This window comes from Mytilus galloprovincialis, chromosome 5, assembly GCF_965363235.1.
Source record: "Mytilus galloprovincialis chromosome 5, xbMytGall1.hap1.1, whole genome shotgun sequence".
In the NCBI taxonomy this organism is placed as follows: Eukaryota; Metazoa; Mollusca; class Bivalvia; order Mytilida; family Mytilidae; genus Mytilus; species Mytilus galloprovincialis.
Genome location: NC_134842.1, coordinates 45,620,908 through 45,692,996, shown reverse-complemented (window position 1 = coordinate 45,692,996; position 72,089 = coordinate 45,620,908). Strand labels below are relative to the sequence as shown.

Sequence of the window (72,089 nt, the reverse complement as noted above, 5' to 3'; positions counted from 1 at the left end):
ATCTCTGTGTCATGCCAAATTTATTATTTGTTTTGTCAAACTATTGTATGATACGTCGTTTCTAAACTTTGTTGTGTGCAATTGGCATTACATTACACTGTAACTACCATGCATTATGTGAATACCTTCAATCTTTATTATCAACCACCTTTACTTTCTTTCATATTTTCTCTATGTTCTGTCTATTCTTCCTTTACGTACGTCAGTTGAAAATTGCGTCCTGTCTCGAATGTGATTTTTTTGCTGAATGTTCTAAACCTTTTGTTTTAATACATCTTTGTTCTATAAAGACCGCATGTTATTATTTTAGTCTAACTGCTTTATGTTGTTTTTATACATATATATCTCCAGTGAAAACATAATACATCATGCTATAGTTCATATACGTTTTGCGAACGATTGATACTCTCTGTAAGCATTCATTACGTCATGTACACATGCCTTTTACATCTTGTTCAAACACGTTATATATTATGTACAAACACTTGTAACGTTATGTGTAAACATTGTTTACGTTATGTGCAAACACCTATTACGTCATGTGCAAATGCCTATTACATTTTATGTAAACATCAATACCGATAAGTTCAAACACCTATTACGTTATGTATAACACTTATTTCATCATGTGCAAACACCTATAACGGTATGTGCAAATAGTATTGCATTAGGTGCAAACACCTATTACGTTATGTGAAAATGCCTATTACATTATGTCCAAACATCTATTACGTTATGTGGCAACACCTATTCCGTTATGTGCAAACACCTATTACGTTCTGGTAAACGCCTTTTTGACACATATCAAAACAAAACGCACCATTGATATATATATACACTTTGAAAATAAAGAAAATTACAAGTTTGAGCTATATAAAAAGCTGTTGACTGCTTCGCTATAAATATGTGTGCATCAGATTGTTGATTTAGTATTGGAAATGTGGTATTTTTAGATATAATTGATTGATATAAAAGTGCTATATAAATTTATTTCATATCGTTGAGATTAAGATTGTCTTATTGGATTAAAAGGGGTCACATGACATTCATTATTCTTCAGTAATAAATTCCATCGGTCATTAACAGAAAAAAACAGATCAGAAAACCGTTCGTTAACAAACTTTTACATGATAATGACCGGTGGGGCGTGGTTTCCGTCTGATAATGACCGTTGGGGAGTGATTTCTCTGTTAATGACCGGTGGGGCGTAGTTTCTCTTTTTAGAGAGATGTATAACTTTTATTAAACATGTTCATCTTTTTAATATATGATTATATTTAAGTTATTGAATTTTTTATTATATGTTTTCGTTAATTCTAAAATTAAAGATTGATTAATAAGTATTTATATAGTGCAAATTTGCACTAGCAGTATAACTACGACTGGTCGTCACTCTTTGCCATAGAAATCGTACAACTACTCGAGTTCGCTGTAGGCATTTTGAATTTATGAGAATTTTCCATAACATGGTTTCTCAATGAAATAAGCATAATAGTTCTTGAAAAACTGGTCATTATAGTGATACATGGACTGCCCGTAGGGCTGTGGTATTGACTGCGACAGCGATAATGACCTCCCCTTCGGCTCAGTCATTATCACTATCTTCTCGATGATATAGGAAATTGCTCAACAAGGTGCTTTAAACATTGACAATCACTCATATTCCAAAATATTTCAACAATGAGCATCAAAAAGCAAAAATGTATCAACTGTGCAACAGTTTTGAGGAGTTAACGAACAAAGATGAACACGTATTATATTTTCCTAAGGAGGATATACACAGACAAGGAAAATGAACATTGTTTGGGGTAATAACTCTTACAAAAAAAGTCCTCGGCTAAAAAGGATGAGTTTCAAAGCGTAATGTAAATGTTTGATATAATATTCAAAACATATAAAAGACATCTTGCGAAACCCCTATAAACTGCATGAAAAATAGTTGGTGGAAAATTTTAAAAAAATATAGTTTAAACAGAATCTATGGATCTTCCTACATATCAGAGGAAAGACCTAATAAACGGGTTGGAAATTCGGGAATAATGCCATGTATTTTAGATAAGCAAAGAGAGTATGCATAGATAAGGGGAGAAAACATGTTCCGCAAATGGATAAATTTGAACTCGATAATATTTTAGAGTTGTACTATGGGTTTTGTAACGAACAAAGAGTGCCACAGACCAGGCTTCGGATTAAACGTTCCCCATCAGACCACAAATCGACACATCCAGCACAACAAATAAACGCCTATATTTATCAATGGTTTTACTGTATTAACGGAAAGAGTCAAGGGCTCATCATATTTTTATAATCATTTACTCTTTGTGCTCTCCCCCCCCCAAAAAAAAATAATCTTATATGCCTATATTACTGAATTTAACATTTTAAACATAATGACGTCTAATGATCTTCTTTGGTATACGACAGTAATCCATGTGAAACTTGTATAGATAGCACAATAATAAGTTTTAGAATTTTGTTGCAGACATATCATATGAAGACAGTACCTTCACAATAATAATTTCTACTAGCATTCCGAGTAAAGCTATCATTATTGAAGAGACAACAGTAAAATACAATGGTAGGTAGACGCAACAATTTGTTAAGTCTAAATAATAGCAAAAGTAACTGCCATGTCATTTTCAATTAGCAGATTCAATTAAAAAAAATGTGATATATAGGTTGAGCAGAGGTCAATCGGCGCAACCGATGTCATCGAACAATTGATTCTTATTGTGACTTAATCATAAAGCAATGTGACATAAATGTGCACGATTTGGAAAGTTGTCTGTTAATTAGATGGTACCAGTTTAGGTGATATATTTGTAATAAACGTCAAATAAAAGTATACTCGCTATACCGTTTCTTTTAATTCTGATTAAGTTACAATAGTAATGCAAAGTTTCGTGAATCGTAGTTCTGTTTCTTTTAATAAAGGGGTAGGTTCAGTAAGACCCCTTTGTGGCCCCAAAATATAGCAGTTTCAGAAAATTGTGAAAATGTTATCTTTAAGCTATATTTTGGAAAGTAAAATGGTTCTGCTACATATATATGAGCTTTTTTTGACAATACAATGCACCAATATCGCGTGCTAGCATCATTATGCCATGCTAAATTACTGAAATATTCAAAATTTTAGCATTTTGGTTAATTTTTGGACGGTTTCCGTCTAAAATGAAAGTGGCCGCATTCGTGTTCATTCATAATATTGAAATGTAAGTTGTATTTAATGATAATACAAAACATAAATAAAGGTTGAGGATGAACACGTATACGGCCATTTTCAATTTTGACAAAAAACATCTGAAAAGTTATCTTTTTTGGCATATTTGATAGATTTTTCATATTTAAGCTTGAATCAGAGCGTTTTTAATGACTAAATCAGTTAAAATCTTTCATATAGATTAATCGAATCAATTGAAATAGACACTTAAGTGTATAAAAAATGTTGAAAAACTTTCGTTAGATGAACCTGAAATTTGAGGCCAAAATTGGCCCTTACCGGACCTACACCTTTTACACTTTTATATCTACTGACAGAATAAATTGATTTCACCTTTGTAGGATCATCAAATATGGATTGGCTTTTGTATACACTTTGTATAGCTGGCGTTATAGTGTTGACTGCGTTTACTCATTTATTGCGTTCTTACCAACAGCGAAAATCAACTAAAAGATCTAAAAGCGGAAAAGTAGTTTGGGAATCGACTACAACTTCTCCGTATACTGGCACTTACGACGAAATTGACGAAAATGTATTAACAGATAACACGTCAGGTTTATGCGTGACAGCACAGAAATCTAGAATGGAAGCTGTATACTTTGTTCCACAAGAACGTACTTATAGCACAACAATCACTGGACAAGTTAAAACAGATTATCTTGATCCTGTTTTCGAAGCTGAAATAGAAGAAGGTGAGAAATCGGAGGATCAAACTTTAACTTGCTCCTTGTCTATAGTTCCAACAGGTACCGAAAGTGTAAGTTCTTCTACATCTAAGGAAAATACGCATGAACATTTACATGGAAATAGAGTACCAGTGACGATTCATCAGTTTATCGAAAGTTCGTCGGGTGTTGATGAAGATAATACCGATAATAAATGTTCTCATACGTATCAATCCCTACAAAAAGAGAGTCAGATTTCAAGTAACAAGTATGAACAACTCCAAAACCCAGATAGTAAGATCGCAGATAATTCAAAATTACAGGCAGTTTCTCAGTTTATATATGGAACCAATGAACTTACAAATGTAATAAACAAATATGCAGGATCTGACAAAACAATTAACAGTTGTGATGAAAATCCGTCAACTCACGACAAGCTGATGAAAGGCGACGAAAATTCTAGTGCTGATTTTAGTTTTAAGAAACTCCAGTAAACTAACATTCAAACAAAGCTTTCTGTTTACAAGTAACAGTAGTAACGCAAACAGTTATGCTGACGTAAACCTTTGTTACAAAATATTAATTTACAAACAAAAAGGATAAACGTAGTTTTCCGATGTTCGTGTTTCATATAAAACCATTTGGATATGCAAATTTGAATAAAAATCAAAATTAAGGTAATTGCATGAGCATCTCCTGTTATGCTTGTATCACCTGCCATGTACATTCACGCTAACATCCGACTCGGACTTCTCTTGAACTGAATTTTAACGTGCGTATTGTTATGCGTTAACTTTTCTACCTTGGCTAGAGGTATAGAGGGAGGGTTGAGATCTCATTATCATGTTTAACCCTGCCGCATTTTTGCGCCTGTCTCAAGTCAGGAGCCTCTGTCCTTTGTAAGTCTTGTATTATTTTTAATTTTAGTTTCTTGTGTACAATTTGGAGTTAAGTATGGCGTTCATTTTCACTGACCTAGTTTATATATTTGTTTAGAGGCCAGCTGAAGGACACCTCCGGTTGCGGGAATTTCTCGCTGCATTGAAGACCTGTTGGTGACCTTCTGCTGTTGTCTGTTCCATAGTCGGGTTGTTGTCTCTTTGACACATTCCCCATTTCCATTCTCAATTTTAACAATGTTTAAATTAAAAAGATGATCAGGATTAGGAAACACTCGGAAAAATAGCTAGACTTATCTGGTATTTTAAGAGCGCTTTGTTTTTTTACTTAAACGATGTTAATGGTTACGCGCTTAGTCGCTTAATCCATTTGTTACTTACATAAACAATTATCTTGTGTGTCAATGTTGACATCATTCATTTAAACAATAAATGTGCAAAATAGTCATTTAGTCGTTTGTCGTTAGTCAGATGTACAAACAACACATTTGCTTCTGCATCTGTCATTTATTTAATTGTTTAAAACTTTTCGCTCATTTCTGGTCATTCTACGGAAGCCGTAAGGGGACACACAAAACATTAGAAAATATTTTTTTCAAATTCGAGATCACGATAAAACATTACCGTTTCACCAATCTCGATAAAAATATATCGTTATCTCGATAAAATGAAATTGTTATATCGAGATATCGGATTATTAAATCGTTATCTCGGATTATTAAATCGTTATCTCGATTTATTATATCGAGATCTCGATTTAGATCTCGGATTATTATATTGTTATCTCGGTTGAATATATAGTTTCGTTTTCTCGAGATAACGATATAATAATCCGAGATCTCGATATAAGAGTTTCGTTTTCTCGAGATAACGATATAATAATCCGAGATATCGATATAACAGTTGCGTTTTCTCGAGATTATTAAATCGTTATCTCGGTTTAATATATCGAGATCTCGATAAAAAATCTATCGTTATCTCGAGAAAACGAAACTGTTATATCGAGATCTCGGATTATGGGCTGACGGGTCGCAGAAGTTCACTCCATTATTCAAAATAAGCTATTTTATGATGTTCACCCTTATTTCTATTTTTAGGTCCTTGGTAACTCCTCTAATATGCGTTGCAGGACATATTGACTATATTCCTTTTGTTTGTCTATTAATAAGCTTTCGAATAAGGTCTAATGTATATCTGTATAGGGTCTGAAGGGTCGCAACAGTCCATTCCATTATTCAAAATATCCCATTCATTATTCAAAATTGGCTATTTTCATAATTTTCACGCTTATTTTGGCATGTAGGTCTTCTGTAACCCCTCTAATGGTCATTGCGGCAAAATGGACATGTTATATCTATGAATATGGCATGAAAAACATCAAAGGTACTGTGAAAATAAAAAATGGTAACGTTGAGTATTTTAATATATTTATATGCTTTGGTAGTCAGGTTTTCCATACATTGAACCAAGGAATTTCGGTTAATAATAGCTAGGGAAATCCACTAGTTTATTGTCCGAAACTAAATAAATGAATGAATTAAGTTAAAATTTTTAAAGAGTGCTTTGCATTTTTGTTTCTGATATTAATTTGAATATTTGTAAGATAACATCAGAATGACGAATTCAGAAATACAGATTCGTTTTATCGAGATAACGATATATTTTAATCGAGATCTCGATATATTTAACCGAGATAACGATTTAAGAATCCGAGATCTCGTTTTAATAAATCGAGATAACGATATAATAATCCGAAATCTCGATATAACAGTTTAGTTTTCTCGAGATAACGATATATTTTATATCGAGATCTCGATATATTAAACCGAGATAACGATTTAATAATACGAGATCTCGATATAACAGTTTCGTTTTCTCGAGATAACGATATATTTTTTATCGAGATCTCTGTAAAACGGTAATGTTTTATCGTGATCTCGAATTAAAAAAAATATTTTCTAATGTTTTGTGTGTCCCCTTACGGTTTCCGTATCATTCATTTCCCACACTTTTACTTTAATTTTATAGTACTTGTCTGTAGTCTACTTCAGTCACTTTGAGCAGGTCGATACAGTTCATTACAAGATGTTTTTTGTTTCTGCAACCCACTTAACGAAAGTCCCCGATGACAAAAATTAAGTTTAGGAACAAATGCACTATATGACAGTAACTACTGCAGTCATTATAAACAATTTACTATTTAATCTGCCATTAGAAAACATTATGTCTTTAATCACGAAAATAATGCCAATACATTCGTGAAATCGGTCGGATAGCTTTAATTTAATATCATTGTCTGCTTCTTTTTTATTATTGATGTTAATTGATACAGGGAAATATACTTAAAAACAACCTAATGGACCAGGGTTGGCAAAAACCCGGGTTTTATGAGTATTGCCCAGCCCAGTGGGAAATACTGGGAAAATCCGGGTTTTACTGGGTTTTAGTGGGTAATACTTGGCAATACTGGGTAATATAAAATACTGGTCTAAATTTCATAGAGGATTCAGTGATCAAACACAAATGTAATACATTTAAGATATATATAACTTGTTTTAGTTGTTTAGATTGGTCAGACTGTAAATATAAAGCAAAATCATTTTTTTCAAATAAGTACAACTCTTATTAAGAAGTAAGAAAAAATACATTTAAATTTATGTATATGTACTGTCACTAATTAATAAGTAATTATTTAGATTACAACACAGATTTGTTTATGTAACAATAGTCAGCCCTTTCAATTCTATAAATTTTAATGACATGACCCCCTAGGTTGTTTAGCAATATGAATGTATGACAATAAAAATAACAATTCACTTAAAAAAATGCATTTTTATCAAAGATTTGATTATCAAAACAATGCTAGGTAATTAACACGGTGTCCTTAAATGTGCAAATCTTGCATTCTGCTTACATATAGAATAAATGAAGAACTAAAAGAAATTGAATTTTTCATTCTTCTAGAAAGGACTCAATGGTTATCTGTATAAAAAGTATATATTTAGCTGTAATACTATAAAACTACACCAAGTCTTAACTATTTTGTATTAAAATTAGCTTAAAAAATCATATTGCCCAGTAATGCCCAGTATTACCCATTTCTGGGAGTATTGCCCAGCCCGGGAAAACCCGGGTTTTCCCACCCGGGAATTCCCGGGCGGGTAATACTTTGCCAACCCTCTAATGGACATATGCAAAAGTGGTAATTTCATACAGGATGTAGTTAAAACACTTGTCATGCGTATGACCGGACGTAATGTAATAACATGTGATCACTGGCATGTGGTAACATCTTGCAGTACTAGAAAAACAAAAATATATAATATGTTGATATCTCATTTCCACCTGCAATACAGGAAATTGTTTCTGTCAATAAATTGCATTATATGTTGGTGTGTTGCTTGTTTTTAAAATGTGTTTCTGTCTTGATATTGATATTTCTTTTTTTTTCACGCACACATTTTAAAATAATAAATAATCATTAAGAAGATGTAATCAGTTAAAACATCCATATATCTAGTTACATTTAAATATTACAAGACCGTGAAAATGCCCGAATGAGAGCTTGCAGAAATAATTGTTTATTATCCATAAACATTGTTTATTGTCTGTGTTTATTTCATCACCATTACAAGCAGCAAAATGAATCAAACGTGTGTTTTCCTGTTAATTAACGTCACATATATTTTCAGTTATACAAACATGTGTGCTCTGGTTAATAAGTTCAGTTTACTGTCACGTTAACTGCCAAAGATATCATTTTAAAACATTTAATGAACTAATGATGCTTTATTGTAGGAGTTTTATAAACCAGTTCCTACCAATATGTAGTTTGAATAATTATCACTTGTTACTTTTGTAATTTATTTTTGTTTAATGCTCTTCTTTTATTTACCATATAGTTGCATCAATAATGCACTACACGTCATCTTCGTTTTCGACCAAAACTCATGTCTAATATATCGTTTAAATCGTAAAATCACAAAAATATTGTACTCCGAGGAAAATTCAAGACGGAAATTTACTAATCAAATGGCAAAATCAAATGCTCGTACACATCAAACGACTGAATAACGACTCCAAAATTATCTTTGCAGTTTTACACACGTACAATATATGGTAAGCATTACAACATTCTACTTTTCTTGTGTCCCGCTTCATTATCCTTTATCAATCTCTTGTTACCAAGTTATTGTCACTGACTGTTACATTTAATAGTTTTCTGAAATATGGTTTGTATAATTCAATTATAATATAAAATGTGTACAAGTTTTATTGCATATTAACGTTGTAAAATTATATCAAAGTCAACATAAGTAAAGCGGTCGTACTGGAAGTTAAGTGAGGTTAATATAAGATCAGTAAATGCTATAGAATGAAATTGAACAATAAAAATGTTTACATTTAGACGAACCTTGTACATGTGACCCTATTTAGAAAATACATGGGAAGAATATATCCTGTCAAAACTTTATTTATAGATTTTGGTCCTTGAACACTAATAACTTTAACAATGATATTTCCTATCGGTTGTAGTATGTTAAATCATATATTTCCGTTTATGCTTAGCAAATATTTTTTTTTAAATGAAATTATAAACAGTTTTGCATGTGGGGTTAAACTCCCCTGTTACTTAGGAGTACAACTGACAAATGTTTCATAATCAATACTATTTTCATATTCTTACCAGTAATACACAGAACTTGTTTCGAAAAATCATCACCAAATTGAAAAGAACATCTCTCAATTAAATAAACCAGAGATACGTTCAAAGGTTCGGATACATCTGTATTATGTAATATAACAGGACACACATATTTTCTTACGGTATTCTCGGATTTTAACAAAAAAACGTTTACAATTATATAAACATAGCTCAAGGGAGTTCATTTCATGCTGATAAGTATGAATATAGAAAAGAAAAATTAGTGATGTAACACTGAAGTCAAGACCCTTATATCCATTTGGGGGGATATAAAATACATTGATCATTAATGAAGTTGATGTCTAAAGTATCGTTATCTTTTAATTGAATAATGCATTTTGAAAAGAGTGATATCTTCTTTATTTTGACAACATGAAATTTGGCACTACTGTATAAAAAAAGTATCTGCTAATGTAACAAAATAAACTATACTCATTACTGTTTACGGCTATACTAATTATTGATTGCTGCTACATCAGGTAATTGATCACGACAAAACTTACCTGTTCAAAGGATATGTACTAGGGTGCTCAGTTTTTGTTAATTCTAAAAATCTTATTTATGAGTATCTTTATCTCAAAAGCTCAAAAGGCCTTTTCCTAACACCTTATCAAATTAATGGCATCAGGATGACTTTGCATGTTTTTCTCAGTCTTAATACATGTATTATAACACTATCCTTTTGTTTCGTGTTTGTTCTCTTTATTTTAAAATTATATAATCTAGAACAAGCTTAATTATGCCAACGGTTACAAAAATGTCAGTAAAACTGATCAACTGCTGCTAAGTGATCGATGTTTGTTCACACAATCCTCAAATCGAATACACTTGTATAAAAGTGGAGTTAAACGTATTTGAAAACTTATGATCGATCGGAAATATTTGTTTCGGGCATTTGAAGTACTCAATTGAAATCAATATTTCAAATGTTAGCAGCACTAAACTTTATACATACTATACAAAAAAGTAAAATCACAACAATACTGAACTCAGAGGAAAATCAAATCGGAAAGTCCCTCATCATGGCAACATCAAATGACAAAACACATCAAAATCGAATAGACAACAACTGTCATATTCCTGGCTTGGTACATGTATTTTCAAATGTAGAAAATGGTGATTAAGCGTGGTTTTATAGCCCTAAACCTCTCACTTTGAACGACAGTTTCATTGAATTAACAATGATGTGTGAACTAAACAGACATCATAAATATAAAAGTCAAAATATGAGTACAGTAGTCATCATCGTGTTACAATTTAAAAGAAACAATTTAACAAAACACAAAAGCATCTATCAAATCAAAAACACATGCATTGCTTCGCGTGTCTGACGTCAGAAAATGTATGTCACATATTTTTGTCGATCAATGTTTATAAAGACAATTTAAAAATTTGACATGGACAATGTGGCATACAAGATAAAAAAATCAAAAGTATGTAAGAATTTATTTCAGAAATAGACCGAGATTTGAAATAGTCCAAAAGTTCTATAGAATTTATAAGAATCCACAAATGGTTCATTCCACTACCATATTGTCGGTATAGTGAGTCGATATTCAGTCTGCCACTAAAAAAAACAGGGTAAATTGAATAAGGTAAAACAAAATGCTTTGCAACAGCCGCACATAGAACCATAAAAGAGTTTGTTGCAAGGGTTTAAACGTGCAGTCAATCAGGTGCCCAACTTTTGTAAAGGTTTTGCAGTCGGTCTTAAAAATGCCTTTAGTGACCATATTTATATTCGCCAGTCACCCATATGTGTGACAAAATCACAAATTTTTAAACTCTATCTCAAACACTGAAAGATGACAACATTATGTCATGTATGTACTATCAGACATCCTCCGCAGATAATTACAAAGAAAGAGTAAATTATTGGTGTTTTGAAACTGATACTAACATCTAAAACCATTTAGAACTATTTTCCCTTATTTAAATAGAATGTCTCTATATAAAAAAAAACTAACCAATTGCATATTAAGAACGTCATGGGTTTTGTAGAAATGAATACCCGATATATTGGTTTGTTAAAGACAAAAAGACAAAGCCTAATGAATCGTGTATTTGTGAATTTTCTGTGCAGGCCATGGCCGTTGATTCTTCACAGGATATGCTCCAAATAGCAAAAGGGAAGTATTTGAATGATAATTCATAACATAATATAAATATATGTATCACATAAATGTGTAATTGACGTTAAAGTTAATTTTATTCTCAAAATGTATATTTTAATCATAGTAACAGCATACCAGTTGTTGCAGATTTCCAGAACTCTGAATTTGACTTCGAAGAATGTTTGCCCTAGAAATTTGCAACCTGTTGAAAAGTAAGAAATTTTAAAACAACCATCACAACTAAAGCACACGTATATTATTTTGTGATTTCATATTTTTACGGGTAACGTTTTGGTGTATTTCTATTTATAGCGTGGTTCGTAACTTTTCAAAAGATGTATTGATAGTGGAGTGTTGTCCGAACTATATAGCAAAGAACGGCATATGTGAACGTAAGTACAAGATTAACTGCGATGCATGATAATTAATACTAGTTAAAAGAATTAATGAAAATATAAGAATGTAAGCATCTACCAAATGTAGGTAGATCGGGAGTATTGTTTTAGCATCTCTTCTAGGTATGATGCAAAAATACCGTTCTGCTTTTAAATATTTTGCCGAATATAATCCAAGACACAACAGAACATCTAAATTCTATAATTTAGATTTTTGAAATAAACTAGGTGCCGTAAATAGTATTGCACAGTAAAAACAATCAATTGAATTTAATTGATTACAGGAAAACTTTTCAACAAATAAGCACCCCACCCCTAGGGCCAAGTGGCTAGAGTTATAGGGGTAGTGTTGAGATCTAAAAAATATGTTCAACCCCGACGCATTTTTGCGCCTGTCCCAAGTCAGGAGCCTTTGGCCTTTGAAAGTCTTTTTGATTTTATTTTCTTGTGTATAATTGGGAGTTAAGTATGACGTCCATTATGATAATCATGATTATCACTGAACTAGTATATATATTTGTTTATGGGCCAGCTAAAGGACGCCTCCGGGTGCGGGAGTTTCTCGCTGCGTTGAAGACCTATTGGTGACCTTCTGCTGTTGCATGTCTATGGTCGGGTTGTTGTCTCTTTAACACATTCTCTATTTCCATTCTCAATTTTATTCTCGACATGTTGCTTCAGTCTTCCGTTGTCGTCGTCGTCCATCGTCGTTTACTTTTAGAAAAATCTTCTCTGAAACTACGTGGCCAAATTTAATCATACTTGGCCACACTCATCATTGGGGTATATATTTTAAAAATGTGTCTGATTACCTGGAAAACCAACCAAGATTGCCGCCATGGTCAATTTACCCCATAAGGAGTTATTGCTCTCTATAGTCAATAATATTTAATTATTCATACATTTTTGTAATCGTTTACAATAACATTAACGGTACCAATTTTCTTGCACCAGATGCGCATTTCGACAATACATGTCTCTTCAGTGATGCTCGTGGTCAAAATATTTGAAATCCAAAGCTTATATAAAAGATGAAGAGCTATAATTCAAAAGGTCCAAAAAGTATAGCCAAATCCGTGAAAGGAATCAGAGCTATGCATGAGGGAGATACATTCCTTAATTTAAAATAATTTCTAATATTTTGTAACAGCAAATTTTAATAACACAAAAAATCCGTATTTTCATGCCAGTACCGAAGTACTGGCTACTGGGCTGGTGATACCCTCGGGGACTAATAGTCCACCAGCAGAGGCATCGACCCAGTGGTAGTAATAACATTAACGGTACCAATTTTCTTGCACCAGATGCGCATTTCGACAATACATGTCTCTTCAGTGATGCTCGTGGTCAAAATATTTGAAATCCAAAGCTTATATAAAAGATGAAGACAACTGAAACAACTGAGACAAATTCAACAAAACTTGGCCACAATAAGAATTATAGAATCTAGTTAAAGAAATGTGTCCGATGACCCTCTCCGCCAACCAACATGGCAGACATGGCTAAGAATAGAACATAAGGGGAAAATCCAGTTTTTTTCTTACATCTCTGAAACAAAAGCAAAGTATAACGGTTGCATTATTTTATGCCTCAATTGTGAATGAAAATATCAGGTAAGCAACACAGGCTCCTTAGGTCCTCTCGTTCTTTTCTTTTGCTTAAGAAACTAGGAAAGTAACTGTTATTGTTTCCTGTTTACAAATAAAGGCTAAAACTGAGGGAAACGCATTAAATATAAGAGGAGACACAACGACACAACATTAGAATGTAACATACACTCTTACAAACACACAAAACTTTGAATTTTCCGGAAAACTAAGGATTTTCCTATCCCAGGCATACAAAAAAATGTAGATTACCTTAGCTGTATTTGGCACAACTTTTTGGAACTTTGGATCCGCAATGCTCTTCAAACTTTGTACTTGTTTGGCTTTATAAATATATTGATATGAGTGTCACTGATGAGTCTTATGTAGACGAAACACGCATCTGGCGTACTAAATTATAATCCTGGTACCTTTGATAACTATTATTGAAAGTTACATGATGGTGTATATATAACTAAACACCAATTTTGTTTAACTATAATTGATAGGGCGTGGTACAATTTCACATTGAATGTGTTACAAAAACTTGAGTATATGTAATGAGAATTTATTTTAGGAATAGCTGTGAATGTTGCCAATACTTTCGGAAATTTGGTTCCTTTGTTTTTTTATTTTACCTTTTCTATTTTTTATTTTTTTTTATTAATTTGAGGTCTGCTGTGAACAAAGTTAATTTGGTATACTAGTATACATGTATGATGAGTTTATATAATTAAGAATGGAAATGGGGATTGATTCAAAGCGAAATCAAGCTGACAAAAGAGCAGGAAACACCCCAAGACCACTAATGCATCTTCAACACATCTTGAAGTTCCGCACCAAGAGGTGTGCTTAAGATGACCCCTAAACAAAAATATGTTCTATTAGTTCAGGGAAACACGCCGTCAAACTTTACTCCAAAACATAAAATTTTACTAAAACTCAAAACAAATACAAATCTGTCAAAGGCCAGATGCTCCTAGCTTGGTACAGACACAACAATGTGGCTGGGATAAACATGTTTTGTGAGATCTCGATACTCCCAAATACCTCGAGCCAAGGGGGAATGAACAAACAAACAGCAATATGAAATATATAAGAAGACCATAACCCGTATCATGCCAACAACTGGTCCTGGAATAAATGTAAAATTTAAAATTTGAAAATTGGCAATTTGCCAAAGAGACAAGAACTCGACCAACGAACAAAAAACATCCAACGGCTACCGATGTGTCTTCAACACAGCGTGGTATGCTTCCGCTTTTTTTTCTTATACAAAGACCCTATGTGTGAATCAATATTAATACCAAAATATTCCATCTTTGATGACCGGACACACAGTATCGTAACTATATCCCTTCTCAGTAAGTCTGTTTAAAGATTTTTGTATATATAGAATATCACCATAAAAGAATGGGTGTGAAATACCGGAAAGTATAAGATGTCTGCATATTGATTTATATTTCATTGCCTACTTTTTTTTAAATGTGTTGACTAGTTTGTAATATCGAAAACCGTGGTATAACAATTTTTCAGAAATAGAGATATTTTTGTTGTTAAAATCAAATACGTTTTTATAAACAGGTTGAAAATAAATAAGCATTATAACGCTTTTACATTTTTTTTTCAAATTGAGTACAATTTCATTGTTGTCTGTTTGTATGTTTTGAGTAAATCATATTAAATTAACCCATCTTTCTACATTTCCTTTCTACATGTTTGGGTAGGGGAGGAATTTATAAATTAGAGACTCATCAAAATTTTGGCTATATATCATAATTGCAGTATACAAAAAATAACAAACAAAGAACAAACGAAAGAGAGTGCCCATGAAAAACATATAGTCGGATGATTTTATTATTTCTATAGCATGTCCAGCAGGAACTTACGGGAAGTCCTGTGCTATTCCCTGTATACCTGGTCAGTATGGTAAAATGTGCAACTCTACATGCAATTGCAGTTCAGTTCAGTTATGCAACAATATATTTGGATGTGTCTGTCCAGAGGGATTAACAGGAAACAAATGTGATAGAGGTAATATTGTAACTGATACATTTAATTTTGAGGAATGTAGTCTCTTACTTCAATTATATGTTAAGAATATAAAACAACAAAGTTTAAAAGCGAAGTTAGCAAATTCAGATTCAAATTAACGTTTTCACTCGTTATTGGCATAATATTATTAGTTACTTAGTGGGCTAGTGACCTAATACAGTATGTATGGAGTCAGTAAATTACATATGGGTTGAGAGCGAAGCTCGAATCCCCATATGGAATTTGCTGACCCCATCTATACCGTATTACGTCACTTGCACACTATGTAACGAATTTATCTTACCGATTATCTTAACATGTGAAATTTAGACTAGTAAACTATCAAAATGAGCAAATCGTCGATACTGTTAGCATTTAGAAATTAGCTACAAATTTTTTTCATACAAAAACAGAAGCCAACGATAACAACTTGTTAGGTTTAAATGCGTTTTATGAATTTATTTCCGTCTAAATCTTGTAATTTTTTTCTCAGTGCCGATTTGTTTTAAAAAGGGAAGTAACACCACTACTAACCGTGTATGAAATAAGCCCCGCCTCCCTTTTACCTAATATGGAAAATAAAGGGACGTAACACCACTAATAACCGTGTTCGAAATAAGCCCCGCCTCCCTACTAACCTAATATCAAATATACACGAGGACGCTTTTAACCAATCATATTCCTAGAAATGTATAGGAGGTAAGATAAATTTGAGTACAAGTATTGATTGAGAAACATTAGGTTGTTTAAATGTTTCAGCTATGTCAATGATTGGACAAAAAAAGACGTCAATATTATAAGTAGGCCCTACAATAGGGGTTCGACTAGGATGAAGGGCGAAATATGTGTAATGCCACTATAAAATCAGATCTTAATAGATAAGAACAGACATGTATCATAAGTTAAAATATTACCTACTGTCGCCTCACAATCGTCGCAATGTTTGTTTAACAATGTTTAACATACGGAGAGTCTGACACTCTCTCTTCCTATCCGTGATATTAAATTTTAAGTCTCCAATCTGACCAAACGTAGCTGCGAATTTATTCATGTTGCTCAGCCAAATGGACGCCTTACTTTTGCAAGTTGTTTTAATGCCGTTCGGACGAATACCAACGATTTAGGAATTGGTCATTTCTTTTGAATATTTTGTTTCTCTTTTTTAAATGTACATATACAGTGGAATTCTTTTACGTGGTTTTTGTTGAGATTGATTTATCGTAGTTGTTTGCTTGACATCAGTTGGCAAATATCTCATGCATATTTAGGATGAGAAAAAATCAAATTACTAGATATATTTTGAAATATGGGTCGACGAGGATTAATATCAAAAATTGTGACTGGCATTGTAAGATGAAGTAACGTTTAGATTAAAGTCCACGAAAGTATATCAAAGAAAAGCAAAGGGCCTTTATCTAAATCATCGCTTTCACTTAGTTAAAAAAAATGTATGCACATTTTCCAATTATCTCGTTGTTCTGCAAATTTACAATTTGAAGGTACTAATATGTTCATCTTTGAAGGTTTAATGATAAGGCGACTATTTTTGTTTGGACCCCATATCAGGGATATAGACAATAACTGTTTAAAGTCTTTAAATATCGGCTGTATTTGTACGAGGCTAAGAAACAGATGTAATGCGGGCTTTATGACTCCTGTTTCGAACCGAAAGCAAAAGCTCACAGTACACATTTACGTGTGCACAGCTTTTCTCATGTTTCGTATAGAGTACAAATAAAAAAAGGATACCAGGATAAAAATTTCTTCTTTACGCCAGACGCGCGTTTCGTCTACAAAGGACTCATCAGTGACGCTCGAATCAAAAAATGTTTAAAAGGCCAAATAAAGTACGAAGTTGAAGAGCATTGAGGACCACAAATTCCTAAACGTTTTGCCAAAGACAGCTAAGGTAATCTATTAATCAAATGCATTATATATTTCCCCCAAAAAATGTATTGTATATTGTTTTTTTACGCAACAATTTATGTCCGGCACTTGAAGCTTTAGTGGTTTAAATCCTATATATTGTCTCTGTGTTTTTTCACAGATATCTACATCGTTTAAACTAATAGGGGCCAAAAACAAGATGCTACACAAACACAAATATTCACATTACTGCTTGCTCAACCTATACATGTGTATACCTACTTCAAATTAATAAAAAATACACCTTCATGACGTCTTGTTCCCGCATTTCTCGTCATATGAATATATTAAAGCAGGAAAATGCATTAACGATCATGACAAAATAAGGAGATGGGGTATGATTACCAGTGAGACATTTATCCACCAAAGTGTTCGGAACTCCGGAACTGTCTTATAGTGTAAATATTTTTGTGTTGTCGCTTTGCCTTTACGTCCTGTCATTTCTTCGTCATGTTATGTGCAGGTGCCTTTATGTCCCGACACTGCATCTCTGTGTTATGTCAAATTTATTATTTGTTTTGTCAAACTATTGTATGATACGTCGTTTCTTAACTTTGTTGTTTGCAATTGGCATTACATTACACTGTAACTACATTGCATTATGTGAATACCTCCAATCTTTATTATCAACCACCTTTACATTCTTTCATATTTTCTCTATGTTCTGTCTATTCTTCCTTTACGTACGTCAGTTAAAAATTGCGTCCTTCTCGACTGTGATTTTTATGCTGAATGTTCTAAACCTTTTGTTTTGATACATCTTTGTTCTATAAAGACCGTATGTTATTATAGTCTAACTGCTTTATGTTGTTTTTATACATATATATCTCCCGTGAAAAACATAATACACCATGCTATAGTTCATATACGTTTTTCGAACGATTGATACTCTCTGTAAGCATTCATTACGTCATGTACACATGCCTTTTACATCTTGTTCAAACACGTAATACATTATGTGCAAACACTTTTAACAGTATGTGTAAACATCGTTTACGTTATGTGCAAACACATATTACGTCATGTGCAAATGCCTATTACATTTTGTGTAAACACCAATACCGATAAGTTCAAACACCTATTACGTTATGTATAACACTTACAGTCCCTGTAACGTAAAAGTTAACACTTTTTTCGTTCGGGAATCGTACGTACAGCGTTCGGTAATCGTTCGTATAGAGTTCGGTCATCGTCCGTACATCGTTCGTATAGCGTCCGTACAACGTTCGGTCAGCGTTCGTTCATCGTTCGTTCATCGTATGGTAAATGTCACCGTTGAGGGTTTTGTATAACGTATGCTGCATGGTATCGTTAATCGTTTTATTTGTCGTATGGTTTATGGTATCGTTTAGCGTTTAGCGTTTCGTTTATCGTATGGTATGTAATATCGTTTAGCGTTTCATCAATCGTATGGTATATCGTTTTGTTAAGCGTCTGATATACAAGTATGTTAGGGTTTTATTTCAGAAAGTTATTTCAATTATAGTTTTGAGTTAAAATAATTTAATATAAAAAGATGCGAGATAAAAAAAAAATAATTATTAGTTTGGATTGGATTAAATCTCTAACTAATATCATTATGGAATATATATAAAACGAAGGAGAAACGTTTCCTCCCATCACATTTTGACATGAACAACAAGAGACCAAATACCGCGATATAAGTCTATATGTCTCTCTCTCTCCTCCGCCAAATATATCTCTGTTCCAAATATTTCCTTGACACAATGAATTATATATAATGTTATATAAATGAGGCTTTATATGAAGTAAACGTTTTATATCTAAATGTATTAGAAAAAAAGACAACACATCCATGGTATTTGTTCTCCTCAATGTTAGAGTCTGATATATACCGAAAACTGCCAGGGATATATAAAAATTCGTTGAAGATATCTATGGAACCCGTGTCGCTTGTGATTCCTGCTGTCGGTGTTAAAACTGGGGTTTTTTTACTGTTAAAAGTGCTTAAGTCCATGTATGAGTAAAATACAGAATTAAAAAATAACTCTACTTTTTTTATATTTCTTTATCATAGAGGTAAGCTTCTGGCTAAGTTTCACTTATTCTGTCGCAAATCATTTACCTTAAATAACCAATCAATTGTATTCTAAAAGAAGTTGATTTGTTCTTTGTACGAATACATGAAATATTTGTCACTGGTCGTTATGTTTGCAATCGATGATCAAATACAAATCTACAGTATTTACATCATAGTATTTAAAGACTTGAAATTTTATAATTATCACATGCATCTATGAAATGTTTTATCGACGCACCAAACTTTTCCCTTTCATCGTGCATAGCTCATTTTCCGATTCGCTTAAGGTTTCTAACGATCTTCTTACTTGTTTATTACATTCTAAAATTGAAATCCTACACAAATTGCAAAAACTTTTATTCTCCGGCTAGATTGCGTAAAAGATGAATACTGTTTCGTTTGTGTACACACAATGTTTTGAAGGTCGATATCCAGTTTCGCTAAAAAAGAATTAATTTGCGCCATAACTTAATTACGCCAATTCTTTTTTTGCATCACTTTATTGTAAAAACTGCAGCATTCATTTGCGCCAATAAAACAATCATTTAATTGTGCAAATATTATGGACTTGTTTTCAAATGTTTGTTCTTAGTGCACCGAGGAGGTCCTTTCCGGTATTTAAAGGTACAAGAAGAAATACCGCAAAGCGCCTCCTTAGTGCATGCACTTAAAACAAAATAGTGCATTAAGGACCTAATGGAATGATAGAATTGACACAAAAAACATGGCATACAGAAGGAGACTTTCTTAGGGTACATAATTTCAAATTTTAGTAATTTTAGTAATTATAAAGTCTTTTAACAGTTGAAGTCAGTATTCTAATGTTACATGAAGGTGTAAATAGGTTAATCGTTTCGAGGTTATTATAACACAATTAATAAAATAGAGAATGGAAATGGGGAATGTGTCAAATTCCATTTATTGACGCAATTCATATTATAAAAAAGGAAGAGACGAGCGCGATTCAAACCTTTACAATATGACAAATTACACTTAAACGTTTTGACACACCAGTAAATTCTTCGTCCGGGGATATACACCTGACATTAATCTTCCTTCAGTAATATACAATACCCAGCCGTGTCATTTCCGTATATTGTACATGTATATAGCACGCGTAATTATACATGTATATACACAAGAAATACCCATTCAAATGATTTTTATTTTTAGAAGAACTCCATATCGGGTAACATTAAATATACATAAACATAAAATTACAATTGAAAAAAAATGGGAATAATAAGTTCAAATGTTGTTTTATTAAATGCTACTAGGTACATATGTATAATGTAAACTTATGTTATTACGTTATTTCATGTACCTTTTTTTTTTTTGCTTCAATTACTTTTTTATCTTATTGACTTATTCGTAAATCGAAAAACGCACAAATCTGAATAGAATCATATGGCATTGAATGATTTCTCTAACTCCAAACTAGTTATACATGTACATGTAGATGCCTCTTAAATTTTATTTTTCTCGTTGGGTTGCTTGCCCATTAATTGACGTTTACGCTATATTCTTTTGTTCGGTAGTTGTAAAAAAGCGCTCATCTATCAATTTCACAAGAAATATAATACTCGTAAGTCATGAACATTGACACAAACATAAAATAAAATGAAACACTTTAAAGCTGTTTAAAATATGCAGTGCATTTTGAAAATATAGTTTTGAAAAACCTGTTATTTTTGTTAAATACTTTTTCTGTCCCTTTTCTTAAAAATTAGGACATGTGTCACTGGTTAATATAGAACTAGTCAACCATGAATAATCCAAAACAACAAATTTGTGATTGGTTTGTCACACTTGCTTATATTATCAATATTACGTATTGTTTTCGGCTGAGACTACTACATCTGTCTGTGCTATTAATTATGTGTGGGTTAATTATTTTAAGCATATTAACGTTTATAAATCGATCTCTGAAACAAATTATACATAAAAAATTATGTCATGAGAATTAAGTCAAAGTAAAGATTAAACTTATGCATGGCGGAAAAGAAATATATGAAAACTATAGTTCAATGTACATGCAGACTTGCAAATGATATTTAAAAAAAAATATATTTACTTTATAAAACTTAGGACTTTAATCTAAGTATTGTTGATGGGATGTTGAAGTTTTCAGAACATAGAAAATACACAAGAAAATCTATCAGTACACTATTCTATCAAAATGTGTTTGGTGTCCATTTAACAATATATTGTTTAAGAGTTTAGTGTTTTCTTATTCATTCTGACATCTGTGTCCATGGATCTGAACAAGAAATTACGAAGACGTTATGCTTATCTGTTTACCTTTAATTTAAAAAAATGATTTTTCAACAGAATATTATATATATAAAACTGTTTAATTTTTGTTTTTCTTTCCGAAAACAAAATGGCCCTAAAGCTAAATGTCATCTTTAGCATGTATAATGGACTTCCGAAGGCGATAAACACTTTAGAATATATACCACCTGCTGGATCTTTTTACCTGGGCAAATATCTTATTACGTAACAAGTATGAATGTAAAATTCTCGATATGGTATATTCAGGCGAATATACATGGTATCTCTGGACTGGGGAATTTAAGATATTTTGATCTCATAATGTAACATGTAAATTTATTTGTGCTTTATGTAAAAAAAAAAAATGCATTTAGCCATTTTATTTTCAAAACTTCTTTAAAATGAGTTGACTTTGAGCATAATTTTTTATGTTTATTTTCAAAACCAGGGACAAATCACTGATTTCTCAATTTTAGACCAATCTCATTATTTTCAGCAGTGGGCAAAGTATTTGAAAAGAATTGTATTTAAAAATGTATTTAATCACTTAATTAGTTATATTTCAAATATACAAAATGCGTTTCTGTTTCATATTTGCCTTTTGAGAATACTAATGCAGGAGTTCAACAAGGCTCTGTATTAGGTTCCCTACTATTCCTTATTCATGTATATGACATAGCTGGGATTGTGTGCTGATGAAACACCCCTTTCTTATTCAAGAACTAATCCTAACACAATAGCGAATGTCTTAAATAGCGATTTAGAACAAATTTTAGTATTGTCTAAGGATTGGTTTATTGATTTTAATCGGAACAAGACAATTACTATGCTATTCTCCTGTAATTCTTCTCTAGATGATATTAAAATAAGAACTTCAAAATCAAGTAGTAGAATGGTATTCATCTTCAATTGTTAAAATAAAGATGAATGTTTTTTTATTCAGTAATACATTTATCGTTCATAGAAGACACTTATGATTTATATTCTCTTTTTAAAACATAAAATAGTATTAATACCGCTTGAAGTTTTAAAATTTCTATAATACTTTTGTAATCGGGTTTTGAAGAACCCTACGGACGCCACATACTTTCATATGTCTTTCAAGGTATAATGAAAGTATGTATAGGAAATGAAAGCTCAGAAGCATTTTTTTTCTCAATTTGTATCTCAAAATTGGCCTCTTTAAAAAAAAAAGAAGCTTACATATTCAGTTTCCTTAAAAACAAATTTTAACGAAGGCAAAGTAAACACAAAATTCAATTTTTAATTTTTCTTTCATCAACTTGAAATTATACCATGCTAAACCGTTAGGTGCATTCAACAACAACCATTAATTAATCAATTAGTAACTATCAAAAGACAATTTTTTATTGGATAAGGTTGATTGAACATGATGATTGCCGACTGGCACGCGCCGATTAAAAAGCATTTTACTTCAAAATTACAATATCTTTTGATACAAAACTTTATAAATATGAGTTGTATACTCATATCCTCTTATATCCATGTTATTTGGGGTCTCAAAACATCGTTTTAATGTCCTTAGTGCAAAAGCTTTCTTCTTAGTGCACTAAGAAGTCCTTTGCGGTATTTCTACACACCGGTGGAATTGTCTCCTGTCATAAACTTTTAAGTATTACTTTTGATTCCAATGGTAAATTCTATACAATATAGAAAACGTTTTAAAGTGTGCAAGCACAATATTAAATTTCTAAAAAAAATGAAATATGTATTGACTAGGAATTATCTTATTCGCATACACTTATAAGATCAATTATGTAATATGCACGTGAGTTATGGAATGACTGTACTAAACAAGATTCCAACAATCTGGAACATGTCGTTCAGTTGGAAGCAGGAAAAATAGTAACTGGGTTGCCTGTGTTTGCTAGTCCGGAAGTTATATATATAATCAGTGGTACAGGCAGACATTTGCTAGTGGACAAAGAAAATAAAAAAAAAGCTCAATACTATGTTCTATTCTTCACATAAAGTGGGACTGCCTCTACGATTTAATGCCATTTTTTTGAGTTAAAGAAAGAATATCAGAAAATCCTTTTTGTTCATATACTACTATCGAATGAAATAGCCTAAACCCTGACATATGTACGTCCAGAAATATGAATATATTTATCTAACTTGACACAGTCACAATTGCACGTCAATCTTTATTATTAAGGACAGTTGATTGGATTAGAGTGATGGATTGCCATGTCTATATTAAAAATGAGATCCTATGAACAGACTTCAGAGAGCCATCAGTATTCGAATTTGATTAAAAAAAATATGTATATCTTGTATTATTCCATATTGATAAAACTTTAGTAGGTTTTTCTATATGAATGGGATTTTGAATAAATAAGCATATTCACCTGCGGAAAAGGATATTCACCGCGCATAACGTCGCGTGCTTTTACCTGCACTATTTTGGTAAAAAAAAACGATTGATGTACAATTGGTTTTGGTTAATAACTGCCATTACATACATTTCTCTCGTTGGCCTCAGTGAATATCAGTTTTTTCAAAAGTCAATAAAACTACACATTTACCTCATCAAAAGGCAGTAACTGTATATTGTTTCAATATTAAAAGTGTTGGGTAACGTAGTTGAATTTTAGATTAAATTTGGGAAGTCGTGTTTACATGCATACCCATTTGTTAGGTTATTCAACATGATGAATAAAAAAATATCAGCTGGTTTTAAGAGTTGCAAATATTAACAAATTAAATTTATGATACAGAATTATTTTTTTATTTGTGTTCCTCAACAGTGTTTGCTAAATTTGGTTTCCTCGAATCCCGAAAAGTGAGTTTTTCATACGTGTAAATCCAGAATTCACACAAACGACGGTCATGAATGGTCTGTTCAAGAGTTTAGTTTCACTTTTCAAAATATTTCAGACACGTAAATAATATAGGTTATTAGTGCTAGCTTTACAAAGAAAATATCCACTTGCATGCATAATATCTAATGTCATGGGTCACGCATGGACTGTCTTATTTTATAGGGATGCCAATGTGGCACATCAAAGTTAAGATTGATTTAACCATTGTACTTTAGAATTGCAACAAATCTTAAATTCACTTGAATACATTAACCTGTTATCTTGTCGACTTTACAGCTAATTTCCTAATGCTTGTAAAGTAAAACTTTGGTAGGCTTGCTTGCTCTATTTGTATAAACATGAATTCAAGCTTTGTAAATAACATTGACATCTTCAAACAATATAGAGGCATATTTTAATCTGTATATATTATATTTAAATTTGATTGGAAATTATCCAAATTACAATTGTAAATGATACAAACTAAGCAATCAAGCTAACCAAAGTCTCGCTTTACATGCATTAGGAAATTAGCTGTAAAACCAACATAAAGATAGCCGCTATATCCTGAGAAGAGAACACGATGAAATTTAAAAGTTAAACAAATCTTAGTTTTAACGGGAACGAATATTTTGTTAAAACGTTGTAGTGATCAGATCATCAATGACGTAATTTAAAAAATAAGACGACAAGGTTGGAAATAGTTATAGAGGTATAATAGCAAGAAAGTCTCCTCACTCAGCTTGTGGTTATGTGTTGGTGGTGGACAGGGTCACACCGACTTACAATTGACTATTTCTCTGCGGTTACAATTAAAGATCGTTGTCGAAATCAATACTAGGGAGATACCATTAAATTTTTACAGGGTAGGGGTGGGGGAGTTGTGGCCAGGATGAAAATGTTGTCCTGCATTTTTCTTTCAATGTAATCTCAATGTAAATGTAGTGCTGCTTTTTTTTATTTTACACTCTATTCTGTCCTGCCTTTCTTAGTTATTAATGTATCCTGACTTGTTTGTCATAAGTTCATCATGACTTTTCTTTTTGGCAAGATGGCCATACTGCCTTTTTTCTCTTAACTCCTGTCATGCCTTTTTTTCTTTTCAATTTTCCAATTTTCATACGTCAGACAAACTTCTTCGTGCATGTGACTTCATATATATATATTTCAAAAGGGATAAGAAATGTCTTAATTGATAAGTTCTACATTGCATTTAAAACATCCATTGAAAGAACATTGTATAATTAGAAATCATTGTCCGCTGTTGGAAGTTCAGTTTCGCCATTTTTCGTGCTTTTCATAAGACGAAATTTCCGGGGTTTCGATTGTTAAACTCGTTAAATCAGATAACGAACATATTCCATTTCAACCTGAGAAAGAGTGGCTCATTTACATTAATTTTATCAATGATTATCGTTTTTGAGCTGTTGTACTTTCAATGCTAATTATAAACGCCGAGTAAAATTTTAAATGTTTGGTATACACATTTTTAATTATTCATCTTTAAAAATATTCAGAGGACAAGGGGACATATCGAAGAATCTTTGAGTTTTGACGAAAATTATAGTGTTTTTCTATCTTTCCACAAAGTATATAAAAGTACCAAGCGTTTTTCTCAACTTTACAACCTTATTCTGTAACAGATCTTGGCTGTATTTTCCAACGGCAATTTTCAAAGTGCTTAGACAATTCCAGTGCACCGTTACGATTCAAATATGATGTAATGGTATAGAAAAACCTTGCAGTTTTGTAACTGTTGACAAAAACATGCTACATTTTAGAAAAATGGCTGTTAAGATTTTACCTATATCTGCCGTCGCCATATTGGGATAGTCGTAATTCCAGTTACGGTTATCAGTTTAATACCAGTCTGAGTGCAGTTGAGAAATATGGGGCAGTTATTCAAATTCAGATGTAAACCTTATCAATATTAAACCCAATCCCGCAAGCAGCTGTGGTCATTCTGTTGAGCCCTTTTATCAACGAAGCAAGATAAATGTTGTTTTCAAAATTAGAAAGATCTACTATATCCATTTTGCTTTTATTGGCTGGTGACGGTGACCTTTCATTTCAGCAAAACAAAGACATTTTTGAGTCTGTACAATCATATATTATTAATTCTTATATTTTAACAAATTTGATTCGCTTAGGGATAGTCACATGTTAAACTATATTTTCGAAGGTAAAGAGAAAACGGCGGATAGCAAAAAGCATATTGCACAGAGCATATTGCACGGTTATTTTTATAATATCTAAAAACCGATTTACTTTGTGACGTCATGTAATGAATTTCATGATATCGTTAAACGTTTTGAAACAAATGATATCTGTGATCGATTATTTGACGAAAAAAGTCTTCAAATACCTAAGATGTCAAACAAACAAACAAAATAATTAAATAACAACTAATATGTTGTTATTGTCAAGGAGACAATATGATGTATAAAATTCAAACAAAATCAAATGACGATTTTGATACAAATATACATAATGGTCTGAAATTAATAATATAACAAATATAGCCTTTGTATGAGGTCAATACAGGATATATCGACCCAAAGAAGTATATCGACCTTTGACTTCGTCCTCAGTCAGTATACTTCTTTCAGGTCAATATATCCTTGTATCGACCTCAAACAAAGGCTATATTTGTATAATATCAGAAATACACTAAGATTTAGAACATTCAATTAAAATTCGGAATTCCTACTTCTCAACTCTTCACTCTAGTTCAGTTTTATATATTACTCTTAATATACGTTTTGTTTTTGAAACAAGGCTATATTTTGTACAAAGACAAGCACAATAACTCCAAAGCGAATTGCGAGAAGTGGTTTCGTATTTCGTTTTGGTTAAAGAAAAAAAAATACTAATAGTTTATGTAAAATAACGACTCTCGTACGGTGTCGCGTTTATATCTTTTTAATGCATTGGTGCAATTAGATGCAAACAATAATGACCATAAAATGTCAGGTTTGCGAGATCAGACAGTAACCTAACAACTAAACAATTGAAAACCTAGATATCAATGTTTAACATTCGCCAGCAATGAGCAATTTTCATAAATAAAACATGATTGAGGTGAATACTTTGCGAGTAAAGAAAAAGACACTACCATAGATTTGTTATTAACCCCAGATGCTTGATGGGTTCAAATCAGTATTCAGGAATTACCACTTTTCATTACACCACATTACAACAGAAATTAGAAAATACATGTAGAGCCTCGAAGTATTTCTCAGATATTGTTGTTATGTTCCTGTTGGCTTTATAAATATTTCGATGTGAGCGTCACTGATGAGCCTTATGTAGACGAAACGCGCGTCTGGCGTACTAAATTATAATCCTGGTACCTACTATGTAGCTTTCTGTCTGGCAAACACGGTTTTATAAATGCTGACAGGCACCGACCATTGAAAAACAATCGATCTGTTTAAAATAAGAAATGAAAATAATTGTTTTTTTTTTTATGTCAAATAAGAAAAATGACCGTTTGATTTAAAATTGTTTAAAATTATTTAGAATAGATGGAAATAACGTATTTTAATGTGAAAAGGCTAGATTTTAATTTTTGCCGTAGGAATGTGACTGAGTGGTTTTGTTTACAATTATTTCCCATTATTTCCCTAGTAAAAATCTGCAATAATTATTGTATCATCATGTTGTTTAATTTTCACATTATAACAAAACTAAGAATATAACGGATTAATTTATAGTTATAATACGTTATTCTGATTGGCTACACTGCAATATTGCCTTATTCCTTAATCAATTTCATTACACAATAAAATCTACCATTCATAATGACACGAGGTCCCACAAAATAGTGCAGAGGTAAATAAAAACTTGGTAGAAATCGTGTTTTCATGATCCTAGCTAAACAATGTATTTATAAGTATTGAATGCTTCTTTTTGTAACTTTATAGGGTTGTAAAAGCGTTGACCGTCCGCAATACAAAATGTACTTTGGTCAACGCTTTTACACCCAAATGAAGTTACAAAGAGAAGCATTCAACAAATAAATATAAACAAGGACATCCTGTGTTAAGCAAACATGTGTATCACTGCACAAGAGATCACCTATATACCGTGTATATCATATGTATATTTAGGGTGGGTTGCTCCGAATAAAGGAGATATAGATACAGGAAAATAAAAAAAAAAAAAATTTAGAATAGTGTATAACGGGCAAAATAAAGGTCAGAGGAAAATGGTATAAGAAAATTAAAGAATAGAGGGAGTGGTCTAGTTTTTTGCCGGACAAATGTTGATGATTATTTAAAGTCAAGTGCATTTATAGGATAAATAATACACAATCGTTTGTACATTGGTAGGGATTTATGTTTAGAGTTGATGAGGCACATATGAGAATTTTTTTTTATTTGAAATTTTTCGAATAATTGTTTTTTTTCGCGTCTGATTTTAAAATGAATAAAAAATATCTTTAATCTAAAAACATATGGTTTAATTACGACATATAGATAAAACTGCTATTCAGTCGATTTTAAGATACATGCTATAAAAGAGAATACTTAAAAATACTTAACAAAAAACAAAAAGTCAACCTTAAGACCCCGAATATACTTTTGTAAGAACATTAGATTAATTCCGAATTCCATCTAGAATACATTGTTCTTTTAAACGAAAAAAAATGATGATTCCTTATGCTATTTAAAAAAAAATGACTGAATTCTCTGCAGACTGTAGTTTACTCGCACATTCATCAAGTGCGTATTTCTACGGCTAAAACAAATCATAATTGTATCTTTTAATTTGTTTAAATTTATTTCAGTGTTTATTTTTCAAACTTTTTATGTAATTAATGTTGGATCAAGATCGAGTCAGATATACGCTAAACGAAACGATGTACGCTAAACGATACGGTATACGCTAAATGAAACGATGTACGCAAAATCATACGATGTACGATAGAAGGGCGCTTATGTTATCGTTTATGGTATGGTTTATGGTACATGGTTTCGTTTGTACACCATTCGTTCAGCGTCCGTACAACGTTCGGTCAGCGTTTCGTTTGCATTCGTACATCGTTCGGGAAGCGTACGTACATCGTTCGGGCATCGTCCGTACATGGTTCGGGCATCGTTCGTATTGTTAACTTTTACGTTACACGGACTGTATTTCATCATGTGCAAACACCTATCACGTTATGTGCAAATAGTACATATTGCATTACGTGCAAACACCTATTACGTTATGTGAAAATGTCTATTACATTATGTCCAAACATCTATTACGTTATGTGGCAACATCTATTCCGTTATGTGCGAACACCTATTACGTTCTGGTGAACGCCTTTTTGACACAGATCAAAACCAAACGCACCATTGATATATATATACACTTTGAAAATAAAGAAAACTACAAGTTTGAGCTATATAAAAAGCTGTTGACTGCTTCGCTATAAATATGTGTGCATCAGATTGTTGATTTAGTATTGGAAATGTGATATTTTAAGATATAATTGATTGATATAAAAGTGCTATATAAATTTATTTCATATCGGTTGAGAATAAGATTGTCTTATTGGATTAAAAGGGGTCATATGACATTCATTATTCTTCAGTAATAAATTCCATCGGTCATTAACAGAAAAAACGGACCAGAAAACCGGTCGTTAACGAACTTTTACATGATAATGACCGGTGGGGCGTGGTTTCCGTCTGATAATGACCTTTGGGGAGTGGTTTCCGTCTGATAATGGCCGTTGGGGCGTCTTTTCTCTGTTAATGACCTGTGGGGTGTGGTTTCTCTTCTTAGAGAGATGTATACCTTTTATTAAACATGTTCCTGTTTTTAATATATGATTATATTTAAGTTGTTGAATTGTTTATTGTATGTTTTCGTTAATTATAAAATTAAAGATAACTTGATTAATAAGTATTTATATAGTGAAAATTTGCACTAGCAGTATTACTACGACTGGTCTTCACTCCATAGAAATCGTACAACTACTCGAGTTCGCTGTAGGCATTTTGAATTTATGAGGATTTTCCAAAACATGGTTTCTCAATGAAATACACATAATAGTTCTTGAAAAACTGGGCATTATAGTGATACATGGACTGCCTGTAGGGCAGTGGTATTGACTGCGACAGCGATAATGACCTCGCCTTCGACTCAGTCATTATGACTATCTTAGTAAAAAAACTGTCCTGTGGGCAGTCCATATATCACGATAATGACCAGTATTTCAAGTACTATTATATAATGATCGTACCGCGGGTAAATTATCACGTTGTGATTTGTTTAACGCCGTCACGTGGTGACCATCTATGAGATCGAAGGGAGTAAGTAAATTTCATAAGGAGTTCATGACGCGTTAATGGTGACGTCATCTATCAATGTTGTTGAGTTTCATTGTTTATTTTTCAACAAAACGCAGCAGAAAAGGTCAAGCGTGCGATAAATTCGTTATACGGTAAATTATTGACCCCCTACTGCCTCACCCCCTATGTATTGTACTAACCCTCTGTGGCTCCTGTATTGGGGCAGTAGCGAACCATATAACTTATAATGTTGTTCTACTTTAAGAGTGAGCGTTATACACAAATTTGAACGACACTAAAATCTGGAAAAAATGCTGGAATCCTAAGCTGCTACATAAATTGTGGGTGACGTCATTGCATTGGTAGCTTTAAGCTGGTACACGTGTCTCACTAGAATAGCCTACTGGAAGGGTAATAGCAAATCATCCTGATTATATTTCTAGTTCGAGGTTGCAGTCAAGAAAAACCATGGCAACTTTGAACCAATGGCTGTTTCCCCTTTCCACATGTTCCACAATTTCACATAATTATGTATTACAATATCTTGACAATCAAATCAAGGAAATGACATAGGCGGGTCCAAGGGGGGGAGGAGGTCCCCCTTTCGTGAGAAAAATTTGGTTGATTATATAGGGAATCATCACTGAAGCATGACTGGAGCCCACCCCCCCCCCCCCCCCTTCAGGTCAGTCAGAGGGCCCCCTTAGGAAAAGTTCTGGATCCGCCACTGAATACAAATTAACTTTTGATATTATCCTTATTTTTGAAGGGTAAAAAGAAAAGATGTACAAAAGATGAATGTAACTTGTAAGCTATAATAGCTATAGCCTATACTAACCTGTGCCAATAGGAAGTACAATGTCTGTATTAGAAAAATCTGTTGGACGTTTTGCTCGGTCAAACGGCGTTCTTGTTTCCTTAAATCACTGTGCACTGCTAAGCAGGACGGAAGCATACACTTTACTGACCGCTGTCTATTATAATCACGACTTTTAAGTTCAAGAAAATGGTTTTCACAAATTACAATGTTATTAATAGTAATACAATGAGAGGATTTAGATTCGCTCAGCAAACAACCCAAATCTGAGAATAGCAGTGTCAATTTCATTCTAGGAATGTCTTTAAGACTTACAAATTTAAAGCTGCAAGGAGATTTTAAATGAAATTCAGGAAAGTATTTTGGCAGCAGACAGCTTTCTGCCATATTTTACTGAAAACTTTTTTATCTCTGTTCTGAAGAGTTCTAGATATGGTAAAGGGAGATAACTCATTTAGGGAAAAAATGTACAGGCATAATTTTAAGAAATTAATTTCACACATTTCTAGATAGAATACCCATAACTTTTTTTTATCATTAGTAAAAACAAGACTGAAATTAATTGTTTTAGTGTTTCTTTTTAATAGATGTAGCCGCATAAATTCACCAAACAACATCAAATATTGTATTTTTTTCAAAAATAACAACTTTCTCTCCTGTTTCCATGGTAACCAACCAATATATATATCGGTTGGTATCATTTTTCTGACTAGACTATTAGGGCCTTCATCTCAGTCAATTTTCAGGAAGATCGGTGACTATGCGTGCCAAAAAAGTTTAAGTGGTTACAGAGAATGGGTATTAATAACTGAGAAGACTCTCAGATCAGTACTTAGTATGTTCTTTTCGTAGAGACGTACAAGTACTGGGCCACTTCAACTCTATGTTTTTGTTAGATGTTTTTCTATGTGTATCCCACTCATGAGGTAAGCCTTTTTCGTCTAGTTTTCATAGTTTGTTCTTATGGTGTACTGTCCCATGTTCAGGGAAGTGTTCGGCTCCCATTAAAATATTTAACCCCGCCACATACTGTATGTATCTGTCTGGACCCCATAACTCAGTGGTTGTCGTTTGTTGTTGTGTTACTTATTTGTATTAAGTTCATAGTTTGGTACATAAATTAGGCCGCTAGTTTTTTGGTTTAAATTAAATTGTTTTACATTTGTCATTTCGGGGTCTATTGGTAGATAACTGTGCGGTACGGGCTTTGCTCATTGGCGAAGACCGTACGGTGACCTATCGTTTTTGATTTCTGCGTTATGTGGTCTCATGTGAAGAGTTGTCACATTGGCATTCATACCACATCTTCTTTTTTATATTGTTTTGTTCCTTTCGGTTGCATTTCTTGGGAACTAGAGCCATGCCTCTATATTAGTAAATGTTATAATTTTCAACAAGAGAAGTGAACAACATTGCATGGGTGTATAACGCACACTCTTAAAGTAGAACAACATATTTATTAAGCAATTTATATCAATCAATATATAAAATTACCAAATTTCAAATACTAAATCAACAACCCGATGCACACATATTTATAGCGAAGCAGTCAACAGCTTTTTAGAAAGCTCAAACTTGTAATTTTCTTTTTTTTTCCAAAATGTATATCATTGATGTGTTTTACATTTGATCTGTGCCAAAAAGGCGTTTACCAGAACGTTATAGGTGTTTGCACATAACGTAATAAGTGTTGGCCCATAACATAATAGATGTTTGGACATAATGTAATAGGCATTTGCACATAACGTAATAGGTGTTTGCAGGTATTTGCACATAACGTTATATGTGTTTGCACATAAAGAAATAGGTGTTACACATAACGTTGTAGGTGTTTGCACTTAACTTCATTTGGTGTTTGCACAAAATGTAATAGGTATTTGCACATGACGTAATAGGTGTTTGCACATAACGTAAACAATGTTTGCACAAAACGTATAAACTGTTTGGACATAACGTTAAAAGTGATTGCACATAATGTATTAGGTGTTTGAACATAATGGGCCATTCCAGTTAATTTCTGACAGGTGGGGATGGATGGGGAGATTTTGTTTTATACGTATCAGAAAAAAACATCATAAAAAACTACCTATCAGATATCAAAAGTTAAGACCTATCAGATGAAGAGTTCCTGTTCATGTTGGATGGATGGGCTTTCATGGAAAAAAATGACCTATCAGAATTTTTTACTGCAAGGATTGTACCCATCAGAATTTTAAAAGCAATACCAGATAATGCATGATACGAAACTGTCTACATTTCCAAGCACCCATCAGATCTAACATAGGTATTTTTGTTACCCTTAAGATGTAATCATTTTTAATTATTTACTGCTGCCAAGACCCTCAGAAGTTTTTGCGTATAAGTGTACCTGTTAGATGAAAAAAAAAAACTTCACCCCTAAGATGTATAAATTTTACACCCCTCAGAAAGGACCATCCAACCCCCTTTAGCAGATATTAACTGGAATGGCCCAATGTAAAAGGCATGTGCCCACATGAAGACATGAATGCTAACAGACAGTATCAATTCTTCGGCAAAACGTATATGACCTATACCATGATGTATTATGTTTTTTCACTGGAGATACATATGTATAAACACAAAATAAAGCCGTTAGACTATAATAGCATGAGGTTTTTATAGAACAAAGATGCATCAAAATAAAAAGTTTGAGACAGGACGCAATTATTAACTGACTTACGTAAAATGAAGAATAGACACAACATTGAGAAAATATGAAAGAATGTAAAGGTGGTTGATCATAAAGTTTGAAAGTATTCACAAAATATATAGAAGTTACAGCATAATGTAATGCCTATGGCACACACCAAAGTTTAGCAATGACAAATATATCATACAATTGTTTAATCACATAAATTATTAATTTGACATAACACAGAGATGTAGTGTCAGGAAATAAAGGCACCTGCACATAACATAAAGAAGAAATGACAGGACGTAAAGGCAAAGCGACAAAACACATTAAATATTTACACTATAAGACAGTTCCGGCGTTCCATAAAAGTTCAATTAAAGTACAAGAAATTATCGGCAACCGTATGGCCTTTGTCAATGAGAAAAATACATACTGTGTTGTCGACTTTAAAAGGCCCCGACATAAAAAAAAAAAAAAGAAACAAATCCATGGAGAAAATTTACGGCCTTATTTATAATAAAACAGTCAACAAAAAAAAATTGACAGACATGAACTTACAACAAACACTGCACTACAGACTCTCTCTCTCTCTCTCTCTCTCTCTCTCTCTCTCTCTCTCTCTCTCTCTCTCTCTCTCTCAGAGGGTAATCAATGACATTTTGTTTGATTTCATGTTAATGTACAAAGCGAATCTGTGTGCCTATTATATACATATATTTACATGTATATGTATCGGTTAATGGGAGATAACCAAAGGAATATTTTAAAGATTCGAATCCAGATCAAATATGGCCTGGTGCATGGTGAATTGTGGTTAATTTTTGCTCAATCTAACCGTCAGATAATCCCAATCTTCAAATAGGAAATTAACGAATAACGGAAAATTCGAAGTCATTTGCCATTGGACAGAACGTCAACAGTTCTAGATATGTTTATCATGAAGCGGTATCTCTCTAGGGAAAACGGTACTATTTATTCTGCCATAGGCGACAATACTAACATTTTCTAAATTTACCAGTTTTTATAATAAAAACCTGGATAAAACAGTTATGTGTGGTTGTTAGTTCTTTATTACTGTATTCTAAAAAATGAAGCCAAATAGTATCATGACCAATTTCCAACGGAGCTTGTTTATGTTATCCATGCTTTTTTTGCACCAAATTTATGAAATTTTGGAAGCATTTTCGAATAATTCTCTAGAAAATATTTCAATAGGTTTTAACATTTATACTGTAAATTTGCACACTGCAGTTATTCATAGATAAATAAAAAATGTATTGTACCCTTACATCCAATCACAGCGCTCCTAAGTTGACTTCCTTCACCTGTCTTGGGTAAACAAAAGGCCAACCTAATGCTGGGAAAATGTAATACTACCGTGTTCCCTCTAGTGAGATAAATGGATTAATCTTAATTTCATTTGAATTAAAGAAGTGTTTTCATCTGACTATGATGTCATTTCGGAGTTTCGTGTGGCGTCCATTCCGCTGAACTTGTATTCCGAACTGTTTAGGGGACAGCTGAGGCCCGAATCCAGGTACGGGATTTTCTCGCAGCATTGATAACCCATTAGTTGCCTTGGGCGGTTTTCTACTCTTTGGTCAGGTTATTTCTCTTTGGTACATTCCCGTTTCCATATTCAATTGTCACAATCCGATTGTAGTATTTAATAAGCAAGTGCGACACAAAAAATATAACAACGAAGTTTTATATATATTACTTTGTATCAGACCGACACTGTAAGTCAGATTTTAAATGTGCCAACTCACGATGGAATCGTTTGACCCTACTTCCATACCAACTTTTGTCTTTTGATTGACCGCTCTTAATTGCTTTATCTCTATAATGCTGTGTCTATGACAGACAGAGACACAGCCAACGAATGTACAATCCAAGTTGTTCACGAGTGATGATAATGAATTGGTACTTAACGTCAAGCGGCAAATATTACAAGAATGTAAGATAAGATAATATTTAGGTGAAAAAAAGATACCATATTTTTTACTATATCGACACGCTAAGCATGATATAGTCAATATTCACCTTTTATATTTTAGTGCAATATTTTAACTTCAAGGTATGACTATAATCATAATACAATTCCTCATACCATGAAAACGAGGTCGCTTTTTTTTCTTTTTGGTTTCCCATATTTGTAATTTCTGTTATCATACATATTTGAAATAACTTCTATTGTAGCATGCCCGGATGGAAAGTATGGTGAGGATTGTGATGACGACTGTAATTGTTCAACATGTAGTACGTGTGATAATGCTACAGGCAACTGTTTATGTGATGAGCAATCGATTCCTCTTGAAAAATTAACAACAAAGGAATACACATCAGGTTGCAATTTTAGTTTATAATTTGGATTTCTGAAAATCTTATTGATTTGTAACTTATCAAAAACACATTTCATGTGGTATTATTTTAGCAAATTACTTCAATTGGTGCATGCTGACATACTTTTAATGGAAAATATAAGTTTATATCGTTGATGTTTGGAATATTAAAAAGAAGATGTGGTATGACCGCCAATGAGACAACTCTCACAGAAATTAAAATCTATAGATCACCGTACGGCCTTCAACAAGAGCAAAGGCTTTCATCATGGCAAAAGTTAACGAACTGAAAGCGCTAAGTCAATTGATCAGTGGTATTACATGATAACAAATTAAATCTCACTCTTGCAAAAATACTGGCTTTGGAACTTCCATTTATCTTTTAGAGAAATGTGAAGGTGTAATGTTTATGCTAGAACATACAGACATAAAGAGCTCGATCAGTTGACGTGGAATAACTTGTAATAAAAATTTAATTTGTATTTGTTCAAAACTTGAATTCAAATGATATTATACAGTATGCCATAAAAGGCTAACCGCAATACATGTGTAATATATACATATATACATTGTAAACTGTGGCTGTTTCAAGCTAACCTTCATTTGTGTGCCTATAGTTATCACAAAGTCATGATCGACACGTAGTTGAGTATTTTTCTTGACATGCGTACTGTCCATTAATCATCTTTTATTTTTGCAAGAGCCTATTTACGCGTAAATTAATCAATTTAAAAAGCTTATTTCGAAAATTAAATTTGTTAAAATAAATGTATTTCATTTCAGAGAAGGACCATTCATCACATTTTATTACAGTATATGTCGGCATGGCTTCGGCGTTACTGGTTCTTGTTTGTATAGTCGCTGTTATTGTAAGAGTAAAGCAGATAGTTTACAGATTTTTTAGGTCAGGCAAAAGGAAATGTCCCCACGAGAAACATAAACTACGAAAAATCATTCCGATAAAGTCTGAAGACCATAATCAAAATGAATCTGTCGAAGCTGTTCCCAATGTTTTTGAAGCGCATGCGCAACAGTTTCTTTGTGAACTTGGTGATGGATACTGCGAGGTATCCGATGTAATTAGCGTTCCAAATCATACTAGACATACTGGTATTGATCATATTGACATTACAAGTTAATTTTTATAACACTTTCCATTGGGCAAGTCTGTCCTTGTATATATGCTTTAATTTATTCACCACATTATTGTTTCTTTAAGATTAAAGTTCATTTACTGACCAGTGGACAATATTGTAACATTAGAAAACGAATTCATTTATATTTAATGACAAACAGTACTAGATAAATACATTTTATTCGGGTTTGTGGAAAGGTGAAAGTATGGATTGCATAATAGTTATCATAATGCATCCCAAACATATGTCCAGAAAAAAAAATGAATACACGAGGGTACCCAAATTACACCTATATTTCCGTGGTTGTTTTTATCTTTGTTTATTTGGAAAGAAGACAAAAAAAAATCATTCTGTTTTAGTTGTGTCGATGTACAATGTATCCTCATATATATACTAGTAGTTCCACAAATATATTTTTGAATCATAGTAAATTGGTGTTGAACTTATCTTTAAATTGTCCATTTTTTAATGATGAGTACTTAGAAACCATATCAGTCATGCTCAACTTCACATCCGTCCAAGTCAATCAACAGATGTAATGTTTTTTTCTCCATATTGTAAAATCAAAACCCTACAATTGGCTGCACCTCAGGATGTATGAATTTTCAACACTGGTTTAAAATTCGCTACATCCCTGATTACACCAAGATAACTACTATCACTTTGTCATCTAAAAAAAGGAATTCTTGCAAATCATAAGTAATCGGTACGCTGCTATCTCTGTCTGAACTGTCCAATTCGTGTTTGTGAAGTAGTTTAATATTTAACTGGAAAAAAGTATTACAACACTTCCATTGAAAACAGTGTAAACAGACATGATCGTAGAATGTGTCTAATTTGGGTATTACCGAATAGTTTTCATCCGTTTATGGTTTAAAATTGAATTTGTGATATTAACTTACATTCAAAAAGTTCTGAATGAATTCAATGCATAAAAATCTGTATTTGTTGCAGAACCAATGTTTTGGAAAAAATGAGTCCTGCAAAATTTGCATTTTTTGTGAAAAGCGCGAAAAACTATTTCAGTGCAGCTGTTATGTCATAACCATGTAGCATTGATATTAGATGAAAAATAAGTTAATACCATGAATTCGACTTTAAATCATTAACGGATCAAAAGTATTTAGCAGAACCCAAATTTAATTGAGTTCTGGAGCTGGTGTGTCAGTAACTGCTACAGCCTTTTTCAACTGATTTGTATAGTCCGTTCTTATGTTGTACTGTTATACCACTGTCCCAGGTTAGGGGAGGGTTTGGATCCCGCTAACATGTTTAACCCCGCCACATTATTTATGTATGTGTCTGTCCCAAGTCAGGAGCCTGTAATTCAGTGGTTGTCGTTTGTTTATGTGTTACATATTTGTTTTTCGTTCATTTTTTTTTTACATAAATAAGGCCGTAGTTTTCTCGTTTGAATTGTTTTACATTGTCTTATCGGGGATTTTTATAGCTGACTATGCGGTATGGGGTTTGCTCATTGTTGAAGGCCGTACGGTGACCTATAGTTGTTAATGTCTGTGTCATTTTGGTCTTTTGTGGATAGTTGTCTCATTGGCAATCATACCACATCTTCTTTTTTATACTTTGTTGATTTATGTATCATTTCATTTTGTTTACTTGTTCTGACATCGGATTCGAACTTCTTTTAAACTGGATTTAACTGTACACATTGCTATGTTTTTGTTTATTCTACATTGGCTAGAGGTAAAGGGGGAGGATTGAGATCTCACAAAACATGTTTAACTCCGCAGTATTTTTGCGCCGGTCCCAAGTCAGGAACCTGTGGTCTTTGTTAGTCTTGTTTATCTTTTAATTTTAGTTCATTTATATGTTTTGGAGTTTAGTGTTACATTGTACGTCCATTTTCACTGAATTAGTACACAATTTATTTAGGGGCCAGCTGATGACCACTTCGGATGCGGGATTTTCTCGCTGCATTGAAGACCCATTGGTGACCTTCTGCTGTTGTCCGTTCTTTGGTCGGGTATTTAATTTTCATTCTCAATTGTATTTAATATGTTATTTACCGGATTAAAATTTTGTAATCACATAAGCAACACGACGGGTGCCACATGTGGAGCAGGATCTGCTTACCCTTCCGGAGCACCTGAGATCACCCCTAGTTTTTGGTGGGGTTCGTGTTGTTTATTCTTTAGTTTTCTATGTTGTGTCATGTTTATTATTGTTTTTCTGTTTGTCTTTTTCATTTTTAGCCATGGCGTTGTCAGTTTGTTTTAGATTTATGAGTTTGACTGTCCCTTTGGTATCTTTCGTCCCTCTTTTATAATATAACTTGTATTCATCTAAACGGAATTATTTCATATTCATTTTTGTAATGTTGTCGCATGATGCTGCATTAAAGGCAACAAATGGTCAATATTTTAAAAATAGGTTTAATTAAAGATTATTACTGTATCTGTTGTAGTGTGCGTTATTATCTTTTTATTTGGACATTTTTTTTAAGAAGAACAAATGTGAAGTGTTTTGTTTTTCCTTAATCATTATGTTTCTTTGATACAGTTAATTGATTTAAGTAGACTTTTCATAGCCTTATGAACATTAAAAAGTTGTGTTATTTTTTATAAAAATAAGAAAGGACGTTTTTCGAATAAAATATATTTTCCATTCTGTACAATTTGGAACTTGTTTGTGTTCATTTCATGTTGTTTAAATAAGTTATGTGATCATAATCCCATTGCACAGTATTATTATTTATCTATAATCTCACTTATGACATAATGGCGAACGATACCAAAAGGACATGGGAACTTGTAAGTCGCAAATAAACTGACGAAACCATGGCGCAAAAAAAAGGAGATCAAAAGACAAACAACCAATAACATAGGAAACAGCAACCTCTTTCCATTAACGAAACAAGCTTTTCTGCTTTGGTCCCATTAATATAATAGTATTGCACTAGAGATGACAGACACCACATACACAGCTTCATATCCATCATTTTAGACAACCTCGATTTGTTTACTACATTGGCCATCTCAATACCAGAGTCTATTACAAACGAGATGATTTCCTCATCTTAAAGGCGACTTTCTTACTCGTGTATAAATTCATGAGAATGCAGCAGATTCTCAAGAGTATGTAAAACGTAATCAGTGCATGAGCAAATCATTAATGATCCAGGATTTAGATGCTATCTCTGTTTAGCATTTTATCTATTTTACTAATTCGTGTTTCTTTTTCCTTGCACAACTAGAAATAAGTTTTAATCGACCGTTTGCCTCTTGACGCTTGGGTCGATATATTGAGGATAATACATGTTTTTTCGTTGGTACTAATATTTTGATTGAGGAAAACTTGCCTGTTCGTGATTATTCAATTTCGTGGTTTTAGGAAATTCTGCATACATATAAAAAAAAAGATGTGGTAAGATTGCCAATGAGACAACTCTCCACATGAGACCAAAATGACACAGAAATTAACAACTATACGGCCTTCAACAATGAGCAAAGCCCATACCGCATAGTCAGCTATAAAAGGCCCCGAAATGACAATGTAAAAAAATTCAAACGAGAAAACTAACGGCCTTATTTATATTAAACAAGAGTGCCCACGCTGAAATGTCGTCTTCTTTACGTATATACTAATCATCGATATTATGTTGATAGTCCTAAATATAAAACTTTATTTCAACTGTCACACAAACTTAATATTAACCAATAAAACTTAACATTTACCAATGGACAATGAAAATGAAGTCACGGTTAGACGAACCTTGCCAAACAGGCAAGTACAGCTAACAATTCTTCCATACAACAAATATAGTTGACCTATTACTTATAATTTAAGAACACACCAAAACACAAAAACTTTTAATACTGAGCAATGACCTGTGAAAATGAGGTCAAGGTCAAATAAAACCTGTGCGATTGACATAGATCATAAAATATTTTCATACACCAAATAAAGTTGACCTAATGCATACGTTATAAGAAAAACAGACCAAACCACTAAAACTAAACTATAACCACTGAACCAGGAAAATGAGATCAAAGTCAGATGACACCTGCCAGTTGGGCATGAACACCTTACAATCCTTCCATACACCGAATATACTAGACCTTTTGCTTATAGTATCCGAGATATGGACTCGACCACCAAAACTTAACCTTGTTCACTGATCCATGAAATGAGGTCGAGTTCAAGTGAAAAATGTCTGATGGGCACAAAGACCTTGCAAGGTACGCACATACCAAATATTGTTATCCTATTACATATAATAAGAGAATTTAACATTATAAAAATACTTAACTTTTTTTAAGTAGTCACTGAACCATGAAAATGAGGTCAAGGACATTTAACATGTGACTGACAGAAACTTCGTATCATGAGGCATGCATATACAAAGTATGAAGCATCCAGGTCTTCAACCTTCTAAAATATAATGCTTTTAAGAAGTTAGCTAATGCCGCCGCCTGGACACTATCCCTATGTCGAGCTTTCTGCGACAAAAGTCGCAGGCTCGACAAAAACGAATGCGAAACAACCATGTAATACACAAAAAACGACAACCACTGAATTACAGGCTCCTGACTTGGGACAGGCACATACATAAATAATGTGGCGGGGTTAAACATGCCTTTATAACATTTATAATTCGTTGAACATTAAAATTCGTGGTTCCCCTGTTCCAAGAAATCCACGAAAATTGGTATCCAATGAAAAATGAATCCACAGTACAGTATGCATGTGCTTTCATATTTTTGAGTTAAGGCGTTCTTTATGTGGGTGTGCCCAGATATGCGATAACGCAAACGATGTTTTTTATACCATAGCCTCATTGTGTATACTACCTTAAGTTTGTACTTAAAATGTATATTTTAATTTTCATGTATTTTATCAGGAACGTGTTTATTTTGGTCCTCAATGCTCTTCAACTTCGTACTTTTTTTGGCATTTTTAACTTTTTTTAGTTTCGAGCGTCACTGATAAGTCTTTTGTAGACGAAACGCACGTCTGGCGTATATACAAAATTTAGTCCTGGTATCTATGATGAGTTTATTTATGTCATTATGTGAGGATCCCCTCGTCATTACCATTGTAGCATACCCCAGGGGAACATTTGGTGACAATTATGCATGAGGATGTAACTGTTCACTGTGTACAACATGTGACAATAGTACAGGGAACTGTACCTGTCACGAGCAGTTCCCCAGTTCAGTCATCCTTACAAATCAACAAGGACATATGGTTGTAATGCAGGTTGTACATTTTGGATTGTATAGAATTACAATGTCATACCCATATGAATATCATGCGAAATAAATTAATTACATATCTGACTATAAAAATACATGAATTTTGCCACCCATTGCCCGTCTTCCTAGATTAAATGTACACACAAAGAAGCAAATGTTATAAAAAAAAGTGCCTGTATTGCAATTTCGTAATGAATAATTATAAATTATTTCTAGTTACTTTCACTTGATTCAAAATCAGATAATGGTAACTTTTTTTTAGCAAATAAACACGTTCCTGATAAAATACATGAAAATTTAAATATACATTTTAAGTACAAAGGTAGTATATATATATCATAAATTATTTCTATTTACTTTCACTTGATTCAAAATCAGATAATGGTAACTTTTTCTTAGCATACACGTATCGACTGTCAAACACGGCAATTTTCTACAAGGTCTATACGAAACGTGTTAAGAAAGGTCAAATGTATTTAAAAACGTGTACAAATTTATATGTGTGTTTATATTTATTTCAGTGGTTGATGACCAATCGTCACATCTTATTACAGTATATATCGGCATGCTTGCGGCGTTGATGGTTCTTGTTTGTATTGTCGCTTCTTTTGTTAAAATCAAGCAGGAAAGTTTACAGCTATTTGAGGTCAAGCAAAAAGAATTGTTCCACAATAAACCTTAAACCACGAAAAAACATTCCGAAAAGGTCTGAACGCAATACACGAAATGTTTCTGTCGTGGCTGCTTCCAACATTTTAGAAACGCATGCGTAACCGTTTCTTTGTGAACTTGGTGATGAATACTGTGAGATATCCGAAGTTAGCGTTTCAAATCATACATGCACTAGACAAAATCATGTTGATCAAATTAACAGTAAATGTTAATTATAATTCTAACCAGTGGACAAAGGTGCCCTTGTTAAGATATTTTGTTTCACCAAATTATTGTATCTTTAATGTCCTATGTTCATTTTCCGTTTAGTGGAAAAACCTGTAACGTGTTGAAAATTATTTAAGTAGGTGTTCTTAAGAAAGTTAAGTTAACTTTTGTGTCTCATAGAACAAGAGAAACAAATAATAAAACGTCGTCCTAGTGTGAAGTACATGTCGAGTAATTGTTACATGTGGCAGTCAAAATTACATTGACTTCAGTAAAGAACGCAACTTTATCGCAGTAAATACATTTCGACAAAAATATCTCTAGTACCACAATGTTAGAGCTCACAGTATGCTGCAAAAATAGAGGTACACGTGATGGTACCTTTATTGCATCTATTTGGACAGACTTTTTTGTATGCCTTTGCCTGTTCAAACTGTAAAAAAAACTGTAAATGTGTTAGTTTTGTCGATGTTTCCTTTTTCGCTATACAATGCCACAATTTCCTTTTTTATTCCATTTTAAAATCATTATAGAAATTGACCTTGAACCGACTTGCAAACGACCTTAGATTATGTGAAGAGGAGTTATACTAACACATCATAATTGCATGTTTAACTTCACATTCACAAAAAAAAAAACTGATTCTTTTTATTTTTCCACATTTCTAGAATAAAAATTTAACAATATTCCTTGGTTGTTTTTTCATTTTGTTAAACATGGATGTGTCTTTCATATATAATTTTATATGAACATTCAGGCAATTTATTACTCATGTCGCTAGGACTTTTCTATGTTTTTATTTTGCTTCGCTTGGTACGTCATACATGTATGTTGATACAATAAAATTGAGAATGTGTCAAAGAGACAACAACCCGACCAAATAAAAAACAACAGCAGAGGGTCACCAACAGGTCTTCAATGTATCGAGAAATTCCCGCACCCGGAGGCGTCTTTCAGCTGGCCCCTAAACAAATATATACTAGTCCAGTGATAATGAACGCCATACTAATTTCCAAATTGTACACAAGAAACTAAAATTAAAATAATACAAGACTAACAAAGGCCAGAGGCTCCTGACTTGGGACAGGCGCAAAAATGCGGCGGGGTTAATGTATATTATGAGACAGTTTTATGTTTGTGGAAAAATTCTCCACATTTCTAGAATTAGATATTCACAATATTCCTCGCTTTTAATTTTTCATTTTGTAAAAGATGGATGTTTCAATTTAAATATGCACATTCAGGTAATTTTTTACGCATGTCGCTAGGACTTTCTGTGATTTTATTTAGCTCCGCTTGGTACATGTACGTCATATATTGACACAATGTATAACATGTGACAGTTTTATGTTTGTGTAAACATACATATACAGTGTGTTTGTATTCGTGACTGCTAAATGGAAGAATTTACGGGAACCACGATACATTGCAATACTTTAAGTTTGTCAATCCATTTTCAGTGATACTACAGTTATTGTTATAATACTGGAGGAACTACTTCGTAATGAACGAAGGTGTATATATATGCATGTCTTCCAATTCGAACATCCACATTATTCACTAAGGCTGAAACTCTGTATTATACTTGTACTTTATGTGAAATGGAATAAAATCCAAAGAAACAAACACTGAAATGATATCCTAAGTCAAACTACATGACTTTTTTGTATACGGTTTTCAACAACTGCATGTCTATAAAAATATCTCATTAATCAAAAGCTCTTTAATTCCAATATGGGAATAATTTTAACATTTATACTATATGATACGGATGACGAAATGATGGTTGTTAATCGTCCAGCGGCAAATTTAATTCAAACTCAGGACGAACACATGATAACGTGGTATGAATATTAATCATACTTGTTCCAGACAGACACACTTCAGGGACACTTTGAATGTGTTACATGTACATGTAACAGTCCGCTGGAACACATGTTAACCTACCTTGACAAATTATTCTGAATCCGAGCCAAACAGTCTTTGATTATTTCCCTAGTGCCGAGTGCTTAGCGGAGAGGAAGCTAAATACATATTTAAAAAGATTATGGTTTGATCTGGCCTGTGTTTGAATTCTGACACAACCGACCGCACTCAAGGCGAGTCCATAATGGCATTTTCATGAGACTATCAATGAGATACATTATGTATATGAGGAAAATGAAATTCATGGTAGACTGTTATCTCGGTTATACATGTACAACCTACATGTACTAGGTTTATTTCATTATAGAAAATTACCAGAAAATCTGTGGTTAAACAGATCAATAATCATGACAAAATAGAACATTAAATGACCTCTAATCAAAGACCTCGCCTGAAGTTTATACTTAATGTTTAAAGGCAAACATTGAAATTTTAACCAACTCCCTTTGCAATTCTTTTAAAATATATGTTTAATAAAAGAAAAATAGATATAATTTATATATATAATAGCCCTATTTACACCAAATCCTAACTATTCAAGCAGGCCAACAGCTGTTAACTGTGAGATGTTGTATAGCTTTAAATTTGTATAAATGACCTGAAATGTTCATACATTTTGGTCATTATCAGAGGCGGATTTAGGGGGGGCAGGGGGCCCGGCCCCCCCCTTTTTGGGAAAAAATTTGGTTGCTTATATAGCGAATCACTGAAGCGTGACCGGAGCGGGCCCCCTCTTAAGTCAGTCAGTGGGCCCCCACTTATGGAAATTTCTGGATCCGCCACTGATTATTCATGGATTATGTCCCCGTCAACAATATGATTTTTGTCCGTGACACAATTAATTTCCGACTCGCATCTTTTATTGTTTTCAATGATTTCTACCTTCCAAATATATGCCGGTTTTTCCATACGATACAAGGTAAATATTTTGCCCATAACACCTATTTATCTTTTAACATAAGACGTAATAGCTCAGAAAAGGTCATTTGACAAAATTTAAGCTGATTCTTGATTTTCTTTCTTTGATTTGAGGCTCGTGCAAATATAAGGTAAAAGTCCAAGTCAGTCTTTTCTCGCCATATTATATATATATATATATCAAATATCTCGAAATCGAGCTCCATGACCTATCAATAATTTTAGTTTATTTTGATAATTAATTTACCTAATTCTCTTTTATCTTAAAGTATCAATTTTGATTATTTGATTTATTTGATTAAATTTGCCTTATATCACCTTTAGAAGTATATCCTAGCTTATAACTAGCATTTCCAGATATTTTAATATGCTTATTAAATAGGATTCTGAAATTATGAATATATTATGTATGCATCTTTTTTTTATTTGAGTTACGCACGGTAAGAAATATTCTAGAATTGAAAAGTATGCGTAGTACAACCTTTATTTTATTTATAACACTAACATTTATGATGTCATTCTATATTTAGATTTGGGAATTTCCAAACTATAAGATATTTAACATTTACGGGACGGTCACGTAAGATTTTCAGTAAATTATCTACTGTACTTGAAATCACTGTAAGTATGATCTTATTGTTTTTAAACCATTTTATTTAAATAAGTGACAATATTTGGCAGAACTTATGTGCGCCTTCAGAAGCAAAGTATAATTCTTAGCGCTCGAAATATTTTATAAGTTTCTATACGTGAGACAATATCTGAAAAAGTCTAATTTCCATGTCCCGCACTTCACCAGCAATTATTTTTTTATTCAACCATCTTTTTTGAAAATTTTAAGTTTTAGTATAAACTAAATTATATAATGCACCATGGCCTGCCAATTAAACACTCATTCTTATATTTCTTCCAAGAAAATATTGTAATTTAAATGTTCAACCCCCCCTAAAATCATGTTGTCCCCTGTGTTTTTTTGAAAACTAAATCATTCAAATAATATCCAAATTAATTAAACAGGCGTCCGATTCTCACATATATGATATATTATTTAATAAACTTGCCCCTAATTTGTCTTTTTATATTATAACTATAGCATGTAATAAAATTTTGCAAATTTTAAGAGAAAAAAAATTTGTCCCCAGGGGTGATTTCCCTCCTGTTACCACTGGGTTTTTTTTACCTGTGGAAACGTTTACAAGACCAAAAGTTATTTTCCCATTATGTATTGTGAAGAGCATCATTCCCTGAATGTATTAGTACAAAGAAATAGTTGGAAAGGCGGCCAGGTTTGAAAATTCAAGCCCATCCAAGGTAAGAATTTATAGAAAAATACTTATTGGTGTTCTATCCTGTTATAGCCTTTTTTTACACTTTCTGAGAATATTTTTAAGTGTGCACCAGAACATTAAGTGTGTTTTTATATCATCTTTTTAAAAGTTATTTGTCACAGGAAATACACTTACATTTAATGTGATAAAAAGGACAAAAACTATCGCGTAATTCCTTTCTGTTACGTTCTGTCATGTTACCTGATCAAAAGTAACAGCATAAGCATCATCAGTAACAGGAAGGATGTTCAAGACAAATTCACTGAAGAATCGAACAGTTAATCTACTATATGCCAACCATTTCATTAATCTACTATATGCCAACCATTTCATTTAATATAAGTTATCACCCCCATATCAAATAAATTTCAAAATAATATACAGTATATTGAATAAAAAAATAGGTTTTTTGCTTTTGATAACAGCAGAGAACATTGTGCAATTCTAGTATAGTAGATAGTAACAGAAAGGAATTTATTTTAGAATTTTTCATTACCTGGGCAGATTTTTCATCTTGCAAATACAGTTTCAAAGGATAAATGACATTGTTTGCTGTTATCTTCCAATTGTGACCAATCTAAAATGATTTATTTTTCTTAAACTTTAAAATAAAGCAGAAAAATCCTTTCTGTTACCAACTCTGTCCTGTTACCGTTGTCCTGTTACCCAAGATTCTTTCATGTTACCGACATATCTGACTATATTTAAGTATATTTCTAAACCTTTTGTATTGCAAATGCTAAAATCAATAATTGGCATTTGATAAACTATTGCAGGATATACTAGTAAACCACAAATAGTGTCTTAAACTTATTCCTTATTCCCATTAGAAACTTTTTAAAATTGATTCACTTTGGTAACAGGAAAGAACTGGATTTTTTTTGTACCATTTTTTAAATTGCCATTGTTTCCTTATTAAACAAGTATTTGAATTACAGACAACAGTTCCTAGATCCCCAATGTGTGTTCTTCGATTTGTGCTATTAAAATACCGGGTCTAAAGAATTTTTTTTGGTTTTTTCTTATTGCCAAAAACTAGACTTTTTCAGATATTGTCTCACTAATACAACACATTTTTCACTCTTAATTAGACTATAAGTTCCTGCCTTTTTATAAGTATATCCTGACTTTTTAACAGTAAGTTTTCATCCTGCCTTTTATTTTGCAGAGTTGCTTAACCCGACTTTTTTAACTCAATATAATCCTGTCCTGCCTTTTTTTTAAATTTTATTCTTAACCCCCATCCCCCTTTTTCCATAAAATGAAATGGTATCTCCCTTACCCTAACTAATCAAGCAGCATAGATATGATAAAAGCACAAGTGTGAATACAAGATGAAATGCGAGAATATTTAGCTTAAAGGGGCACTAGCTGTCAAATTCATTGTAACCGATTTGACTCAAATTCTCATATTTGGTTTATAACAATGTAAAACATATATCCAAACTATCAAAAGTCTAAAATAAACAGTTTACAGAGCATGGGGTAGATAATATATAGGTTCGTTTCGTGTGTATTTTAGTCCAGACGCCATCTAATTAACTATCGATTTGACCTCAGATGACCATATAAGCGATGTAAACAAAAATAAAGATACGAATAGATTAAACCAACACGTGCAATTGCATTTTTATAGGTCTGTTTGATTTTATTTAATAGATTAAAAATAGATGCTTCTCATTGTTTTTAACCATATAAGAATGATTTTATGTGCATCGAATTAGTAATCAAATGATTTACCGTAGTTTCACTTTCATTGTTGACATTCTTTTTCTTTAAATAACCAGTACACGTACAATGCATGCGTTGTCAATCTCTAGCTAGGGGTTAACTTGAAGTTCACATGAATACCGGTTAGAATGATGATGACGTTTTCACTTGCAAGTGAATCAGTCAAAAATTATGTTTAATCGCTTATTTCGACAAAATTAAAGGAAATTGATTGCTAAAAGCAAATTATTATTTCATTATTCCAATTTGAATAATGATTGGTCTAAAAAAAATCATACTTTATTTTTGTATATATATCGTAGCTAGTGCCCCTTTAAATACATTTAGGTTCTGGTCGACAGTCTATACATGGTCTACTTTGAGATTTCTATAGTTTTTTTATAAATGACCAGAGATTTTCATACAATTGGGCCCCGCTTTAATAAATGTGCATATAATTATGTCCCCATCAACAACATGATGTTTGCTACTTGAGGTTTGCTATCACAATTAATTTCCGACCCGCCACTTTTATTGGTTTTATAATGATTTGGAAGATCTGCCAAATATATACCGCGAACAAGTATTGTGCCCCACCCCATCACCACCTCACCCCAGTTTGCACCGGCCCATCCTCATATAAATATTTAACGGTCCTTCATATATATATATATGTATTATATATACGATGTAGCAAGTCGTGATATGATATAGAAAGTTCAATCCCTTTCGGTTTATTGTACATTAAGCCCGTACAAGCAAGCACATTTCAGAAATTGTTATTAAATAGGATTTTGAAATCATAAATATAGCATGTATCATCCTTTATTTGAGGTACGCATGGTAAGAAATATTCTAGAAATTGAAAATTATACGTAGTACAACATTTGTTTTATTTATAACACTAACATCATGATGTCATTCTATATTTAGATTTGGGAATTTCCAATCTATTAGATATTTAACATTTACGGGACGGTTAAATTTTCAATAAATTCTCTACTTGAACTGTAAGTATGATCTTATTGTTTTCAAACCAATTTATATTTTGATTTTATTGAATAAGTGACAATATTTATAATAAGATGAAATTAATGCGCGCCATTAGCAGCCGAGGATATTTTTAAATAGCGTTCGAAATGTTTTAAATTAATTAAGTTTCTATACATGTATGATCATATGTACATTTAAGTCTTCATTTTATTGTTCGCCCTACTTAAATCGGTAGTAATCATGTTTTTTTAGTCATGCAATTAGGTTTTAACAACAGTTTTATCACCTTTTATCCATTTAATTTGTTGTTTCAAAATCATAATTAATTTTTTGAGTTACTGACTATTATTCTTTTTAAATGAGGCATTATGCACAAACCGTGTACATGACATCACTATAGCAGGACGAATACAAAAAATTGCGCATTATTAATCACTGTACGTGTAACATGTAGATTTACAGATTTTTAAAGATGAAATAAGAAAACAAAATGTTATCTTTTTTAAATGATACATTATGAAATCCCATGCCATTTAAATCAAAAGAATGTTTTCAGTTTCATATTGTTGTTTTCGACTTGTGTTTTATTATACAATATTAACTGATAAAAACAAAGACGTAATTTAACCACTAAAATCCGCCATATTGCTTTCAAATGACATTTTGAACTATATTACATAAGTAGTCTGATTCAACTGTGACAAACTTATGTGTTGAATAACAAAACGAAAGCAAATTAAATGACAGAATATCATATTTTATTATTTAATATCCAACATTTCAATAATGAAAAAAAAATTTGTGTTCAGTAATTGGCAAGCATCAATGTCTGCATATTTTTAAAGTTTAAGGAGGCTTGAGGGTATACAAATTTCTGAAAAAAATTAAACATTTTGTTTTTAATTACACATTTTATTTATTACTTTAGTAGTTGTTACTTTATCATATGGTACAAAAGTCATTAGAAAAAATCGATCCGTTTTGGCCCCAGATGACTTATGAATGTATATATCAAAAATGATATTTTTTGGCATTGAAATTGAAATATTATTTATAACTCATCGATGACCTATTTTTATTAATTTTTATTTTCAACTAAGCTGTACTTAAACTAAACTATTGTAAAATTTGAGCTATTTCTGTTATTAATTTCTTTTTTTTTTATTTCGATATTACCTCTATTTCTCCTGTAAGTTCAACAGAAAAATAGTACCTAACAGTTTGCAAAAATGTATGCTTCCGTTGAAGGAAGGTTGTTAGCGTAAGTGAACGGTGACCCCATTTTTATAATACGACCGCAAAAATTTTAATTTTTTGGTCGTATATTGCTATCACGTTGGCGTCGTCGTCTGCGTCGTCGTCGTCGTCGTCGTCGTCGTCGTCCGAATACTTTTAGTTTTCTCACTCTAACTTTAGTAAAAGTGAATAGAAATCAATGAAATTTTAACACAAGGTTTATGACCACAAAAGGAAGGTTGGGATTGATTTTGGGAGTTTTGGTTCCAACAGTTTAGGAAATAAGGGCCAAAAAAGGGCCCAAATCAGCATTATTCTTGGTTTTCTCACAATAACTTTAGTATAAGTAAATAGAAATCAATGAAATTTTAACACAAGGTTTATGACCACAAACGGAAGGTTGGGATTGATTTTGGGAGTTTTAGTCCTAATAGTTTATGAATTAGGGGCCAAAAAGGGTCCAAAATTGAACTTTGTGTGATTTCATCAAAAATTGAATAATTGGGGTTCTTTGATATGCCGAATCTAACTATGTATGTAGATTCTTAATTTTTGGTCCCGTTTTCAAATTGGTCTACATTAAGGTCCAAAGGGTCCAAAATTAAACTTAGTTTATTTTAACAAAAATTGAATCCTTGGGGTTCTTCGATATGCTGAATTTAAAAATGTACTTAGATTTTTAATTATTGGCCTAGTTTTCAAGTTGGTCCAAATGGGGGTCCATTATTAAACTTTGTTTGATTTCATCAAAAATTGAATAAATGGGTTCTTTGATATCCCAATCTAACTGTGTATGTAGATTCTTAATTTTTGGTCCAGTTTTCAAATTGGTCTACATTAAGGTCCAAAGGGTCCAAAATTAAACTAAGTTTGATTTTAACAAAAAATAAATTCTTGGGCTTATTTGATATGCTTTATCTAAATATGTACTTTGATTTTTGATTATGGGCCCAGTTTTCAAGTTGGTCCAAATCAGGATTCCATATCAAGTATTGTGCAATAGCAAGAAATTTTCAATTGCACAGTATTGCACAATAGCAAGAAATATCTAATTGCACAATATTGTGCAATAGCAATTAATTTTCAATTGAAGTTATCTTTCTTTGTATAGAATAGTAGTTGATAATATATGTTGGAAATTTGCCAGACATGACTATGATGTCATTTTCTATTTTTATTTGCCAATAACTTTATGTAAATAACTTCATTGGAAATTTGCCAATATAAAATGTTGCTGACGAAGCTTTTTTTCCTTATCTTATCTAAAATGTTTTTAGATAATGTATGTTGGACATTTGCCAGACATGACTATGATGTCATTTTCTATTTTTATTTGCCAATAACTTTATGTAAATAACTTCATTGGAAATTTGCCAATATAAAATGTTGCTGATGAAGTTTTTTTTATTGTTTTATACAATAAACAATGTATATTCACTTTTACTACCAACCAATCTTTACCATTCAGTGATAACAAGCACTTTATTTTACATTTTAATATTTTATGATGTATTTAAAAGAGTAGTTATTGTTGCAAACTCCATTAGAAATTTGAATTGATATCAGTTTTGGAAAAAGGGAAACGGGGATGTGAAAAAAAAGGGGGGGGTTTAAATTTTTCTCATTTCAGATTTCATAAATAAAAAGAAAATTTCTTCAAACATTTTTTTGAGAGGATTAATATTCAACAGCATAGTGAATTGCTCAAAGGCAAAAAAAAACTTTTAAGTTCATTAGACCACATTCGTTCTGTGTCAGAAACCTATGCTGTGTCATGATCAACTATTTAATTTTGGATTTAAAAAGTTTGAAGAAGAAATTTTTAATTGATTTGTAAAATCTTGACATTTGTTTTGTGTAAAAAAAACCCCATGTAATGTCAAAAATTTGATCACAATCCAAATTCAGAGCTGTATCACGCTTGAATGTGTTGTCCATACTTGCCCCAACTGTTCAGGGTTCGACCTCTGCGGTCGTATAAAGCTGCGCCCTGCGGAGCACCTGGTTTTATTTTATTTTTCTATTAAGTATAAGATAAAGTTCATTTATATAAAAATATAGCGAAATGCTGTATTAGGGAAACAAGTTATTTAGACCCGTGAGCCCCCCTTAAATTGGTGCAAAACTGGTTTACATTAAATTGTTTGTCCGTTTTATTGGTGTAGCCACATCATTGAATTTCATTTTTACTGGTTATACATTTGTATCATGCATATTAAAGTTTACAAATTTGAGGGGAATATGATATGAGGGTATGGTGTTGATACTTACATTTATTTTTTTAAGCGAAGGATATATACAATATGTAAAAACGTAAAATTAAGCTTAAAAATAACCTCATGCATTTTTGTAAGGTCAACTTTGCCAGAAGTAGTTGGAAATACTAAGTTTGTTAATACATGTATATCAACAGATAACCAAGTATGTTATAAATCATCTCAGTACCGAAAAAATGACTACTGAACTGCAAAAAAAATCCTAGAAAATTAACATAAATTTATGTGCATTATGTACCTGAATAACTAAATGTTCAGTAATTTTCTAGATGACATAAAAAAAAACACCTCACAAACAAATATTGACATGTTTCTTACATAAAGTTACTTGGTTGTCAAATGAAAGGTCAACATTTATGTTAAATACTTCGGGATATGCAGGGGCGGATCCAGCCATGTGAAAAAAAAGGGGGGGTCCCAACCCAGAGTAAAGGGTGGGTTCCAACTATATGCTCCCATTCAAATGCATTGATCCGCAAAAAAGGGGGTTCCAACCCCCCCCCCCCCCCCCCCCCCTGGATCCGCCAATGGGATATGTCACGTATAGTTCTTGACCGAGCAAGTTGGTATATATATATATCATTAAACTGCACGGTTCAAAAAAAAAAATATGAAGATGGGGTATGAGTTCGAGTCAGAAAACCTTCCACAGGAGACATAAAGGTGCAGAAGGTAGAGTTGTGCCAAAATTAATAACATTATTCTTTTAGTAAGAGCCTTCATTTATTTATTTCATTCGTATATTTCCCGGCGTATATTTTTCACGAAACTAGGTCACACTCATTTTCACTTTTGCACAGTTGCTTGTTGTGCGGAATGATTTTTCATAGTTACAACGTTGTCCTGATAACCTAATCTTAAGATGCTATTAATGCATTCTAATTAATTCAATTCAAATCGATCATGCTAGAATTTTCAAAAATCCTACTTGTCAACTAGAATGCTAGCTAGAATGATAAATTATGGTTTTACTTTCACATTTGCTATTTTTAGAATATATCGACAATGTTTTCCGAAAATGATGTCAGTTTGAAATTTAATTTACATAATATAGAGCGTTGAATGAACAGATACATTTGTATATAGCTGACAGTTCAGACTGACAGTAGTTGGTTGTTTGGGTATTATGCACACACTGCAAGTCATTTAGGAAACATTGCAACTTACTATTGATATTTATATAATAGTTAATAGCAATTATACTGTTTAACTTTTTTACAAATTAAACTGCTTTTATTTATCTAAAACGAAATTGACATTTTTTCCCCAGATACACAACATGCACAAACTATTAACAAACTTTGCAAGGGACTTTCAAAACAGTTTAATACTGTGACTTTTCGAATTTACATTCGCGTATAATAACCGCCAACTATGTATGGTATCGGTTGGCTACTAAAATGGTGGCAACACAAGACGTACGGATTTGAATTACATGCAGCCAGTCCAAAGTTAGTGACCTCGAATACTCCCCTATTTTCCCCCACCCCGTTTCTATATATATAAGTTAAGAGGTCTGTATATACATTGGGTTTTAAAAAATAAATATAAGATCATTTACATTTAAAAAAGGTGGCACTCTCCATCTCTTGGCTTCCCTTTTACAGATTGAGTCAGAGATTGTCACATAACTTAGATTTAATGAAATATTCGTTCTATTTCATATATAGTGAAGTTGCCAATACTATTTATTACCTAAAGTAACAACTTTTCTATGCAGTAAAATCAGTTTCTAATAATTGTACATCATGTACAAACTTAGGTTATTCAAATTTAAATATATTTTTTTCTATTTTAATGCGATACTCACGTTTAAAGTCAATTTAAATTTTGTTCTACTCGTGCTGCGAGATTATGTACCATTAACACGTCTATACTATGTACATAACACAAACTAATATACATATGAATTATGGTCGGTTATTAATTCTGACTGGAAGCTACTTTGATATATGTACTAGTTCTACTGAGAAAAATTACTAGACTTTAATATTGTATTTCTTTATTCCAGAAATTACAAAAGACATGGACTATGTGTATCGACTTCTACGTCCCGACGAAAACTATGCAAACGGCATAAAAGCAAAACATCCGAATTCTACAACGTCGGTTTTTAGACACGTCCTTGGTGGAAGTTGGGGTTCTACATCAAAGTACATTTCAACATGCGGAAGTTTGCAGGCCCTCAGGGATTTTGCATCGAAATCAAGGAGTCCTGGGAACATTATCAAAATAAAAATAGATACACTGCCGGAAAATGTTGAAATAATTGATCTCCGAGACTACTCCGAAAGGATGGAATACATTGAACACACTAATGATGAAGATGAAATAAGGAAGTTCAATAACTTTGCTAACAAATTTGAGGAAGTTCTGTTGGCAGGTTATATTCCAGCTAGCTGCATTCAGCTTGTTTAAATGAAGTTTCAACTTTTATTTATACTGCAACTTGTTGTGTTTATATCCTTAATACAGTAACATACTATATAGATATATTTTGTATAATGTAAATTTCATCCTGGAACCCTTTCTCCACAATCAGAAGTTCATTAAGGGATAAAAAGTAGTTTGACATTTGTGTTGCTATTTAAAAAGCTGTCAACGTATTAGTTTAAGTTGTAGAATAAAAACAATATTAGGTCTTTTTGTACTCTGCGCAAAACTGGAGAAGGGCTCGCCCTGTGCCAGTGTCTCAGCCTCATACAAACAAGTTTAAAGTTTTCTGACATTAACCTAATATTGTATATTTTTATGTACGTGCATGTTATTGTATTTTTATGATATACTAATTTATTCATCTACTTGTTTTGTTAATTTATAAGAAACATGTAACTATATATTATATAGCATGCGCGTTTTAAAATCTGTTTTTATAACCATGGATCTGTGATTCGTCATCTTTAATTTGTGATATGATTTTTAGACTTTTAAGTTTTATGTTTTCTGACTTTCAATATTTAATTATAGTTAAGAATTGTTTATACTGTTATTTCTTTTATTAATAAAATATTTATATTGATAATGACATTCTTATTTTGTCAATTTACTTCATTTTTAATAACATTCTTTTTTTTTAAATGAGAACTCGCAAAAAAATGAGGCCAATGAGGTTTAACATGCCAAATATGTGTTTCAGTCTCATCTTTTAAATAGTCGAAAAACCACATTACGTTCGAATTATACTTAAGAGCAGGTAAACAAAACAATAAATGATAAAATTGTGACAAATACGGCTAAGGTCATCTTTGTCAAGAATAATTAATTCAAAATTTCATATAAATTTTCTAGACTTATCATTAAAAGAATATGTGGTATGATTGTCAACAAGACAACTCTTCATACGAAACCAAATGGCACATAAATAAACTGTACGACCTTCAACTTTGAATAAAGACCATATCGCAAATTCAGCTGTAAAGCCCGCGAAATGAATAAAAAGAGTTAAAAAAAAAGAACGAAAAACACATTTGTAACACAGCATCAAACGACAACCACTGAATTTAAGGCTCCTGACTCAGGACATGCACATACATACAGAATGTGACGGGGTTTAAAATGTTAGCACTATCCCAACCATCTCCTAAACTGAGATAGAGTTGTAACAGACTGAGTACGATATAATGCCGGCGTCACACATTGGCGTACAGACCGGCGAGCACCAAACGTACAGAGAAAATTGACAAATTGGTATAAATTGTACGTTAGCACGCCAGAGGAACGCTAATTAATCGTTCAATGCGCGTTGCATAAGTTTGAAGTACGTCGAAATACAAAGGTTTACGCTTTGTGAACGCTATAAATCGAGGAAATTTTTATGCAGCTTAAAAATTTTCATCCATCTCAAGCGTGTGTTTAGCGTACACCTGTACGCTACACGCACGTAAAACATACGCTACAAGCGCGTTGAAAACGCTACAGATGAGTTTGAGACACGTTTAGGGTACGTTGTATACGCTTCAAGATCATTCGACTTTAACAAAAACGTATGCGGGTGTGTTTAAAACAAACATCCCATAATAGAACGTCCAAGATACGACCGGGACGCGTTTCAAATACGTTCATGAAACTTTTTTCCTTCGTAGCGTGCATTCCATCTACGTTAGACAAACGTCAGGGATACGAGAAAATACGTTTCTTGAACGCCCGATAAACGCTTAGGTACGCTTCTCGTACACGTTACAGATATGATTGACAGGTTGAACGCATCCGAAATTACTAGCGTATTGGCAGCGTATTTTTTAACACGCCCGGCGTACGTCGGATCGAGCTATACGCTGATGTGTGACGCCGGTATAAGAACGAACTATATATAAATCAGTTGAAAAACAACATTAACTCGTCAGATGGATACAAATAGAAACACATTTAACAAAAGCACAGAGTGGACGTGGCCGGGTACTTGTACATCTCAACAACAAAAAGACACTTAGTACATTAGATCTGAGGATACTCGCAGTTACTGACAGCTAGTTTAAAGCATCTTGTTCTTTCCACTTCCGCCTCTTCACCCTTGACCGATTATTGGCTTAAGGCGAACACTTGTGATATTAACAATGATGCGCAATACATCGGTTGGTAAAGGTAACGCCAATTCCAAATACATTATTGTTGACAAATTGTAACTCTTGAACTCTCTGCAGTGTTGAGGAGCAAAACTTGTAGCGACTAGACTTTACAAACTTCGTGAAGCAGGAAACGAACATTTACTGTGGATTTATTTTTATTCGTGGTATACCAATTTTCGTGGGTTTCGTGGGTCACAGCGAACCACGAATTTAAATATTCAACGAAGAATAATCCCGATAAATGTGTATGGAGTCGGATGTTTATTTCCGGTTATGTTATGCAGTTCTAGTATAGTGTTGACTAGCGATACACATTGTAACATAACACGTGTTTTTTATTGAAAGAAGATACAAGTATTTTAATTAAATCAATAATAAATATATCGAATATCAGTGATAATTTACTTTTTACAATTGATTAAAACTGTTCATGGAAAATAACTGCAAGTTGTTAATTACCGTGTCATAGTTTGGTTTACTAGTGATTGAAAATCAATAGGATTAAATAAGTAAGGGGATATTGCCCGTAGGTAATATTGTTTATGACAGGAACATTTATTTTCACACCTTTTATTTATATGACTGTTTATTATATCGTGATTAGGGAAATGAGCTTTCAATCAAAAAGTTTTAATTGCCTTATAGAATTCCGACAAGCATTTATAAATTGTAAAACAATCAAATAATTAGTTGTCTTTGTCCATTATTGTAATAGAAGTTTTCAATGAACACTTTAACCTAAAATGACCAAGCGAGGATTTTGACAATTCAAAACTTTTTCAATGAATTCCTTCTTTTTTGTTTGTTTTATTATTGATCAAACCAAGGAGGTTATATGATCTCCTAAATCAAAAAGAAATCCACGAATTACGTACCTGAATTTTTTTTTGTTTTTGTTATCAGCGATCCACGAATTTACGTATACCACGAAACGTCTTTTTTTCTCTATCCACGAAAATTGATACCCACGAAAATAAATGAATCCACAGTATACTGTAACTAGTTGTGTTTATTTCCTAAATATAGTAACACAGCTATAGTTTGTGCAATATCAATTTCATCATGGAACACTTTTTCCACAGTCAGGGGTTCATTAAGGGATGCAAATAAGTTTGAAATGTGTGTTACAATTTAAATATCTATGAATTTATTTATCTAAGTTGCAGTATAAAAACAATATTAGGTCAATGTCAGAAAAATATCGACTTTTTTGTACTCGGCGCAAAACTAGGGAAGGTCTCGGTAGAACCTCGCCCTACCCCAGTTTCTCAGCCTCGTACAAAAAAAGTTGATATCTTACTGACATTGACCTAATATTGTATATATACGAGTAAGATGACATTCCAACATTTGCGCCAGAATGTGAAGCATACCTAGGAACGTATATTAGTCGAGTAAGATAATGTGAACTGTAAATAGATATCGTCGTATTGCGGGTTAAAACTTTGTTGCACAATAAGAACGTGTCAATTTTTTTTTTATCTAGTAGACATTTTCTACATTTACACGTGATCCTATGATGACGTTGTCAATTTCATGTAAATTGCATTAGCAGCACCCCGTGCCTCCTGAGTTTTAAGCAATAATTTTCTATCTCAAGCGAGTAGCATGATATGAAAAATTAAAACTCAAAACGATCAAAGGAAAAATGCACAAAATAGCGATAATTGGATGTAACGTATATATACAAGAGATCAACCAATCGACACAAAAGTAAAAAAAAAATGAACTATAGAAAAACGTATCATCATCACCAACTAACAAGTGCTTTATTAACATAGACGCGTTCCAAAACTAGGAATAAACTATGCAACTTTTAAAAGTTCTTTAGTCAACCTAAGATTCCGCAAAATAGTTGGTGGCTTAAGTTCAGTGGCAAATATCTCATGCATGTTCAGGACGAAAACAAATGTAAAAGGTGGGTTCTGTTATAGAAGCCGTTCGGGATAAAGGTAGGAAAATTTTGGATTGACACGGAAAAATGAGGGTATGTTTAGGGACAGACCAACTGGCCTTACAATATAGGCCACCTACGTATACGGTTTCATTTTATTGAAAACGGTGTTACAAGTTGTCACTTTTGGTGCATATATTTTGATACTTCAAACAGATTGTAGGCACTTTTTATGGAATTAGGCTAATTCTGGTTTCAAAATGATATCACTTCCAATTATCCTTTTGAACGATGAAATGTCTACAAAACCAAATGCAAAAGAACTAATGGCTTTATAATGAACCAGTAAGAAAGTTTAGCATAAGTCAAAATCTAGATTGTGAATTTGATCTTGACTCCATAGGTCAGTGATCTCAAATAAAGAGATCACAGGTTATTCATTTGACAATGTATGGTTGAGGAGTTATACTGATTACAAATACATAAGGGGAGAAACATCCTATAAAGGATGACCGAAACATTACGACTTGTATTAGATGTGTTGAATTTGCGCCATGATATAAACAACTATTTGGCTAACGCAGTGTATCCTTAACTGTTACGGTTTCTTTGAAATAAAGATAACAAGCAAAGTTCAAACTTTAAAGCATAATCTTGGCCTTTGACATTGACCTGTATTAACTCAAAATGGCCTAAGTACTTTATATCAAAACATGTTAGGCCTATATGATCTATTGGTATGAATTTATTGAATAGGAGTCATAGTGATAATTAGTCTTGAATTGGTTGGGTATGTTCAATTTCAGTATAAAAACGTCTTAATTGTTAATGCCCCGTCGCGGCAAAGGGGACATTAAGTGTTACCCATTCAAATAATAACACCAACTGTAGTGGTATCAAACAGAGGTATAGTATTGTAATAACAAGATAACAGCCAATGAGTGTGTAAGTAAACTTTAAAATATCTTTGGTTAGCTTGCTTGCTAGCTGAACGGTGCAGTCATTATAAGGCAAAGTAAACTATCATCCTTCAAGATTATACTAGTGCGAGCGACAACTAATCAATCTGTCTGTAAGACTAGACTACTCCGAAAGCAGGGTATACAAAATAAGATGTGGTATGATTGCCAATGAGACAACTCTTCAAAAGAGACCAGAATGTCACAGAAATTAACAATCATAGGTAACGGTACGGCCTTCAACGAATGAGCAAAGTCACCCATAAAGGGCCCCGAAATAACAATGTAAAACAAATGCACACGAGAAAACTAACGGTCTCATTTATATAAAGTAATGAACGAGAAACAAATATGTGACACATAAACAAACGACAACCACTGAATTACAGGCTCCTGACTTGGGACAGACACATACATACATAATGTGGCGGGGTTAAACATGTTAGCGGGATCCCAACCCTCCCCTAACCTGGGACAGTGGTATATATATAACAGTACAACATAAGAACGAACTATAAAAAGCAGTTCAATAAGGCTTAACTCATCAGATGGACAAAAATACAAGTGGACGTAGTATACCTTACTGTATAATGACTTCAGGGTTCAGCTTACAAGCAAGCTAACCAAAGATAGTAATTTTACCTACACACTCATTGCAATCGGCTGTAACATATAAATACAATATGTTTCAGTTTAGACATTATTTAGTCAAACTATATCTTCCCGTTTGATTGCATTCATAGATTAAATGTATAGTTACTTCCCTTCCATAACTTACAGATAAAATATGCAAATATCGTATACCAATTTATTAGTTGACTTCTCGTTAATCTACTTTTATATAGATTTGAAACGTATACTATGATATGCCTGGTCCGGAAGAGTTGGGTTATCCAATATTGAATATTACTATATATACTTCCAGCTCAATATTTGACCAAGCCAATTCTTTTTGTTGTTTGAATATAAAATTATCCTATTTTGATAGGTTACCATATTTCAATACATTTTTCAATTTTGTTCCAATCGCTATATATTTGTACAGTCTTTGATTAAAACTTAAAATGTTCAACAAAATACTCATAAAGGACGTTTGAGACAGGGTTATGAATTCAGCGTTTTTATGATTTTAATAGTTTTGTTAACTGTTAATTTGTAATATTTCAACATATTTTACCCTTACGTTCGTTGTTTCTTACATCTACTTAGTTATCATTGTCATTTTGATACAACAAAATAGATTAATTCGGGGTTCTTCTTTTAAAAACAAGTGTGGACACAGATCAGTGTGGATAGCATGTTTGTATGGTTGACAGTGTTTTCGTGTATACAACTATATACATTCCTGTATTTATACTTTATCCATGTGCAACATTCTTTTGGGTTGTCCTTTCAACATTTTTAACTTTGGAAAAACTTCTTTTTGAATACGTTTATCATTTTTATTTTACCAAGGTGCGCTAATGGAACACATCGACAATTTCCCTTTCCTGGTGCATAGGGATGTTGTGCAAGAGGAACAGAAAGAGATATCAGCACTAGTGAAAATCGAACTAACAATGCGGAACCTATTATTTCTGAATTAAAAATGTGTTTTCTTAACGTATGTGGTATAAAATAAAAACTGTTATGTCCTGAATTTATAGAGATGATAAAAAAATATGATATTTGTTTGTTTACAGAAACAAAACTGTCTGAAATTGATATATTAAATATACCTGATGACTATATGTATTATTCTAAAATTAGAAAAAAAAATGTAAAAGAAAATCAGGGGGGATTGTAGTTATGTATAGAAATAAGTTAAACGGTTATTTAAACTTTATAAATACAGATTGTGAATTTGTACAGTGGGTTAAGATTTCAAAACTTTTATAAACCAGAAAACTGATAGTCTACAAGGTTGTGTTTATATTCCACCATCGAATTCGAAATATTCAACAAGTGAATCTTTCGATGAGGTAGAAAATGAGATGCTTAATATAAAAAACATAGAGAGTCTAAATTGTATTATTTTTGGTGATTTTAATGCAAAAACTGGTAGTTTACCAGACTATATTATACCGGACGAGAATCTGGTTGATATTTTTGAATTTAACTCAGACGAGGATATACTTTCGTATATGTTTGACTACGAAAATTTACCTAGAAACAGAGTTCCATTACACAGAGTTACAAGTTGTAATTGTGCCCCAAATAATTATGGACACAAACTTTTAAATGTATGTAAAAGAAATAACATCAGTCCTGAATGCGGTTCGATAAAATTGCTCCCCTTGTTTATTTCGCTCTCCTGTCAAATCATGTAATTTCGCTACCTCCAATGGTAGACGTTACAACGATGGGTGTCGTCAAGAAAGACACATTTAAAGGAATCAGCTAGGAATTAGACGATCACCATTGGTATAGGTGAGTTGTTTAATAGTTGTTGCATTGTGATAAATGCATGTTTTGGATTAATTCATAATCAGGAATAGCTGGGAAGGAAAGAAACGTGTTGCTACGTGAACCCGGAAAGGCAGGGACGAATTTCAAAAAAAAATCTAGAGACGATCATTCTGAGTGTGCCACCTACACATTCAAACGTGTAGACAAGCACAGTATCCCCTATCTATGTAATGTGTTTTCATAATTATGTGATATAGGGCAAAAAAAGGTAGCAGTTTTTTGTGTCGTGTTGTTAAGCATTTCCAGGGGAGATAATGTTATTTTTCACGGTGTGTTTGATAGGTTTGTTACATTGTAACATTATATAATACACACTGATAAAGTGGATTAAAATAGCCTCTCACACTCAATTAACTGAATTTCAATTATTCTATTTACCGTAGTGCTATTATATAAGACTTCGGAGGTTCATATCACTAATATTAAACGTTTTTATATTGGATTTTTTTTTACTACTGTTATTGAACGGTTCATAGTAAAAAAAAATCCGATAAAACCGTTGAATGTAAATATGAACCTCAGAAGTCTTATATATTGTCCTTTAATATAAGACCGGAGGTTCATATCATTTACATTCAACATTTTTTATCGATTTTTGTTTACTTTCAATGTTGAACGATTCTACGGTTCAACATTAGTAGTAAAACTGTTTTAAAAAATCCGATAAAAATTAATGGTTCAACATTGATAGTAAAAAAAATTCCGATAAACATGTTGAATGTAAATGATATGAAACTCTGAAGCCTTACATTATTGGACTATCGTTTATTAGTTCTTTATCCTAACTAAATGTTTTTTTGTGGTGTATAATTATTACAAAAAAGAGAGTCTTTTAAAAACACCAAAATACCTTTAAAACAATCCTACACTATCTGTTTACAGAATGAGATAGGTATTTCGTATTCTAAACCTAGTTTTTCTCACATGTTTGTTAGATATGTTGTAAATACATACAAATGTTTAGTACGTATACCCATCCCCTCCAGGGCCGTAACTACCTATGAGGCAGGCGAGGCAACTGCCTCCCCTAAATTTTCTACACCAATTTTTTTTTTTTTTTTTTTTAAAGTAATAAAATAAAATATTGACAATATGTAAACTAAGAACTTGAATTTTTATTATAAACAACACAAGTTTACAGTTTCAACAGTGTTATCAGGATACGTGATATATCTTTCATTCCCCGGATTTTTGATCGAAAGTGAACCATTTCGGTATTTGTTGTAGTTTTTTTTTTCGAGTGGCCATCCATCTGTTATTCATTAGTTTTTTTTACCTATGTCGTACGAGAACGCATATAAATTTTTGCTTTCGACAATTTTAAATAAAACTTAACTAATCACATTTATTTAGGGGCTCAATTAAGCAGAGGAAGTTCCCTTTGTATTGTGAATCTTTTATGATATCGGAACTTCGTTACCGACTGAATCAGTTTTTAACGTGTCTAGTCAGACAGTACGTCTCCCGATCGTACGAGAACATTATGGTCAATGCCTTAGTAGTTAAACACTCCCATTCGTTGTAGTTCTATTCATGTCTGTTCAGCTTTCAACAATATTGAAATTCAAGGTCCTCGATAAAAAAAAATTCTTGCGTTCTATATTATCTTGCTTTATATGTTTTTTTTTTTTTACTTATTGGTTTGATTTCTAACAAAATTATCTTTAAATACAGATAATAATTGTTTGCGAAACAAATTGCTTCCAGGTTCAAGCATTACTGATGAGTCTTAAAGTAAGGAAATCGAAGGAAAACGGTTAATTTTTGTTAGCCATTTTATTATTTTGAGAGAAAAAAAATCAGCGGTCACAATATATTTAATGTTTATAATTATAGTTCAAAGTACGGCCTTCAAGACGGAGCCTTGGCTCACCCGAACAGCAAACTCGGTTTGTTTTTGCATAAAAACTGCTTCTAGGTTTAAGCAATACTGATGAGTCTTAAAGTAAGGAAATCGAAGGAAAACAGGTTATGTTTAGCCATTTAAGTGAGGGAAAAAAATCGGCGGCGGCCCCAAACCCCTGCCTCCCATGAATTAGAACCCTAGTTACGGCCCTGCCCTCTATTTCAATTCATTAGTTCAAGATACAGCTCTGAAGAATATGCAATAACCTAACATTGATAATTTAGCTAACAATAGAATGAAATTCAAAACAGTGTGGCTGTGGCCATTGATTGACAGATTAAATTCATCCATTGACTGGGACAATTTACGTGAACGTTTGTCTGTAACGACCTCTGTTCACGACGTACCTACGATAGACATTTAAACTGTGGGGTCACCAAAGGTTTCTTAACGCCTTTAATTATAAAATAATTCGAAAAATTAATCAGGAATAACCTTTATGTTTTGATTTATACAATTGATATAAATCAAAACATCGTTTTATTTCTGATTAATTGTTCGAATGACTTTATTAAGGTGTTGAGAACCTTTGGTGACCCCATAGTTTAAGTGTCTTTAAAAAGTACATAGTGAGCAGTGATCGTTACATACAAACGTTCACCTAAATGGTCCCAGTCAATGGATGAATTTGATGTGTCAATCAATGGCCACAGCCACACTGTTTTGAATTTCATTCTAAGTTCAGTTCATCTTTCTAACAAGTGAAGACCAATGAAAATATTTGATATGATTTGAAAACATGGTCAATTAAGTAGGATCTTGTGGTTTCGTAGACATAAATGATAATTCAACATTTTCGATTTATATTTTTTTTTTATTTCATATTCTAGTATATTTAATAACATGTTTATATTTTGTGACGCATCTGATGTATAAATCCAGTGCCAGATCCTGGAAAGAGCTCTTAGTTCCGATCCGTTTGTACGGGGAACATATGGTTGCAACCCGGCCCCTCTTTAATTGCCTGTTCGATTTTTTGTTTGCAGTGTCGAAAAGGGAGAAAGACAGTAGTTTTATCAAGAAGTTATGTGAAAGTTCTGCTATACATCTGACAGTCAGGAATAATTCTGAAGTACACATGTCGACCAGAGGCATGGAACTGAGAGTAGAGGGTACCAGATGCTTATCTGAGATTCCAATTTGAACTAAAGAAAGCAATATATAAAGATATGTTGGAGAAATAATCTATATGAATAAAGTTATGCCACAAAAGGAACTTCTTTTTTTTATATACAGAATTTGTCAAACGTATCCATAACATCTAAGAGATGTGAATGCATCCTTCATAGCCTTGTAATACTGATGGTAATAATTTATATAATTTCTGAGATGATATAGCAGTACCATTGGTTTCCCCTTTCTCCTTCTTCAAAGAACTTGATCATCTGAACTCTGAAATTGGAGTCCTGTTCAAGAACAGTTAAAAGAGCATATGCTTAATTTTCGTTATTTTTTAGAATCATCATTTTTTTTTTAAAATGAAACAGGTTGTACATTCTACATTAAATATGACAGTCAACCGTAAATGTTAACACCCCAAAAAGGTCTTTAGTATATTCATTTTTCAACTTACAGAATATGTCAAAGGTTTAAGTATCCCAAACATTACCGTTTGACTTGAGTTTTTGATTTGTCAATATCAAGCAAACTCGATATTTTCCCTAACATCATAATAGTTCCGTTTTATTATTATTGAAAAAACAAAGGACTAACTCTTGTACAAAACTGTAACAGATTATCAAAGACTGTCTAGTTAGTACAATTTTAACCTAAGCTCCTGCTCTTTAAGCACCGTCTTAGCAACGGCTTGGTTGATTGTAAGTGTTTTCAAGAATATAGGCGGATTCGGAGCGGGGGGGGGGGGTTGATTAAACATAGCCCCCCCCCAATGTAAAATTTCTGGATCCGCCACTGAATATTGGTTTGAACAGTGCGATGGAAGTCTTCAAATGTATATAAAGAATATAATAATGAAAGTCTTTGTGAAGGTTATTTACATACGAGAACGAAAATTTAACATTCAAATTGCGAAAAAGAGTGAGGAGTAATTTAAAACACAAAACAAAAACCAACTGCAATCAACAAATAAGACGCAAAGAGTCACAAGAAATTAAAAAAAGCCCATTCGCGGGCAACTACCGACTTATTATACTGTTAATATGACACTCGAGAATTAGACGCAAACTAAATTACAAGAAATTGCAAGATCAATAAATGATGTATAAAAAATAATTCCGAACAACAATTGGTTAACACAAACAAAAGGAATACAACGATATAAATCTATGCTACCCCAAAAAGTCAACTTCACAATGGTCAACCAATCCGGGTTACTGTATAACTAAGTGTAACAAAATGTGTAACAAAACTTTTTAAAATAATACAGAAATTATGACTGTCGGTGTAATTGTAATTGTTTAAGAAAAAAACATGTCAAGCATGTAAATATTATTTTTAAAAAAATAGTTTTAATCACTTAAAAGTCATGTGATGTTACATATATAGGACGGGTGTGTTCGATGCGTAAATTAATTAACAAAACCCTGTCATATAACATCCAACTTTGAAGTTGCGTCTAAATGTCAAATTTAGGTGTGCCACTTTGGGAATGGTCTTAAACGATTGACAATTCATTTCTCGATTTTTGTAATTTTTCCCAGATTTTTTCTATGTCGGGCAAAAAAAAGTAGCAGTTTATAAGGAGGCCTCCTAAATGACGTAACAGCTTGACTTATGATCGTTTCAAAAACGATTGTTTGCACGTTGCATTGTGAACAATTGTACAATGTGAAAATAAAACAACCTGAATGCAAATATTTTTAATGACTTTAGGGAAAGTAACTTTTGTGACATCTTGACAACCGTATACAAAGTTCATTACACTTTTCTACCTTCTAAACACAAGAGGTCGAATTCTTTTGTTCTATTTAAACCGCATATCGGACTGACATGTCTATAGCAAACTCAAGAGTAGGTAATGATAGAGGTATTGGTAAAAAAACTTGTAATGACACAAGTGTTATTGACTATTTATTATTGTCATCTAATTTATTTCTTAATAGTTACCCACAAGGACGCGGTGTGTCAGTGTAAGATCAGCCCGATGGCCGGAGGCCAGAGGGTGATCTAAGTTAAACACTGATACACCAAGTCCGACTGGGATAACTATTTTACATCCCAGCTGTATTAGATTAGACGAAAAACCATTTACAAATCATTAAATCTAGTTTAGAACGCCACACAACCATAAAAATATACTTTATATATTACTATATGATGTATACCCTTTTTGACCCCCAAACACGATGAATAGATATCAAACAATGTCAACTCGCCCTACTTGCCAATCGGCCCACACTATATCGCCACTTTATAAAAATATCGTCCCACTTTTGTTTACCGACTTGCCCCACTTTGAAAAAGTGTAAAATCAAATTGAACAATCAGTCTGAAAACTCACTAATTAACGAAAAAGGTTAAAACCCCACTGAATAAAGGTCTGACAACTCGCCCAACTTATAAAAAGATCTTGCTTCCTTTAAGTATGTCAAATTACTATTTTTCGTATCCAGTCGTCCTGGTGTAGTGGTATGTCTCGTGGCTTGATATGATAAAGGTCTTAAGTACGAATCCCAGCATATACACTGGATTTTTTCTACGTGAATTTTGATAGATAGTCTTCCCGTATAATTAATTATAAGTTTTATAGTGGATTTGACATTCCCGCCAAATGTTACATAACAAAGGAAAGCATGCATAACAAAGAAACTCAAACTGGGGTGATCTGGATGGGGTGATCCGGCTCAGATCACCCCTGTTAGAACAAAGGAGCTGGGATGTAACAGTTGTTAAAGAGTTCGATATTATGGCATTTGATCCATTGGTCTCAGATGTCCATTGCCAATTACATTTAGTTATTCAAGCTCCAGTGATTTCATATAATTGTAATGACGAACTCTCACAATTTTGTAGTGAAAAATATGTCAAGTGGAGAAAAGAAAAGTGTTCAGAATTTTTAGATAATGTTAAAAGTGATCATGATTGTCAGTTAGAACAAATACTTTTAGAATTAGATAGTTATAAAGAGGTACAACAAGGGATTCATCAAAATGAGATTAGTAAAGTTGTAGAGATAATTAGTAACTTTTTTCATCAGTTGCTACAAAAACTTTTGGTAAATACAATCCGTTTAAAAATCCCAAACCAAAAAGCGACAATAAACATTGGTTTAACAAGCAATGCTTTGATAGTAGAAACAAATTTCATAAAGCGCGGAAAAGGTACAGTTTTATAACAAATGCTGAAAATCGAAAACATATGAAAAATGCAAGCAAAAGCTATAAAATGGAAATTTCTAAAGCATATGAACTGTACCAAAGAAATATTGGAAATAAATTACGCTAGACCAAAAAATCAGATAGTAAAAAGTTTTGGAATATTTTGAATAGTATTGGGTCAAATAAAAAAAAGGCGTAGACCCTGAAATTTCTATTGAAGCTCTCTATGACTATTTTAAAGATATGAATAGATGTGACTCAAATACTGAGGAACCAGAAGTTCATTTTAATGTACATAATTTACCAGATGAATTGTATAGCTTATTGAATGGTGCTGTAACCGAAGATGAGATTTTAAAAAGTGTAAAAAACTTAAAAAATGATAAAGCTAATGGATGTGACAAAATAATTAATGAATATATAAAATGTACTGTATATGATCTTGTGCCAATGTATGTTAAACTTTTTAATTTAGTATTAGATACAGGAATAGTTCCAGAGTTATGGTCTCTTGGTATTATGATTCCTATTTTTAAGAATAAAGGTTCCAAAGCAGACCCTGCAAATTATAAAGGTGTAACATTAAACTCTTGTTTAGGAAAAACTTTTTCATCAATAATAAATGAGAGATTAAATAGTTTCTCAGATGAAGTTGAACTTATATCAGAATCTCAGGCTGGATTTAGAAAAGGATTTTCAACTACCGATAATATTTTTGTGCTGCATTCAATTTTATCTATATTTTTTTCGATGGGCAAAATATTATTTTGCACATTTGTGGATTTTAAGAGAGCATTTGACACTGTTTTGAGAACAGGGTTATGGCAAAAGTTACAAAAATCTCACATTACTGAGAAAATATTTACAGTTATTTATAATATGTATCAAAATATAAAGACATGTGTTCGATATGGTAACCAAAGTTCAACTTTCTTCAACTGTGGTGTTGGTGTTAGGCAGGGTGAAAATTTATCACCGTTTTTGTTTTCGGTGTTTTTAAATGATTTGGAAAACTTTTTTGTGGAAAATGATGTAAAAGATTTAGAATGTATTTCTAAAAACTGTGAAGAATTGTTACAAGTGTTGGTTGAAATCTTTGTAATTTTGTACGCAGATGACACTGTTATTATGTCTGATAGTAAGGAAGAACTACAACATGCACTCGATGTTTTTGAACAATATTGTAACATATGGAAACTCCAAGTTAATATAGATAAAACAAAAACTATTGTGTTTAGTAAAAAAAAGGTACGAGACAACTTTTTTCATGTATATGGTAATGCTATTATTAGAAGTTGTAGGTTCTTACAATTATTTAGGAATAACTTTTAATTATAAAGGTAATTTTTGTACTGCTAGAAAAAGAATTTTTGATCAAGCACAAAAAACAATGTTTGCTCTCTACAGGAAGATAAAACATATATCATTGCCTATTGATATTCAGTAACAACACTTCGATGCTGTAATCGTACCTATATTATTATATTCATCAGAGGTTTGGGGGTATGAAAATAAACAGAATATTGAGAAAATGCATTTGCAATTCTGTAAAAATATTCTTGGTGTTCGGAATAGTACACCAAATGTTATGGTTTACGGAGAATTAGGTCGGGTTCCGTTAGATATCTCTATAAAA

At 32.5% G+C, this 72,089-nt stretch overlaps 2 protein-coding genes across 2 annotated transcripts in view; both read left to right on the top strand.

Moving 5' to 3' along the window:
- LOC143075914 (uncharacterized) overlaps positions 1-5,232 on the top strand; it is a 10,962-nt gene extending 5,730 nt beyond the window's left edge. Inside the window, exons 4-5 of the mRNA XM_076251497.1 lie at positions 2,483-2,578; positions 3,562-5,232. Coding sequence (XP_076107612.1) covers positions 2,483-2,578; positions 3,562-4,379 — 914 coding nt within the window. The 3' untranslated portion in view covers positions 4,380-5,232. The remainder of the gene's footprint in view (positions 1-2,482; positions 2,579-3,561) is intronic.
- A 6,410-nt stretch (positions 5,233-11,642) lies between these two features.
- LOC143074561 (uncharacterized) lies at positions 11,643-40,557 on the top strand. The gene is made up of 5 exons (XM_076249958.1): positions 11,643-11,815; positions 11,916-11,995; positions 15,454-15,618; positions 36,644-36,790; positions 37,570-40,557. The coding sequence occupies exons 1-5, from the start codon at positions 11,709-11,711 to the stop codon at positions 37,923-37,925; spliced, it is 855 nt and encodes a 284-aa protein (XP_076106073.1). The 5' UTR covers positions 11,643-11,708; the 3' UTR covers positions 37,926-40,557.
- The last annotated feature ends 31,532 nt before the right edge of the window (positions 40,558-72,089 follow it).

Coding starts and splice junctions, on each gene's coding strand:
- LOC143074561 (XM_076249958.1), top strand. CDS start 11,709: ATGTATATTTTAATCATAGTAACAGCATACCAGTTGTTGCAGATTTCC. Junction 15,619..36,643: donor AGGAAACAAATGTGATAGAG/GTAATATTGTAA, acceptor CTTCTATTGTAG/CATGCCCGGATGGAAAGTAT. Junction 36,791..37,569: donor AACAAAGGAATACACATCAG/GTTGCAATTTTA, acceptor ATTTCATTTCAG/AGAAGGACCATTCATCACAT.